At 35.8% G+C, this 72,089-nt stretch overlaps 1 protein-coding gene and 1 long non-coding RNA gene across 3 annotated transcripts in view; one reads left to right on the top strand and one right to left on the bottom strand.

Annotated features, from left to right (window-relative positions):
• The first annotated feature begins 16,484 nt into the window (after positions 1-16,484).
• On the top strand, positions 16,485-53,992 carry Nampt (nicotinamide phosphoribosyltransferase). Of its 2 annotated transcripts, XM_078040235.1 has the most exons (11): positions 16,488-16,674; positions 25,449-25,605; positions 27,093-27,196; positions 29,059-29,187; positions 34,315-34,473; positions 35,083-35,219; positions 41,488-41,713; positions 43,616-43,735; positions 47,791-47,931; positions 48,992-49,126; positions 50,986-53,992. In XM_078040235.1, exons 1-11 carry the CDS (start codon positions 16,618-16,620, stop codon positions 51,094-51,096), a joined length of 1,476 nt encoding a protein of 491 aa, XP_077896361.1. In that variant the 5' UTR covers positions 16,488-16,617; the 3' UTR covers positions 51,097-53,992. The 2 variants fall into 2 exon arrangements, with proteins under 2 accessions (XP_077896362.1, XP_077896361.1); XM_078040236.1 differs by lacking the exon at positions 47,791-47,931 and having other exon boundaries at positions 16,485-16,674.
• An 11,386-nt stretch (positions 53,993-65,378) lies between these two features.
• The window catches only part of LOC144375410 (uncharacterized), a 7,091-nt gene continuing 380 nt past the window's right edge, over positions 65,379-72,089 (bottom strand). The window contains exons 1-2 of the long non-coding RNA XR_013435232.1: positions 70,594-72,089; positions 65,379-66,946 (exon numbers count right to left, since the gene is read on the bottom strand). The exon at positions 70,594-72,089 is cut by the window's right edge and continues 380 nt beyond it. This is a non-coding gene — a long non-coding RNA (uncharacterized LOC144375410). The remainder of the gene's footprint in view (positions 66,947-70,593) is intronic.

Genomic DNA, 72,089 nt, shown 5'->3' with positions numbered 1-72,089 from the left:
GTAATTACCTAAAACTCACATAATACAGTCAAAGTAGTGCTCAGGGACCAGTATATCTGCTTAAATAATATATCTAAAAACAAGAACGATTAAGAGCAAATCAACTCAAGAAAGAAAAACAAAATAACTTTTAAGAAGTAAAAATAAATAAATAACAAAGGCTTAAAAGTAAAATTTAATAGAATATATAAAATTTCAGCAATGTTAAAAGTTCTTTCCTTAAAAATAACAATAAAATAAAGAGAATTTTGACAAGTCTGATTATGATAAAGAGAAATAACAAATTAAAACATTAGGAATGGAGAAATTCTAGAGACAGAAGAGATTTCTTTGAACTATTGAAGATCCTTAAAGATCAATATATCTATGAAGTGAAAGGACTTTTAAAGAGAGAGAGAGAGATAACTTGAACGGATTAAAAACCACAGAAGAAATATAAAAGGTATCAAAAAAATCTGCTAAAAAAATGCTCTAGAGGAAGTGAATAGTGACGACAGAGTTTTAAACTTCCACAATTCCTTTCCAAGAAATGGAGAGTTCTACTAAAGTAGAATCGATCTTCCTTTCCTTTGTCTTGGCTACCTTTAACAGCAGAACAACAGCACTGACTTTTTTTGTTTTATTTAACATCTACTTTGTGCCAAGTGCTGTGCTAGGTGCTGAGGCTACAATGATGATGTAGAAACTGACACTATTCCTGCTCTCATGGAGTGTACAGTCTAGGGAGAAAGATGGAGAGTAGTCAAATACTGAATTACAAGCCGTGGTCAGCAGAAAGACACAAGAGGCTGCAATAATATCTAAATGCTGTTCAGCCCTGTGCTACTAGTTGTGAGACTGCTTCCCTGAGAAAGTGGTATTTAAAGTAAAATGTAAAGGAATAAAGAATTAACTAGGCAAACTTAGGGAGAAGAAATGAGCATTTAGGGAAGAGGAATAATTTATGCCAATGACCTGAGGCAGAAAAGAATGTGGCTCATTCTAGGAATTAAAAGAAAACCCAAGTATCCTGTGTGATCATCACCATCCCTCAGCTCTGGTGGAACGGGAGGTTATTTCTCACCAACAGACTTTGACAAAGAGGACTTGATGTACGTGGGTACATATGCAGGATTGTGACATTAAGATGGCAACTCATTTTGTCAATAGTCTCTCTCTCCCTTGCTGGCTTTGAGGAAACTGTTAACATACAGGGACAGAGTGCATTTCAGAAGTAGTGATTCAATGCTTTAGATGTGGTTTGTCCCCATAAATTCACGTGCTGCAGGTTTGCAGTGTGTTAGGGTTGAGGTGGTGGGTCCTTTAAGAGGTGGAGCCTAGTGGGAGGTCGTTACTGGGCCCTTTTCTAACTCTGACTTCCTTCCTAATTAGACTGAATAATTTCATTGTGAAAAACTTGTGAATCTTAGTCAGTTGAACAGTACTGGCACAAAGCTTTGAAGTCATGCTTGGGACTTGACTATGACTACACCAGCATATCCAGAACGTGGGGATAGAAGACGAAAAAAGATCATCTTCTGAAAGTGAAAACAGAAAGTAATATAATCACAGCACAAAAAGCCAAAGAGACAGTTTACCAATGTGTGGGGAGGCATTGGAAAATGACCAGTACTTGTATCAAGAAACGTGGCTCAAATGTCTGTAAAATGAAACTGTTCTCCCTCTCCGATTGCATTTTGTAACTTGTGTGGCACGTTGATATGGTACCTGTGGAGTTTGTCAGTGTTTATCTGATGCCTCCACAAGGAGACTGCTTTGATTCTAAAAGACTAACAGCAATAAGAACATTGACAGAAATTTCCCTGGGGTGAAGGAAGCCAATTTCCTAGACCTGAAGGGCTTAATGAAGATATCTTTTAAGGACATCTAACGCTCTATGTCAAGAACCTGCCAAGAAAATTAGTGATAGGCAAGCTGGTTTTCAGAGGAAACCTGCTATACAGATAACAGGATCTCATTGTCAAGTCTGGTTTATTTCACGTGGCAATTTATTAAATTTTCCCACAAAAAGATTTGTTGATTGTCAGTTTAGTTAGTGTTTCTCAGTCCTCTACAGTTTGCTTGGCTTTGAGCAGCCAGTTGGAATTACTTCTGGATCTGCCAAGCCACGCATTAGCTCAAAGACCATGAAGATGCCCTGAAGGTCGTCTTTTTTTTTTTTTCCTAATTTGATGCATTTTAACTATACAAAATAGTGAGAATCGTTAAATGTACTAATATATGCAGGTAACATAATTTGTTCAATTTTATTGTTCAGTCCCTCCTCTACCTGTCCACCTATCCACCCTGTCTGCACTACTGCTTTTTCATAAAAAAAAAAAAAAGCCCTTTTTCCCTCTATTTCTCTGTAGCCTCAACATACAAGAGGAAACATATCACTCTTGACTTTCTAAGTCTGGCTTATTGCACTAACCTGATGTTCTCCAATTCTGCCTACTTACCTGCAAATGATATTTCAATCTTCTTTAGTGCTGCATAAAACTCCATTGTGTCTATGTGCCACATTTCTTTATCCATTCATTCATTGACAGGCACCTGGACTGGTTCCACAACTTGGCTATTGTGAATTGTACTGCTGTAAATATGGGTATGCAAGTGTCAACATAGGATGCTGACTTTAGTTCTTTTAGATACATAATGAGGAGTGGTATAGCTGGGTCATATGGAGGTTCCTTCCATTCTTGGCCTTTTGAGGAACCTCCATATTGATCTCCATAGTGATTATATGAATTTACAATCCCACCCACAGTGTGTAAGTGTTCCTTTTCTCCCATATCCTTGCCAGCATTTATTATTTGTATTTTTGAAGATTGCCATTCTAACTGGAGATGAAATCTCAGTATCGTTTTGATTCCCATTTCCCTGATTGGGGAGGATGTTGAACACCTTACCATATATTTGTTGATCATTGATATTTCTTCTCTTGAGAAATGTCTGCTTGCACATCTATTAACTTATTTGTATTAAGTTCTTTTATGTTCTGAATATTGATCCACTGTCAGAAGATTGGCAAAGATTTTCTCTCAGTCTGTAGGCTCTCTCTTCACATTCTTAATTGTTTTCTTTGCTGCGTAGAAGCTTTTTAACTTAATGTCATTCCACTTATTATTTCTTGGTTTTATTTCCTGAGCTTTAGGAGTCTGATTAAGAGAATCTATTCCTGCACCCATGATTTGGAATATTGATCCTGTGTTTTCTTCTAGTATCTGCAGTTTCTGTTCTAATTCCTAAGTCTCTGACGCACTTCAAACTGACTTTTTCTTCCAGGATAAGAGATAGGAATCTAAATTCATTCTTCTACATATGGATGTCTAATTTTCTAAGCCCCACTTGTTTGAAAAGCTGTCTTTTCTCCAGTGTATGTTTTTGGGAGCTTTAATGACTGTATTTTTTCAGATTTGTCTCTGTGTCTTCTATTCACATGTCTTTTTTTTTTTTTTAACAATAGTTCTGTGGTATAATTTGAGATCTGGTTTCGAGATGCCTCTGGCATTGCTCTTTTTGCTCAGAATTGCTTTGGCCGTTCTTCCATATGAATTTTAATTCTACTTTTTCTAGTTCTGTGAAGAATGTCATTGGTATTTTGATGAGTATTGCATTAAATCTGTAGATACTTTTGGTAATATGGCTCTTTTAACAATATAAATTCTGCCTATTCATGAATATGGCAGGTCTTTTCATCTTCTGGTGTTTTCTTTAGTTTATTTCTTCTGTGTTCTAATTTTTATTGTAGAAGTCTTTCACCTCCTTGGTAAGATTTATTCCTGGGTGGGTGGTTGTTGTTGCTTTTTAAGGCTATTTTGAATGAAATTGTTTTTCTGATTTCCTTTTCAGCAGATTCATTGTTGGTCTATGGAAAATCTATTGATTTGTGTTGTTGATTTTGAATACTGCTACTTTATTGAATTTGTTTATCAGTTCCAGAAGTCTTCTGGTAGAGTTTGTTGAATCTTCTAGGTATAAGATCATACTGTACAGTGAAAATTTGACTTCTTCCTCTCCTATTTGTATCCATTTTATATCCTTCTCTTGACTAATTGCTCTGGCTAAAATTTTGAGTCCATATTGAATAAGAGTAGTGAGAGTGAACATTCATGTCTTATTCCAAATTTTAGAGGAAATGCTTTCAGTTTTTTTCTCATTCAATATGATGTTAGCCTTGGGTTTGTCATATATACGCTTTATAATATAGAGGTTAAGTTTCCTGTTTTTTACATGAGGAATATAGCCACTTTTTTTTTCCCTTCTGTCTTCATTTGGAATAGATAGTTATCCTCGAAATGGGAAAATGGCAGTAATAAATACCCAACTCATAAATATTTATTTACTGTTTGGCCATTTTCCAAAAAATGTATTTTATTTATTTGCATATACCCAATAAATGGATAACAACAAAAGAAACATATAAGACAAAAACTTCCAAGATCATTTCAAATGAAATGTGAAGAAAAAGAATTTCCAAAAGCCTTATTTGTATAGAGTTGGTTCCAAGGCATCCTGTGATTGCAAAAACACAGAATTGGGGTAAGAGGGGAATGGGAAGCCAGAACCAGGAAGAATGGAGTTGGGGAAATTGAGAGCTACAAAGACTGCTAGAAACAAATGGCCAAGAAGTTTCATAAATGAAACCGAAGAACGGATAGGGGCACACATTTATTCTGAAGTATGGAAGCTGACTGGGCCCCCATTCAGATGTCAATACAGAGAAAGGAGAAATCCAGATAGTAGTCAGAAATTCAGTAGGCAAGCAGGAAGTCTCATACCTGCTTGAAGTCTAATAGAAACCTCAAGACTAAGCTCTCCGAAATGAATTCTTGATTTGATTTTCTAAATGTTTCCTTTCCTAGTTGTCTACAACTCATTTAGTTTAATCATCTGATAGTTAGACATAAACTAAGAATTGCCATTAATCCTACTCTTCTCTCCACAAAACCCTCATGACTATCCCCCACTACAATCTCTTGTGCTCTCTCGTTCTCTCTTTCACACACACACACACACACACACACACACACACACACACACCTTATTCCTCAACAAGTCCTCTGAACTCTGCTTCCAGATACCTCATATTGACCCATCTCTGCACATCCCACACCTGCTCTCTTATTCGGAGCCACCATCGACTCTCTCATAGACTACAATGACCACTTCAGTGGATCCTGTGCTTGCACGCTTACCCCCATGCTCTATTTTTCACACAGCAGCCACACTGATGCAAAATTGAGGGGCAGCTTTAGAGCATCCAATTTAGATCAGAGCATCAAAGTCTCAAGAATACAGAAAGAATATGGATTGCCGAACCATCATTTAATTCCTGTACTGCTTTGGGGGCAGTGAGATTGTAGCAATCAATATGTCTAACTGCATGAGAGTTCCTAATACACTTCATGAGAGTTCCTTTAAAGGAGGGAAACTAATTCTTGGATATTATGCATATGTTTTCTCTAGAAGATGATTTTCCCCTTGAAGGCAAAGATTCCAATGCATCATTCCTCATAGCGCCAACAAAATTTTGAGCACAGTAGGTAGATTTGTCAACTTTTCATTACTTAACAAAGTACATGGTAAACTTAAAAAGATAAAAGATTTGTTTTGGCTCACAGTTTCAGAGGTTTTGGTCCATGGTCATTAGTCCATGGCTTTTGGGCCTATGGTGAGGGAGCATATTATGGTAGAAGTGCATCTCAGAGAAAGCCTATAAATTATGGCTAGAAGTGAAAGACAGAAAGAGACTGGGGTCCTACTATCAACTTGGGTATGCTCTGGTTACTCCAAATGCCTCCCACAAAGCTTTACCTCTTAGAGGTTCTTCAAACTCTCAATATGCCAAACTGGGGACCCCGCCTCTAACACATGGGCCTTTGGGGATTCAAGTATCCAAATCATAGCAGTAGATTATATTTTAATGGAGGGGATAGGAAGGACAGCAGAATAAAATAGACATTATTATTGCTGTATGTATATAGGTGACTGTATAACCAATGTGATTCTGCAACCTGTACAATTAGAAAAATGAGAAACTATACCCTATTTGATTCAAATGTATGAATTGTCAAGATCATTTTACTGTCATGTGTATCTAATAAAAAAAGAGGCCACTCTTCAGAGAGTAAAAGAATGTTATTAAATATGAATTGCATAAGAGCAAGGACCTTTTTCATCTTCTTTACCACTTGGAACAGTAGAACATAGTAGCTGCTTAATGAAAATGTAAAAAAAATGTTAATGGAAATGAATAAAGGCCTTTCTGAGAATGCAGCCAGCCCTCTGAGCCTAACCTAAGCCTGACCTTCCTCTTCATCAATGGTAATTGTGAATATTTTATTCAATCAATTACTGCCCATACATTTAATTCCAAATCTCTAGACAAAATGTGTTGCTTTGCTGTGTTTATATACCAGCTAGAACAGTGCTACATGAAATTAAGTGACCAAGAAATGCTTTCAGATGGTAGTGATGACAATTTATCTTAAAAATGCTCACATTGATTTTTAAGTCTAAATATAACACACTGGAGAGTGTCTATGTACATAAAAACTATTATTGACAGCTTGAGTGTCAATGCTCTGCTTGATTCAGTATAATGATATACTGGGCACAGTAATGTAAGGTTATAATGAAATAAGATTAGTTCATTAAGCATATATGAAAATAAGTCAGTCACTGCTGTACATTTACTCCTTCGAGATACAATCAATCTGGAAAAAAAAGTAAAAACACTTGCTAGTCCATACAAAATTCTATGATCTTGCATAAGGAGTAAACATGGTCTTTTGTTGCTTTAAAGTAGCAAAAAATGGTTGGGTAGGATTGGGAGGAAGGGAGGGAGTGGTATATTCATGTACATCTTCTGCCTAGATTGATTCTAGGGTACCAGGAAGACTATTAGAGTTCTATTCGAATTAAGACAGCCTTGGGCTATTGGAAGAAATTATTATAAAGTCACTGTGAATGATAGAGCTGTCTGCAATGGTGAGATTATTTCTACCTAATAAAGAAGGAGACAGTGAGTCAAATCCAAGCAGGTTCCTTCATGTACACAATTCATTCTGAGATATCTGGGCTCCTAGTTGGCAGTGATGTGTGATCATTGTTGTTGCCATTCCTAACCCCCTTCCTCCTCGATGGAAGAGCTGGCGTCCCACTGTAGAGACCAAATGTGCCAGCATTCTCACTTTCCCAGCCTTTTTTGCAGTTAAAGTGTGGACATGCCCTTAACCTGGATAGAAGGGCCAAGGAAAGTTTGTTGGGGTCTTCTTGGAAGGGTTTTCACACGTAATAAAGGAGAGAGATATGTACAAAAACAAAACCCCATTTGTCCTTCTGTTTCTGTGTTTTTATATGAGGGTACTATATTTGGATCAATATAGGCAACTTGTGACCCCACAGAGATGAAACTTCATGAGAATAAAGAGGGGAGGGGGGAATCTTTATATTTTTCACTTACTTAATCCACCCTAGAAAAGCCTACCTAAGACTTTCTTTTATGGATGAAATTAAAACCCTATTCTTTAAGCCCCCCTTTTCCCTATTCAAATTATTAAATTTTTTTTGCTTTTTCCTCATATTTTTACTGGTACATTATAGTTGTATATAACTATAGGATTTGTTGTTACATATTCTTACATGCACACAATATAACAATATAATTTAGCCAATATATGCCACTTCTAATTTAGCTACATAGTTGCTTGTAACCAAAAGCATCCTGAGAATAGTGAAGAGAGATTTAAAAAAAAAAAATTAAAACAGAATGGTGCCATTCAAATATCCTCTAGGCAAGCTCTCAGAAAGTTGTCTTAAGTATTTTAGATGAGAGAATTATGAAAACCAGAATTATTTTGAAAAGTATGCTAAAAGTTCAAATTACCATTGGGCCAAGAGCCTTACCTAGCACTACAACTTACAAAGCATGAAGCCACCTAAGAAGCACAGCTATAGGACTTGTGGCTGTAGAGGATGCCAGGCGGGCTAGAAAAGGCCACCGTGCATCAGAGCAAAGAGAAGTGAGAATGACCCCAAATCCAAAAATAACCAAAGCATTGAAACTAGTCTGTTAGAGACATTAGGAAGATAGGATCTGGGATAGTTCGGAAGAAGAAGAGAAGACTCTAAGTTCTAAACCATTTTGTTTGTTTCAGTTTTTTTTTTTTTAATTATCCCCATAAGTGGCTATGACCTGGAAAAATAAAAGAAAATCTAGAATGATGATTTATTATGTGAGTGTCTAAAGTATCATAGGTGTGATTCAGTAGAACAAAACATTTTCAAACCTTGGTTAGGACCATGGGCTTTAATTATATTAGAGTTTCATTGTTTCTGTTAGGTTTGGTTTGGGTTTTGGTTTTTCAGACCTAGGACTTTGCACACGCTGGGAAGCACTCTATCACCGATCTTCACTTCAGCTCAATTACATTGGATTATTTTAACTAAATAATATGTACAGACATGCTGCTCAGTTTCAGCGGCTGTGTTCATTCTTATTGAGTTTGGATGAATTTGAAGAACAGGTTCAATGAAGTATCTGTGTAGAACCTAGTCCATGTATTCAATCTATAATTCTGAAATTCAGAGCAGGCCACGAGGATTTCTCTTTGCATGAGGAACCTCTGCCATCCTATGAAAAATGAAGAAAGGTTCTTTCAGACAGATAGTGGACCCCTAGGACAGTATGATTAACACCCCAGACAAAGATGGGACAGAAAGTTTCCCAAGCTTCTGACTAATAAGTGCTACGGGTGAATAGCAAACTCACCATCAGCAAAGAGCTAGTTAGCCTAGACCTGAAACTCTTCCTTGGGGTGTAGGAAGGCTGTAAGGTAGACAAGTGGTTTCTTCCTCTGGAACCTATAGCAAAGCTCTGTGGCACAAGGAATAGCAAGTACTAGGTCCAGCCTGCCTTTGGAGAAAATACTCTCACCATGGGTTCTGAGGGGTAGATGAGGAATAATTTCTAAAAGAAGCAAAAACAAATTTCCTCTTTTCACAGATGCTACTAGCCAATATCTGTGAAATATATCCATTGGTTCTGCCAGCTTTTTTGGCCAAAGTATCAATACCCCACAGACCAAAGTAGGTAAAATGAGGAAAGAAAGTAGAAATGGGAGGCAGAAACACCCCCCCCCCCTTTTTTTTCTAGAAAAGGAGAGAGGAGCTGTGATGACTGGAAGGAAGTGGGACGAAGTTCTACAATAGAAATTTGTATATGGGCAAGCAACACAATCTACCACAGGACCCCCCCACACCCTGCTTTTGCTGATGATGAAAATAGTTTGGCTTTTTTTTTTTTAAGATGCATGAAATTCAGAAATGTTTATATCATGAAGATGTCATCAAAAAGGGAGAATTTGGAGGTTCAGAGGCAAGAAGAGGGTGACTGATGCAAGGGATCTGAAGAGACTGGTAGGATAGAAAAAGGTGGAGCAGCACAAGGAAAAACACCTCTTTCTGAGCCTGGTAAAGAAAGAAAGCATTGTGGAGGCCTGGTTAATCTATCAGGATTAACCAGGGCACACTGTGGTTAACAACTTCTGAAATCCATGGCTTTCAACAAGAAAGGTTTATTTCTCACTCACATCACACATCCAGTGTCTCTTGTTTCCGTGTTGTTTGAATTTCACGATTTAGATGACCAGATTAGCCCCTGTCTGGAATATTGCAGTCTGTGAGAGAATGAAAAAGGAAAATGGCAAACCATGCATCAGCTCTTAACCTTGCTCCTGAAAAGCGATGCACATCTCTCAGATTGTATTTCATGGCAAGAGCCACTCACATGACCATGCCTGAGTTCAGCAGATCAGGAAGTAGAGGAGGGGCCGTGCACACAGTGAACAGTACAATAGCACTTTGGACATAGGCAAACAACTCACAGAGGGCTATCCTGCTTTTAATGGTGATCAAAGATGCTCCTGTACTCATTCACTCAACATTTACTAAGCCCCTACTTACATGCCTGCCACTACACTTTATTCTAAGACTAGACCTCCATCTAAGTCAGACCTCTGCCCTCATAGATGTCATAGTTGAGGGAGTTCCTACCTGATAGCTTTGGTTTTTCTTACTGGCACAGGAGACAATGTCATCTGCTAAAAGAGAGGCAATTGTTCAAAGGTAGTAGTTTAAGAAGAGTGGTAAATATTTCAAAAACTACTGAGCAAAATGGGAAAGAAGCTGAATTGGGGAAATAAAAGGATTGCCAGATGGCATGACATGTCCTTCTACGGATGGCTAACTCATGGCTGTGTGATGTTCCCTAGCAGGCACAGTAGCCTGAAACACTAAGAGCCAAAAAAAGGTGAGGAACTTAGGACTAAAGGGCTAGGAAACAAGGGAGCCAGAGCTGATTTGAGCAATATGAAGGAATAGGGTCCACAGAAGATCGTAAGAAAGAAAGTCATGAGTACGTGCTGGGCCAGAAACAAAGGTATTGAGAGCTAAGGTTAGGTGTATTGGGAAGAGAGTAAGTGAAACAGAAAGGCAGGATGTACAGATCAGGGAATGTACTGCTGCCCTTTTAAGCTTTACAGGAGGAGCAGCTCTTACTCTAGAAGAATGGAGGGTGTGGAAACTGGGTGAAGCCCAGTTGATCTTTATCCAAGCTTTAATTGTTTCTCAGAAGTTGTCCCTGGAGACAAAGCTTATATGGACATGCAGTTTTACATTGATCTCACAATCTAATCTTGGGAGATAATGAATTACCTCTGTTGTTCTATCTACCCTCACTCCAGACCCTAGTCATTTCACAGCTATTTGTGAAATAACCAACAGAAGGGCATCTCCTCTTAAAGTTCTTTCTCAGTGTTTCTTCATACAGCACTGTGCATAGGCTAGGTGTTTGTACATACCTCTTGAACAGAATCATAATGGGATTGGTTCTTTTTCCTGCTTTCTACTTCCTAGCAGGAATTTGCAGACTTTTAGGCATTGGAGTTTATAAACATTCAGCAACTTTAAGAACATCTTTCTCTGAACAAGACAAAATGGTGTTCATCCTCAAATCATGCAAAGTAAGGTGGCAACACTAAGATAGGAGGAGGGATAAGAAAACAGGATGGGAGAAAATTTTTAAATCATTTCAAGAAAAAAGGTCTCTTTAATTCAGTTTTATTGAGATAGAATTTATACACAATTCATCAATTTTAAGTATAGAATTCAATGAATATTGACAAGTGTACATAGTTGTACAGCCACTACTCTGTATACCATTTCCATTACCTCAGAAATTCCCCTGATAGCCCTTTTCAGTCAATCTGACTTCCTTAGACTGAGTCCCTCTTTGGGTATGCTTTCTTTCACAATAGTTTTGTCTTGTCTTGAATTTCATATCAATAGAATCATACAGCACTTAGTCTTTCATGTTCAACTTCTTTAGGAAAACCAGTCATATGTGAAGTATTTGAAAATAGTTTATAGGTTAGAGAAAGGCAAGTAAAATAGTAAGGTTCACCAGTCAAGGTGTCCACCTACTTTGGTTTCAGGCTAAATAAAAATGTCCCCCCCAAAAATCAGGTTTTCTGTGTTATTTACTGTCAGATCAGGCGAGGCAGGCATCAACCAAAGGAGGCAGATTTAAAAAGGCCATTGAACGAGGCTTTATTGAGATATCACTCCCAGGCGGAATTCGATCAGATCCACAGAGGGGACAGAAGAAGGGTCTGAGGAGAAACCGTGTGGAAGCTCCACCGGACTGGATTTTTATGGGGATTACAGCAGGAAGGGAAGGGCTCAGGATAGGAAAAGGTGTTTCTAGGGTCCCTTGCCCCTTGGAGTTGGTCAGGTGAGTTGGCTGAACTCCAGGATTGGCCAGGGGGTCTTGCTGATTGACAGATGTTAGTCAGGAGATCTGGCGATTGACAGGCATTTCCGCCGGCATCTGATTGATGTTCTTTTCAGGTGCGGGCTGCTTTGTTCTAAGTAGCCACCAAGTCACCACCAAGTTGCCACCACCCACCTAACATTTACATTTTTCTGACACTCAGCAAAAATGTGTAAACATTAAAACTAAAAATGTGTATCTAGATGCCACTGGATACTTCTTTCTTGTACTAGAACTGATTAGCATACCTTGTTTTGATAAAACATTGAATTAAAAGACATCTTTTTATGGTTCTAACAATCTGATTCCCTCAGCCACTGATTTGGTCTATCGAGTCTCAAACAAGTGGCCTTCTACAAAAGTTATAAGTGATGATGACAATCAAATCCCTAAATGTAACATCATAACATGCACAATTGCTTACTTTTAAAGATGAATTTAAATCTTTTGTTTTTGCTTTCTGCCCTTATTTTCCATTTTATTTGATTTGGAATTGAAAAAATGGTTTAGATATACTGGAAAGCAAAAACTAACAAAGATGGGAAAATTAAGACTTGTCATATTGTATACATAGAATAGGAAGAAATCGGGTAGGCTATAAGACTTACATAAGAGTTTAACATCAGATTGCTTATCACCTCAGCATTGCCCAGAAAATAGTGGGTGAGGAGAGTAGACAGACATCAAACACACCACCAAGGTACAAAACTACTTTGCAATGGAATGTTTGTGAAAAATCTATACATCTGCACCAATTCTTATCATCTGTGGATCATGGTTACTCTAGACTTTTGTACTTTTATACTAAGACTCAGTAGTTTTCTGTATCTCTTTGTGGTTGTAAAAGTCTCAGCAGACTGAGTCATTTTAGAGTGCTGCACTGAAAAATAATTAGTTCTATGAAGATAACCTATGTCTTTCTGTAGACAAGGCCTTTTCCTAGGAAATTAAAGCTCTGGGAGGTCCCAAGAGGGCCTTGGAAATTTGAATAAGAAAAAGAACTAAGTTTAATTTTTAAAAGCTTATCTTTTACATCTGTCTTTGTGACAACTGTTGCTAAATGGTATTTCTAGAGGTGACTAAAAAGGGAGATAAATAGGACCACTGTCAGGGGTTGCAGGTGGGTGAGTTCAACACCTTCTTCTCTTGAGTCTTCTGTTTTCGTGGGTTTTTTTCCCCCTGAAGTGCAATCAGATCGGATATCTGAGACAACTTTTAAAATATCAAAGTGCATCAGAGGCTGTCTAACAGTGTGTGTAGAAAACAGGAGTGTAGCAGTTAATACCCACTTTGATCAAATGTGACTTTCAGGTCTTTCACAGCACTCTAAGGGTTAGAAACAAGGAATTGATGGACCAATTTGCTGTGCTTACTTGGCTGTTTGTTAAAAATAGTAGACTAATCCAGAGTTTTTAATTACGTGAGGAGGGCATTTGAGTCTATATATTAGTTATTACTTGTGATGTTGCAGTGACCAGAGAGAAACAGATTCTCAGATATTTTACATGCTACTGAAAGATCTCAGATACTAAATACAAGCATTATGATTTGGACATGAGGTCTCTTCTAAAAGCACATATGTTAATACAGGAATGTTTGGAGGTGAAATGATTGGATTTTGAGAGCTATAGCCCAACAACCCATACTAGTTTGAATGGACTGGTTGGTAACTGTAGGCAGGTAGGGTATGGCTGGAGGAAGGGGGTTACTGGAATTTGTCCTGGAAGGGTTTATCTTCCCTGTGGTCCCTGATCTACCGTCTGGTACTTCCTGGCTGTCATGAATGGAACAGTGCTCCTCCACCACACTCTTCTGCCATGATGTTCAGCCTCACCTTGAGCCCACAGCAATGGATGTGGCCAACCATGAATCAAACCTCTCTAACCATGAGCCAAAATAAGCTTTGCCTCCTTTAAGTTGTTCTGGTAAGTATTTTGGTTACAGCAATGCAAAGCTAAGCTAACTAATACAACTAGTTTTTTTTTTTTTTTTTAAAGAGAGAGTGAGGAGAGAGAGAGAGAGAATTTTTGATGTTTTATTGTTTAGTTCTCAGCGGACAAAACAGCTTTGTTGGTATGTGGTGCTGAGGATCGAACCCGGGCCGCACGCTTGTCAGGCGAGCGCGCTACCGCTTGAGCCACATCCCCAGCCCAAATACAACTAATTTTAAAGTTGCCTTTCAAGAGAAGTCATTTCAAAATGAACTTCTTTGTATTTGGTGATATTTTTTTTTTATTTCTAAACCCTGATTAATTCAAAATTGTTATGGAACAACCATGTAGAAGGTACAATCATAAGAATATGCCTAATTCTGTCTTCAGCAAACGTGATCTTTTATGAGTCACATGACTTTTGTGTTACTCAGCTTTCTGTTGCTGTGACAAAATACCTGAGATAATCAATTTGGAAGGAAGAAAGGTTGATTTTGGCTCATGGTTTTAGAGATTTCAGTAGATGGTTGCTTTGGGCCAATGGGGCCATAGCATACCATGGTGGAAGCACATGGTAGAGGAAGCAGCTCACTTCTGAGGACAGAAAACAGTGGAAAGAGAGGCAGAGGGGCCAAAAGCCCTTTAAGGGCATTCCCTCTGTTACCTCTTAAAGCTTCCACCTCCTAATAACTGCCAAGGGCTGGTGACCAAGTCTTTATCATATGGATCTTCAGAAGATATTTAAGATCCAAACCATAATAACTTGAATGCCCTCTATTCTTCTAGAGAATGCTGTGGGGACTGAGTTCAATACTACTTGTGCAGGCCTTATTCCTGCTTTTAACAAGCTATGTCAGTACACATGCAAGGTTAACATGTTTTTTACTTGTACTGATATTTGGCTTTTTCATTTTAAAACTGCAAATTCAACTCAAAGATTGCAAGATCAAATTTGCCTTTTTTTTAAAGTGCTACCATAAACAAAGCCCACTTTGTAATCAGAATCCTATTTTTTTTTCTGCATAAAACAGCATAGAACAATGGTCAGTTGTAAATACATGGATTCCAGAAAACTCAACAAATAAGAATTTGTCCTGTAAGTAAAGTAGGTTATGTAAATTTTAAGTGAATGAAGGAAAAAACACCAAATTAAGAGGGGCTAAAGGATCTTTTTCTTTCTTTGAAATACACTGCCTAATCTAACAAAATCTCCCCAATTCAAGTTTCTAAAAAATTACCTAGATTACATTTTTAAAAAAATTAATTCCCCAGCAGAGAATTCAGATTTTGTTTTTAACAATAAAGCATTAATAACAAAAAAAATAAATAACTTTCCCCAGTAAACATGGGGTCAAACAAATTAACAAGGAAAAAATGGAAACCTCGTTTTAAACCTTATTGCTGAAAATAATTCGAAATGTATTTGCAGTATTTACTACCGTGGTAAGTGCCTGAAGACCTCTCTCAATTTCATGATCTTTGCCCTATTTTCTACCTAACTATATGGATAAAGGCAAGGATGTGTGTTGACTTCAAGACATAGTCTGGACCTAAAAGCTTTTATTTGAAGCAATATCAACCATATTCCTAGTTTCCCTGAGATATATCTTCCAATTCACAAGTTCCTCCCCCTCTGGGGGAGGGGGATGAGACTTCTGCTATTGATTTTCATTAAATTGCTTTTCTCTACTTATATCTTGTAAACCTAAATCGTAGAAACTTTTTTTTAAACGAACATGAACATGCAAAGGGAACACTAATGTTATGTCAAAATGCAACTATGAATAAGAAGTAAATGGGTGGTCTTATGGTATTTCAGTCAAGTCATCAGACGTCATCTCACTTCTTTATTTGGGGGTCGCAAACTCGTTTTCCAGGATTTAACAAGTATAAGGATAATAAAAAGTCAGTTTCGCACGCTATCAAAGCCGTGGCTGGCTGCCTTTTACTTCCCGGCAATATTAGATTCAATTAGATCGTGTCCCTTCAAAAGCTGTGAAGGCTGTATTCAACCTCCACCTTACGAAATGGGCAATTTTCTCCAGGAAAGTCAAGGCATCCTTCAAAGGATCTAAGACCTCAGTCACCGGACTCGACGAAAGCGGAGTACACGCGTCAAATTAAAGGACCCTCAGACCTCATTCGTCACCGCAGCTCCTCGGATTCTAAACAGAGGGCTAAGATGTTAAGGATGGGGCCAAGAGCTTCATCCTTAATCCAAGAGGGAGACAAAGGTAACTGAGCGCGTGCGGAGTCCAGGCGGGAGCGGTGGGAGGCCCTCAGGGTTTCAGGTGGACTCGGAGAACCCGCCTGGACTGGGTAGAGGGGCAGAAAAATCCCAACTGGCGCGGGCGAATTGGCTCCCTGCAAGAGGGGCGAGGCTGGGAACGCCCCCCAGGTCCCGCCCCTCCGCGCTGGTCGAGAAATGAAACCGAGGCGAGGGCCCAGGTCACGCGCCCAGGCGGCAGGCCGCTCGAGCTTCCCGGGTCAGGCGTCTCCGAGGAAGAGCGCGTGCCTCACGTCCTCCCCGCCGCCCCGCCCCCTGCGCCTGCGCACGCGCAGCAGCGCCCCGCGGCCCACCCTCCCGTCTCCCGGGGTGGGCGGGGCGGGGAACCGAGTTAGGAGGCCGCTGGACAACGCCGACCCTAACGTGTGAGCCACCGCCGCCGTCGCCCCCGCCCCCGCCGCGTCACGACTCCCGTCCCGCCCTTCCCTGGCCCCTCCCCACGCTCTATCCTCCCCCTTTCCCTCCTCCTCCTCAGACCGAGCGGTGACTTAAGCAACGGAGCGCGGTGAAGCCCATTTTTCTCTTTCCTCGCAGCCGCGCTGGGGAGCTCACGGCGCGCGCCCCCTCTACTCCGGCCCGAGATGAATGCTGCGGCAGAAGCCGAGTTCAACATCCTCCTGGCCACCGACTCCTACAAGGTACAGTTCGGGGCTGGGGCAGGGGAGGACTGGGGGCGCGTCAGGGACGAGCACGAGACTGCGGCGGCCGGGTCTGGGGGCACAGCGCGAGGCGGCCCCGCGGGAAGGCGCGGCGGCGGCCGCGGGATGGGGCAGGTGGAGCTGGCGCCGCAGTGGAGTAGAGGTGGGTCGAGGAGGGATGGAGGGATGGACGGCAGGAGGCGGGGCCTGGGGCTGTGCGGTGTGTGGGGGGGGCGGCCAGGGTCGGGGCGCCGGGCTTCGGGGCTCCCGCGGAGCCCGCCGGCGTGCCGGCGCCCACAGCCTCTTCTGGAGCGGGCCTCTTGGCCCCGGGCTGGGTTGGCCTGGACGAGGGTTCGTCCGAGGACTGGACCAGTTGGGTAACGGCCTCTGGAGCACAGCGGTGGAGGGAGGAGAGGGCTTTTCCCTGCCGAGCCGATCCCGCGCGCTCGCCCCTTGCTGGGCAGGTATGTCCTTTTCCTGAGTAAGAGGTGGGAGAGGTCCTGCTAGGGTCGCTGGAGCAGCCACGTTCCTGATCCTTTGGCTCCGGTGCGGAGGACACATGTTGTGCCCGGTAGCCTTGCTGGATTCTCCCCCATCCTACTCCACTGGGCTGCGTTTCAAACTCCTTTGCACCTAGTGATCACTTCTGGTCCCTTGTGGCAGAAGCCAATGTGCTCTTACACCTTTGAGGTCACTAGGATTTCTGTGAAAAGGAAAGTGAAACACGAGGAGGTAGAGGAACTGGAGTTTTAACACTGGAGAACTTGTAGAGAGGGAAATGACACAACATTGCTTCGTATGCTTATTGGACACTTGCATGTGTAACTGTCCCATTAATTTTATTTGAAACTCACACACATTAGCAAAGGAGAAACTAGGGGAAAATCTAGCAAATACTCTTTCTCTTAGTTTTCAAATTATTTCAAATAAACTGGACTATACTTTGGCCAACTTTTGTTAGCAAAAACACCTAAAAGGTGAGATGTCAGACCAGAAAACCCACTTGCACAAAATAAATTTTAGTTTTAAATTTTAGTATTTACCTTTTAACATGGGGCATTGGAATATAATGATGAAGCATTATACTTTCATGTTTTTGTTTCCTTTTTGATTTTAATACTCCAGTATTGGAAGAGTATTTTTTAGAGAATTCCATTTTGCTTAAGTTCTGTTTTGTCCATTTCTTTGCAGTTGCTTTATGATTATGTTAATAGTACTTAGATATGTTTTCGTTTAAACAGAGCCAAGATTCAACACTGTGATCTTTCAAATGAAATTTTAAAGTGGAAATCTACACTATTGCGTGACCATTATAATATCAAGTATGGTCCTTCACTTGACCCTAAAACCTGCTTCTGTTCTCTCGGTTCAAGTGTAATGTTTATGGTATCCTGAGTAGTGATTTTAGAAATGTCTCATTAATGGTTTTGTAGAATATTGCCTTAACTAAATCTTTAAAATAATTTTCAGATTTTTTGTTGTGTTTTGGCTTATGCAGTGATTGAATTGTAAATGAGAAATGTTCATGGAAGTTAAGTCTAGCCTAAAAACAAAAGGGAGTGCTGTTCTTCTAGGCATTATATATGAAGAATGTAAAACTGGTTTAACATCAATTTTCTGGAATACGTTTAATTAGAATAGTGAATTACCTTGAAGCTTTCTAATCTCCTGCCAAGTCATACTTATCTACACTATTAGAATTTGCACTCATTTAATAAATTTCATTCCTGTCCATTTTCTTTTCTTTTTTTTTTTTAAGAGAGAGTGAGAAAGGAGAGAGAAGAGAGAGAGAATTTTTAATATTTATTTTTTAGTTCTTGGCGGACACAACATCTTTGTTGGTATGTGGTGCTGAGGATCGAACCCGGGCCGCACACATGCCAGCCAAGCGCGCTACCGCCTAAGCCACATTCCCAGCCCCATTCCTGTCCATTTTCAAGTCAAGCTGGTATATCTTATTCCCTGTCTTATATGAAGTCTTTCCAGAAGATTTTCACCTTAGTACTAGCTTTCACTTTTTCCCCTCAAGAAATCCCTCAAGAGGATCCAGATTGATTTGTTTTATACCAAGGGGTTACAGCAGTATACTAAAACAGATTGTGTGTTCCACGGTAACAATTAGTCTGTAAGTTTCATTTTTCCTTAAAATTGGGTTTTTAGTGGTCCCTGTAGCCTGTTTTCTGTTTTATTTAACCTTTTTACCTTAGGTAAAGAAGAGAGATAAATAATAATAATGAGGTTAAAAGTAATAAAACTTTTATTTGGAAATTGTATAAGAATGTTATGTGTCCATATCAGTTTCTTAAAAACTTTTGGCCAATTAAAGTAGGGAACTAAGTAACTAGAAGTGTTGATGAGGACAGCCAAATATGTTGATTTTTTTTTTTTCTAGTTGCTTTTCTGGTTTAATCCCACTCCTGGTATATATAATTGCTAGTAATAAACCACAGCAGAAAATAGTTTTAACATTTCTGAACATTTTTCCTGTAGCAAATTAATGGAAGAGCTTGTCAATTGTACTGTAATTGGAAAAGACAGATAGTACACAAACTAATCCTTAGGCGTTGTACACTTTAAATCACATCTCACATTGGTTATAAAATGTGCTGTCCAATGTAGCTTGCTTCTCAGAAGATCATTTATAAGCTGTTAATCTAGAACTGAGCACATTTTCAACTATTCATTTATTAAATATTGGAAATTCAGAGAATTTTTCAAGAACTTTTATTTATAGTGATGAATAAATAAGAATTTAGGAAGGAAGATTTTATTTCCTCTAATGACTGAATTAACAAATCTTAGAAGTTTGAGCTTTTTTAAGGAAAAGATTTGGAGAAAGATGAGAATTACCATATAGGGAAGTTAGTTCTTCCTAGTATTATCCTCTGAGATGTTCCTGTTTTTCATAGTTGCCTCTGTCTAACTGCTTCTGAACTAATACTAAAGTGCTGGCATAATAATGTACTTGGCAGCCTGAGCCTCATGTGGAGGGGGCAGCTGCTTCAATTTGTACCCTAGAGACTACCTGTGTTTTCTTGTTGTGGATCCATATAGATATTTGTGACATTTTGCATATATTTCAAATTTCCCAGTAAGTTTTATAAGTTACAAGGAAAACTTGGGCAACAAAAATCATATAAATAAGGATTTACTTTATAGTAGATAAATTGGTCAGTAATAATCTCATAATAACTTAAGAAAGTACAAGCAGCTGATGTCCTCCTTTATGAACTGATGAAATTTGATTTGAAGGAGTGGCAAAGGAGGTAAAAGTGATTAGAAATTTTGCACCAGGAGGTTTAAGAGAAGCAATATAATGATCATACATAGACATCTTTGGAATTTCTCTCTTTCCCCCAAATAATTTAACCCCCAAATTCTTAAGCCATACTTAGAAGTGTTTAGTGCTTCATAGCTGAAGAGCAATGAATTATTTTCAGGGGCAACAGATTTCCAGGACTTGAGTAATCCTAAATAATACTGAAAAGAAGAATTGTTTATGACTTTTCTGTTTAGGGCATATTTTTTTAATTCGATTGTTTTGTTTTGGTTCTGGAGATTGAACTCAGAGGCACTTTACTACTAGGTTATATTCACAGCCCTTTTTATTTATTTTTTTTGGAGCATATTAATGGAAGATCTTGTCTGTTGAGACAGGGTCTTGCTAAGTTGCTGAGGTTGACCTCACACTTGTGATCTTCCTGCCTCAGCCTCCTGAGCCTGTGGGATTACAGACATGAGCCACTGTGCCTGGTAAGCACATTCAGTTTGGAGAAGCACAAAGTCCTGACCAGTGTGGGGCTAGTAGATCCTTTTCTGATACTTTCAGGTGTTGTATAACAACATAACTTGCTGTATGACCTTGGCTATGTTACCTCTTCTGCTTTTATGTGTGTATTTATTTGTTTATTTATCTTAATGATTGTTCTTTGTTATGTCCTCTCAAAAATAAAAGTATGAAAAATTAGGTTAGTAGTCATTGCCTTTGGCCATGTGATCCTATTGTGGGAGGAAAGATCTTGGAATAACATCTTATAGAAAGACATCAACATCATGAGACATCTAGAGAAACATCTAGATAAAATTACACCTCTCAGAAAGATTGTATGCATCTTAAATATGCCTCATATTTTTTTTTCAACTGTCATACTTGGAACAAGGATATATAACCTTGAGAATATATGTATATTTTTTTTATTTAGTTGATTGGCCAGCACTTCATAGTGGAAAAAGCTGCCGCTTTTTATATAGAGTTAGAACCTTGATCTAGGCAGTTAAATAAGATCAGTTATTATTATCAAGTTTAATAATTTTTAGAAGCTTAACTTTCATTAGCTAAGTCAGTCACATAACTGAAATTAAATTCTGTTGAAAAGCTACATTTTCCTGTGTGTCTGTATTTACCATACATGTATTATTGTATAAGTGGCATTCTGTTACCTGCAGGAGGACCATGCCAGTTTAGGAAACTTTTGTTAATGGTAAGGTTGGCCGAGGACATTATCAGATATTTTCTCTTTCTCTATATATGGTGAAGAATTTTATATTTATTGTAGAATCTTCTCTAGTGATAGAAGTTAAAGTAGTACTAAAAAGTTAACATGATTTAGGAGCTTCCTTTTGTGTTCACTTTATTTCTGAATACTGTGAAACTTCTTGTTTGTATTACTTAATATATAAAACTGAGCTCTCAATTTCTCCACCCATTCCCCCAGTCTTGGCTTCCCTGTCTCAATGAATGGTGCCATTATTAACCTACTTGCTTAACCAAAAAAACTAAAAAGCATCTTTAATCCTTCCCTACCATTATTTTCCATATCCAGCCCCTCAGCCTAGTTCTCTTTTTTCCCTCCAAAAATACTGGTTCACTTCTTTCAACATGTCTAGCATTGGGCAGTAGTCTCTTAACTCCTGTTTTCACTCTGAGCATCCTGTAATCCATTCTCCATGTACCACCAAGCTGATTGATTCTTTTAAAATTTGAATCACGGGCTGGTGATACAATTCAGTAGTAGAACATGTACTTAGCATGGACAAGGCCCTGTGTTCAATCCCCAACATCAAAAAAATAAAATGTGAACTAGATCATATTCACCCCAGCTTAATTTAAAATCAAAACTCCTTGTAGTACCCTATTTAGCCAATGATCTTATCTGTATGTCTGCCTACCTCTGATTTCTAAGAACCCACCACACTGGCCTGCCTTCTGTTCTATCCCTCATACTAAAGCATTTTCTGTCTGTCACTTAGGCCTTGCTCATGTCACCTCATAGAAGACTAACCAAGTCCCCCTAGCTCATCATTCTCTCTTCATTTTTCATAGCATCCATCTTGATCTGAAATTATTGTTTATATATTATTTTTCTCTTCCCCCCAGTTAAGCCTTCATTAACCCTGTGAGAATTAGTACCATGTCTATTTTACTTGCCAGTCCTCTGCATCTGAAACATAGTAATGCCTGATACATAGTAGGTCCTGGGTATATATTTGTGAACGTATTAACTGTTTATAACTATTTCTTGATTTATGTCATATCATCCCATTTTCTGATGATGTTCAGAGTGTCCAGTTTAGCAGAAAATAAAATGAAGAGGACAATAAATTAGCAAAACAAAGAGTTGCCATCTACTGATTGAATTCTTTGAATATTTACTAAGAAACTCTGCTTAAAATTTTTTTGACTTTAAACAATGTATATATACCATATAAATATATCTAAACATGCTCTGTAGTCTACAGACTTTTAAGGTGTTAGCAGACAGTTAATAGTAAATAATACTTTCGTTTGTGACTTTGCCTAAACAGTTTAAATTCTTTACCTCTATTCTCTGAAACAGTTTTCATAAATTCTCTAAGATTTTAGAACATACTTTATGTATGACTAAACAGACTAGAAACTAATTTTGTATTTTAAATGATAATTTGTTTTCATACTTAAGGAAAGGTGAGTAAGCCTAATTTAAGACTTCAAAATTATAAACATTAGTAATTATTGTCCAGAACTGTATTTGTCTGATGGAAAATTTTTAGTATAATTTTAGATCCTGATGGAGTATTCAAAGACATTTCCATTGTCTTCCTTTCTCAGAAGAGGCAAATAATTAGTCTTATAATGCTTTTTTTTTTAAATATTTTTTACTTGTAGTTGGACACAACATCTTGATTTCACTTGTTTATTTTTGTATGTGGTGTTGAGAATTGAACCCAGGGTCTCGCACAAGCGAGGTGAGTGCTCTACCACTGAGCCACAACCCCAGCTCCTTGTAATGCTTTTAAATCTGTTGTAAGATGCATTGTTAAATATCTGAACTGTAAAGAAGGTCAGGCTATTGAGAAATCTTACCTGTGGATCTGACTTTTATAAACTTGCACTATGTGATCTAGACCTTGTTTTCAAATTTGACTTCATCATGAGTGACTTTTCTTCTGTCTCCCTACTTAACCTCCACTAAAAGAGTTGGAGTTATTAGATTGTAAACTGTACATTTCATTTTTACATAACCTTGGGTATATTTTTAGATGGAGGTTTTTCTGATATGTGTTTTTTAAGTAGTTGAGGTAATGATCTTATGGTATTTATTTCTGAAATATCACTCATAAATATATTTATCTTATTTTGAAATTTGTTTTAATTGCTGTGAGTTTTGTATTAGCTTTCTCACTTAGCTACTTAAACTGACTGTGATAACATTCCCTAGGTTGTGACCTTAAAAAGCCCAAACATGTACATTTAAGTATTGCTGAAGCCCAGATATCAGATATCTCTTATAACTGAGCAAAACAGGGTTCTTAGTCTCCTGAAGAACCTAGGCTCTCAGATCACATATTATTATAAAGATTTGACCCCAAGATTGCCTGTATGCAACAGAAAGGAAACTGTAAGTATGCTTCATTGGAGAGGGAACAGAGGATTGCCATTCAGAAAGTGACCATGAACATGCATTCATTTTGGAATGCTTGTGCTAAACTATCTTTAGGATAGAGCCAAGATTTACTGAGATTGAGCTGTGCAGTCAAAGAAAACGTTGGCTTTCCTAAACTTGAGACCAGAACTAAACAAGAAAATAATTTCTGTTTACAGTAGTCATCCATGAAATTTAGTCCACAAAGATTTATTCCATTATTGTCATGATTCACCTTATACTATAAACTTTAAAGCTTTATGATTCCTTTCTTTCAACCAGGCAAATACATGTTATTCTTCTCCTTGTTTTGTTATTAGTGACATGTTTTAATGTGGAGAAAACTAAAATAAAACTCAAATTATGACACTTACTTTTTATTTTCTTTAAACAAAAGCAGATAATTTTTGAGATTCTAAGAAATTTGTGCTGAAACCTATTCATATTTTTATTTATTTATTCATTTATTATTATAATTTGTTATACATGACAGCGAATGCATTTCAATTCACAGTACACATATAATCTTTTCTCTGATTGTATACAAAGCAGTCACACCATTCATGTCTTCATACATGTACTTAGGGTAATGACGTCCATCTCATTCCACCATCTTTCCTATCCACAGGCCCCCTCCCCTATCTAAAGCTCCTCCATTCTTCCCATGCTCTCCCCGCACCCACACCCTCTCCCCCATTGTGGATCAGCATTCACCTATGAGAGAAAACATTTGGCCTTTGATTTTTGGTGGCTTGCTTTATTTAGCATGATATCTCCAGCTCCATCTAATTGCCTGCAAATGCCATGATTTTATTTTCTTTTAATGCTGAGTAATATTCCATTGCATATATATACCTCAGTTTCTTTATCCATTTATCTATTGAAGGGCTAGGTTGGTTTCACAATTTAGCTATTGTGAATTGTGTGTGTGTGAATATTATAAACATTGATGTGACTGTGTCACTGTAGTATGCTGTTTTTAAGTCCTTTGAGTATAAACTGAGGAGTGGGACAGCTGGGTCAAATGATGGTTCCATTCCAAATTTTCCAAGGAATCTCCATACTGCTTTCCAGATTGGTTGCACCAATTCGCAGTCCCACCAGCAATATATGAGTGTGCCTTTTTCCTCACATCCTTGCCAACATTTATTGTTATTTGTATTCTTAATAGCTGCAAAATCCAAAACTTTTGAGCACAAACATGATATCATAAAGATAAAAGGCCACACCTGACCTCATGTGACAGGTTGCACTCAAAACATGGGTGCACTATATGAGGTATATATAAAATCCAAATGAATTTTGTGTTAAGAATTTGTTTCTGTCTAAAAGATCTCATAATTATATATAAATATTTGAGAAGTAGTTCTGGTCCCAAGTGCTTCAGATAAGGAATACAAATACATTATGTGTCCAATTGCTAAGTTTCAGTTCATTATTTTGTATGATTGCTCCCCAGGAAGCTGCTTCTGTTTTCTGAATGAATGGCTGACTGTTCCTCAAGACCAATTGAAATCCTTTTTCCAATTTAGAAGCTTTGTACCTACTTGAGTTCAGTCTTGTTGTTTATAAAATTTGGTAGTCTCTTTTGGTTTTGATTTTAAGATACTGAACTATTAAAATACTTATTTTTAATTCCATATGGCCAGGAAAAGAAGCTGATCAATAGCAAGTAGTTTCCCAGGTTTTGAAATAACCTCAAGCCTTTTCTGTTATGACTTATGTTCTATTCTTCTGATGGTTTCATCTTGTTTTGGTGGAGCTGGGAATTGAACCCAAGGCCTCACATATGCTAGGCCAACATTTATCATGCAGCCTACATGCCCAGCCCTTTTCTGGTGTTTTCTAACTAAAGTGTTTTTCTTTATATAGGTTACTCACTATAAACAGTACCCACCCAATACAAGTAAAGTTTATTCCTACTTTGAATGCCGTGAAAAGAAGACTGAAAACTCCAAAGTAAGGAAGGTGAAATACGAGGAAACAGTATTTTATGGGTTGCAGTACATTCTTAATAAGTACTTAAAAGGTACTACTTTTCCTAGTACATTTAAAATACTGCTTTTATGTAACTTCATGTTTTTTTCTATATTGTTATAATATTTGAAGTAATTTTTAATAGTCTAATTTTGATATTTAATTATTTTATTTTTGTTTTGTGATGCTGGGGATTGAACCCAGGGCATGCACATGCTAGGCAAGTGCTTTACTTCTGAGCTATATCCCCAATCCTTAATTACTTTTAAGTATTTAGAGTCTGTTTAGAATCTTTTTTTTAATCTGTTAATTTGAATGCATTATATCTTAGAATTTGGCGTTTATGCTTGGTGTCCTCAGTATGAGAAAGGTTTTCTGAAACCAATAAGTTTTGGAATAAAATTTGAAAAGTAATGTTCAAAAGCTAATCTGGTCTGCTAATAGTCTTTAGTCATTAATTCAAAGTTAGAATTTATTGACTTGGAAACTCATTTTGAATTATGATAGCAATTATAACTAGAATTATACTACTCAGTTTTACCTTCAAGACTTATTTTTCAAAACTACCTATAATTGTGGACTTATTTTCAAATGCATTTTAAAACCAGGAAATCCCCCAAGAATTTCTGTGCTTTATTATTTGAAAAGTTATTTCTAATCTATTTTATAATCATATTTCTAGGGAGAAAACAATTCCCAAAGACATTATACATCTTGCAACTTTTATAATAAAAATAATTTTAAAATTGAATATAGGTTAAGTTTAATTTTATACAAATGATAAGTCTTTTCCATTTTCTTGGTTATTTTAAGATCAGACAGTTCAGATGTGCTATGCTATTGAAAATCTAGCTAGATATCAGAAGTACTTCTTTGTGGCAAGGTTGCCCAAGGTATATTAAATGAGTTTACTAGTTAACTTTATAGCTTCCAAAGATCAATGATATACTCAATTGAGCTCTATAGCTTTAAAACTTTATAAGATATTATATATGGTTAAGCAAAATGTATTGATTGCGTGCTCTAGACCAGCATTATTATAAATTGTTCTGTCTTTTTTAGCTCACAATCATCCTCTAAGTAGGTACTCTACTATTATTAGCCTTGTATTATAGCCAAAAGAATAAATGTATTCAGGGGTGGGCAAAAATTACTAGATTACTAGTCCTGAAGATATCACATTCTTTATGAATAAAGTGAGAATGTTCTGCTAGAAAACATAAAAAATGTTTGAATCATCTCAAAGAGTATCTAAAATAATAGATAATTTATTGTGATTTTTTAAAAACTAGTATAAGTAATAATTTTTTCTATTGTGCGTCTGCTTTTAAAATAAATTAACCTTTATGCTTAGAGTGAGTGATTAGAAGTACAAGTTTCTTTTCTGATTGCTGTTGACTCTACATGAGTCATTTAACCTGTTGCTATTTGTTTTAACCCATGGAATGGGTGAAATATCTGAAGACATTAATGCTATGACAATTCAGCAACTCACAGAATGTGTTTAGAAATATAAATAGAACATGTGTATCCTTTTAGGTAAAGTAGTAACCAAAGAGAAAATCCAGGAAGCCAAAGAGGTATACAAAGAACATTTCCAAGATGATGTCTTTAATGAAAAGGGTTGGAACTACATTCTTGAGGTAAAAAAGTGGTTTTGTGTTTTGATCTGTTTTTGTTTTGTATTTAGTTCAAAATTTCTTGTGAAGGATTTTGAATAGAAGGCTAGACTGTAATTATAGTTCTTTTCTGCTTGCAATCTGAATATAATTGCTGTATTAGACATTCTTGTTAAAATGTACTCCTGTAACATTTTGATTTTTCTACCTCCATGTAAATCATTAGCACATGATCTATAGTAGGTCTAGGTAATTTATTATATGAATGAATTATAATTTAAATAACAACTTTTTTTGGAAAGGTAGTTTGATCCATTCTTGAAAATATACCTAAGAACATGTAATTATTTGTGAAAATAAATTAATAATTAAGAAAAGACATGGCTATTTGGGAATTTTAAAATTTCATTCTGTTTTTTGACTGAAAATAGATGCCCTAAGTCTATCACTACATAATAATTCTGGGACATTTCCCTCACTAAAGTTAGAATGTTTTAGTATAGATCCACTAAGTTGATTTTTATTCTTTATTGTACTTTAAATAATGTCTGGTGTGTTTAAATTTATTGCTTAAACTTCTTAAATGCCAAGAAATGGGAATTGAATCATAAGAGCTGAATGTCTTTTGATGGTTTCTGTATTATATAGATAGTCTGGGAATAGAATCTGTTAGCATCTCACAATGTTGTGTTAATTTACGTCTCAAAAATGAAAGTTTTCTTACATTATATAGACTGTCAAACACAATAATCACTTTAACTTTCATGCCTATATTAAAATACTGAGTTTTACTCTTAGGTAATTATGTACCTATGAAAAAGTTAGAGAAGCACACTGTGCTGCATATCTTAAATAAGGTCAATAAAGTCTTTGGGCTGCACTTGCCTCATTTCTCTTTGTAAGATATGTTGTGAGAATAAAACACAGCAATCAATTAGGTCCTGTGCTTATTATTATTACTTCCAGAGTGGTGCATCATTGCTGGGTTATGTGTTCAGGAAATCTTAGAGAATCAGATTCTCTAGAAAGTATCTTGTCTAGCCCCATTTTACAGAGTCTGAGACCTAGAGCTGTTGAATGACTTGCCCTAGGTCTTCCGTTTGCTTTTGAATCCAAGGCAGGATTTGTAAGGGAGAGTACTTTCATGCTACATCATGCAGAATATTCTCGTTATGAATATTCTTTCTCACACACATATTCAATTATCTTGTTCCAAATCACATAAATTATTAGGCTTTTTGAAATAACATGACTTCCTAGCCAAAAGTTAACCACAGCCTTGGGCATAAAGCTGGGGAGGTGTACATTTAAATACCTAGTAACATATTATATAGCGGACTAACTCTCAGCCTAATTTGAAGGGAATTATTATAGTAGTAAGAAGTTCCTTAAGTCATCACCAAGTGCTGAGATTGGCTATCTCATGATTTCAGGTCTACTATCAGAATAAAGAATTTATTTAAGGTTCTTTTGCAGAAATCTGCCTCCTTCCTTTCTCTCTCATCCTCTCTACTCCTTTCTTCTCTCCACTTTGTTTTATCCTTCATAGCAATCCTTTATTTTATCTTTGTCTTTAGCCTTTATATTATGGAAATGACCTGTACAGAATAAAATTAGTGTTCTTAGAATATTTTTCAAATGTTAGAAAAATAAACTCATCCTTTTTGTTTGTTTGTTTTCTGAACAAGTAGGGGGAAAACTGGTTTTGATTAGTTTGGAATTATCTACCTCTTTTAGTGGTAGGTGTAACAGTATAACAGCATCTGTGATTGCTGTTTCTATAACAATGAATTTAGCTTCTGTAAAATGTAAAGAACATTAATAAAATGGGCAGTTGAGCATTGTCTGTTGAATGAATGAATGAATGCATTGTTGTTTCCTACCAGAAGTACGATGGGCATCTTCCAATAGAAGTAAAGGCTGTTCCTGAAGGGTCTGTCATTCCCAGAGGAAACGTTCTTTTCACAGTGGAAAACACTGATCCAGAGTGCTACTGGCTTACAAATTGGATTGAGGTGAATTGTTTTTGTTTTTTAAAAAATTCTTATTTAATAATAATTGAAGGTTACTATTATTGAACTGATTCTAGTTGAGAATTTGCTACTAATAAAGTTACATAATTTTCTACAGTTCAATAACTCTTCCAGGCCTCAGTTTCCTCATCTATAAAATGACGGTTGGGTTAAATGCTCTCTAAGGTTCTTTCCATTGAATTCTAATGTTCTAAGATTTTTATGTAAATAAAATTGGAGAATTATTATTTTTAAAGTTCAATTAGCTTCCATTTTTTTAGTTGTAATTATAAACGTATAGTAGAGCAAAGTTAGAAAATTAGCAAAGGTACATAATACATTTTATGGATATTCTGTTCCATTCAGACTAGTGGAATTTTATTTTAGCTTTTAATAATTATTTTATATTCTCTGATGTTTAGGCACTAGAGTCTACTATTTGATATTTCTCAACTTCTCATTTAATAACACAAGCAAGATTCACTATTCATATGGTTAATTTCCAAAACTAAGAGACAGGCACATTATGGGGTATTAGTCTACATTATAAAGCTTTTTTGTTTTCTTTGCATATATACCTAAGTAGTCATGTGTTTTCACATAGTCACAGTTATGATAATGGTAATCTATTTAGTTTCATAACATTTTAATACGAATTTTATCTATAAGAGGAAATACTGTAGCAAGTAAATACAGAAATACCACCTTACTGAAAGTTGTTTACTTCATTGTTAAAACTAACTCTAATAATTTTATTGATTAAAATAATTGGTTATGATGTAAAATAATATATTTGAAGTTCACTTTTAAAGACTGAGAAAACTTTGGAAAAGCAAGAAGTTCAAGAATATGTTTGAAATGTTTTGAAATAACATTTTTGACCAAGTTAAAACACTGTTAGAATCTTGACAGACCATAAACTCATCACAGGTCAATAATAGTAAAATGTACAATTAATTCAATAAGGTTTTAATAGGTTGTATGCTATATAGAGTTAACTGTGAAAAGAGAGTGTATCTTACTAGTTTTATACTGGCAAATTTTGATTTTGAAGGAATAGTATTATTAGTAGAACAGGGTTTTTTTATGAGTTTTTGTTGTTGTTGGGGATTCATTCATTCATTCATTCATTCATTTTTGTGGAGGTAGGACTGGGGATCAAACCCAGGGCCTTTCTCACGCACATCATGCTACTAAACTGACAGAGTAGAAGAGTTCTGAAATATATCATCTAGACTAGCACTCTGCTTTAAAAGCCAAGAATCCCAGGCAGGAAGAAAATTTATCATCTGTGTGTAAACATTTTCTTTTCTTTTTAGTTTTTCTGACTGAGGATTTCATACTGTTCCTATGTCTAGTTGAACTTCCCTAAGCAAGTACTTATGAAAGTAATGATTTAGTTACCATTCTACCATTCTTCATGTACAGTTTCCTTTATCCTCTTCTGAAAGTGAAAAATACATTAAAAAGAAATGTTTAATAACTATTATTATTTTGGGTACTTTTGTTAGAAAACCATAAAGTAAAAAGGTTTATATCAGTCATATTAGAGTGATAGTTTGTTAACAAATACATATATCATTTTAATAAAATAAATTATTAAACATAAATCCAACATAGGACTTTTAAATTTTGACCAAGAAGTATATGTAGACCATAGCTTTTAGTTGCTTATAATCTGAAACAATTTTTATTGAATTTACCTTTAATGTATGTTATTTTAAATCATTTGAGTCCTAGGCAGTAATGTTTATCTGAGGCACAAGAATTATGGTCTAATTTTATTCCTTGTAGTTTCTGATAGCACCCCCCCTTTTTTTAAGTTAACTGTTAATGTCCTATCTCCAGAACAGACTTCTCTGTAGTAGTTTACATCCTTTGTGAGGTGTTTTGTTTTGTGTGAGGATAGAGGAAATTCATCCTATTCTTATAAATCTCTAACTCCCTTTTACCATTTGGTATTTGAAATCTGTTACCACTCCCAACAAACTTGATGTCCCAGGTTTAAAACATTTTGAACAATATTACCAAGTAGTCTTTCTTTTCCTTTTCCTGATGCATGTTTTAGGTTATTAATAACTATTCATTGATTGTTATTCACCTGATAATACTATACTGAATTTAAAAATACACTAAAATTGCTGAATTGCTTGATTAGTTTTAGTATTGGTGCTGAATCCTCTCATCTGATTTCAAAATAAAATTAAGCATACCTAGGAGTTCTGCAAGGTGTCTCAGGCATATAAGGGGCTGAGGGGCAAGCACATTGGGCTAAATTTACTCCTCTCGTCTACCAAAAACCAAAACCATATCTTTCTGGTATTAAAAGAAAAAAAAAGATTTAAAAATGATAGATAAACAGTGATGAAATGTCATCATTTTATAGCTGGGGAAATAGGCCTGAGAGGTGGGCAGACAACTGAACAGTGAAGGTGCCACCTTTGTTCTGTACCACACCAATTTTAACTCTGCAAAGTTCTTATCCTGCACAATGACATTACAGTGAACACTCTGAAAGGAAATTTATAGGTTCATTTACCTTAATCTTCATTTTCAGCTAAAAATTTTATCTTGATTTGTGGGCACATTGCTAAGTTCCAACAAGGCCTACTTCATTAGACCTCAGATTAACCCAAACTAACTTGCCTTTTTTTCCCTTGCTTACACCTACAGTGATCTTTTTAAAAGGGGAGTGATTTTATTAAGAGTATAATTTAAGCTGATTTTGTTGGACTATGGAAAGGAAATGGTGATGTGAAGGATCACTGTGTCTGATAGTTATTTCTCTCCTTCCCTGGCATTTTTCGAGGGGTAAGGTCAATCTTCTACCTTTATAACTCAACTAGAGTTTTTTTCACATTGTGTTTTATATTTTTCTCATACTCCTAGATAATATTGTGATATCTGAGTTGAATAAAAATGAGAGTTGACTGAATTAAATTCAACAAATGAATATCAATTAAGTACCAGCTATGTGCCAAAAAAAAAAAATTGCTGGACCCAAATTAGAGTAAGATATGTCTTATTAATGGCATTTTTAGGTAATTCATTCTTAACTAACCACTAATATGAAGAAGTAATGCTGAAGTAGTACCAGAAAAATAGGTAATTTTGCTAAGGAATCATGAAATGTGTGTGTGTGGGGGGGTACCTTTAAAAGCTTACTAAATAAGTGTGAAGAAGAGTTGAGGTCATGGACCAATGTTTTTAGAACACACAGTCCATTGAGGGCTGCATTGTAAAGGTAAAAAGTATAGTAGAAGATAAACTTTTAGATGGTAAACACTGCAAGATAATAGAAAACATTAATTGTATAGAATTGGCTTTTCTTCCCTACAGGAAGTAGAGTGCCATTAAAGTTTTTTTTTTTTTTAAGAATGAATCAACATAAATAAAGCTTGCTTTAGAATGATAGATAACCAGAGGCAATATGAAGAATAAATCACAGAGACCAAAGTTTAGAGGTGGAAAAATCGCAGGCACTGGCAGTAGAATCAAAAAAGGAATTTCAAGAACAGAATGGTCAGAGATTAGAGGTGATTGATCTAAGTTAGGAGTTGCATCAGCTTTCTGTTGTGATACAAACTACCCCAGAACACACTGGCATAATAAAATATTGTTTGCAGTGATTCTATGGTTCACTGGATGGTCCTCTGGTAGTCTTACTTGGACTTACGTACCAGCATTAGCTAGGCATTCTAACTAGGCATTCTAAATTGCCTCACTCCCATGTGTGGGGCCTTAGCACAGAACGCTGAACATTACTAGGCCTCCATAACCTAGGCTGCTTCACAGCAGGATAGTTCAAAGTGCAAGAGTAGAAATTTCAAAACCTCCTAACAGGTTCTTGGAAGTCACACAACATGACTTTTGCTACATTCTTTTGGTCAAAGGCATATTGATTGAATCTAGGGACGAGGAAATGGACTATTTCTTTAGGAGAAGAGCTGCATGTACTGAATTTAACCAAGCCTGATACTATATTTTACTTGTTAATGACTAAATTGACAGGTCTAAGATGAAATCTTGTTGTTTTTACTTATTTATGGATCACTTAGCTGGTATTTAAAAGTTTATTTTGTAAAATTTTAAGAAATTAAGTATTTTTTGGTTCAGCTTAGGCATTGTCATTTTAGCAGCTCTTTCTAAAATAGATTTGAAGCTTCTTCAAATAACATGCTATCAGGTTTATATGATAAAAATAGAAATTATCCTAGAATGGGAAAGAAGTAATTCCCTACCCAAAGTAATTAATGTTATTGCTGTGATTAAGCATCAGACTTTGTTTGGTGTTTCTTGACAGCTAAGAAACAAGAAGAAACGGAGGAACAGTTCTTACCAAAGAGTAGGAACCTAGCAATTCTTCTACTTCCTAATATGAGAACCTATAGTCACTATATTACAAAATAAGTCAGCGACCTTGCAGTTGTATAGCATATGCAGAAATGTTTTATGTAGCTTCTTATAATAAATTTTAACAAAAGCTTAAGGATATATAAAACACAACATAGTAAATAGAATTTTCTAGTGCTAAACTCAGTGTCTCATGTACATGAACTACCAAAAGTCATGTTACATCCAACAAAACTTAAAATACTGTACCACCTAGAGGAATAAATGAGTAACTTCTTTAAACTGATACTATTCAAGTTATAGTCTGTAAACCAGTACTAGTTCATGACCTGTTTGTTGCAGGCCTACATTAAATGCAGAAATAAAGAATAAGCATGTATAGAAACTTTACAATAATTTGACATTGCTTGACATCTGGGTATGAGTGTACTTTATAAAACTATCAGTCCATAACAGATTGAAAATTGGTCCTTCACCATGGTCTTTCAAAATATTTGCTTCTTTGGAGTTCTGGATACAAAAACTTGGTAACTTGAAGTTCTCTACTATTAAGGGCTTGGTGCATTTATCTTCTTTGCTGCTGATTTGAGAACTGAGCTTTGTATTATATCTGAAATGCACATGGTAGGCATCCTACTGTTTAATTGAAATGTTTAATTGATATTCCTGATAGTGTGGAAGTCCAGAACATTCCTCCAGAGAAAGCTAGGATTTTCCTCAGGAAGAACCCTATATTTTTCATGTCTAAATATTTATGGTTAATTTTTGTTCCAACAGACTATTCTTGTGCAGTCCTGGTATCCAATCACAGTGGCCACAAATTCTAGAGAGCAGAAGAAAATATTGGCCAAATATTTGTTAGAAACTTCTGGTAACTTAGATGGTCTGGAATACAAGTTACATGATTTTGGCTACAGAGGAGTCTCTTCCCAAGAGGTAAGAAACTGAAATAAATCTAATTTAATAAAATGTAGATTGTCTGGTAGAGTACCACTATAAACTTTTCTGGATGTTAGTAGGATTAGTATAGACCACCTTTTAAAATTCCAAAGATTTAGTCAACACTACGTGTTCCTCTCTGTTGTCTGGTAGAGTACCACTATAAACTTTTCTGGATGTTAGTAGGATTAGTATAGACCACCTTTTAAAATTCCAAAGATTCAGTCAACACTACGTGTTCCTCTCTGTTCAAGACACATTTGCTATTTTGTCTTCTAACAAGTGTCCTAGTCCTTGATACATTTGATGGAAGGATCGATGGATATACAGATAAAATAAATACATCACATGTCAAATAATGATATAGAGAAGCATAAGACAGGATAGAGGAAGGAAGAATGATGGGAAGTGAAGGTGGGGCACTAATAAATAGGTCTATTTGAGAAGGTAAAAGTTGAATCCTTAAATGTTTGGGAAAAACAGAATCTTTGTATTATCTGTTTAAAATAGCTAAAGACAGTAATTCCCTTAGGAGCTATGCTAAACATAGGCTATGTTAAATATGGGTTTTCTTTTTGAATTTCTGGTTTATCATTGATTTTCCAGACTGCTGGCATAGGAGCTTCTGCTCATTTGGTTAACTTCAAAGGAACAGATACAGTAGCAGGAATTGCACTAATTAAAAAATATTATGGAACAAAAGATCCTGTCCCAGGCTATTCTGTTCCAGCTGCAGAACACAGGTAAAATTTTGTTTTCATCCTACCATTAAATTTTTGTTTTCTAAAACTAATTTTTTTTAGTTTGGTATTTGTAACTCAATGATATTCTGCTTAATTAAAGAACATGGCATTATAGTAAACCTTCATGAATATAAGCAATAATAATTCAGTGTTTATACTTTCTATAAAGATTAGTATCAGGGAGATTCAGAACTTTTAACCACCCTAGTAAAACAATTTAAGATCTTTTTTCCAATACTTATATTGCCACATAGGTTTTATGTAAGGGATATTTTTCATTTGCTATATTTCCATATACAGATTTTCTTCACTAAATGAAGTCAAGAATTGTAAATTCCTGATCACTCTTTTTTACCTTATCTTTGCCCTTGCAATTGTCATATGGATTCAGTAACTTCAACTGTAGATGAGCAAGGAAGCCCTTTTGATGAAAGGAAGAGTATTCACATTCTTTTTACGCTTTTTTGCTCTCAAACCATCTCTAGTGAAACCAGGAAGAAATTATAATCTGGGCTACTGCTGCTTTAATCATAGAATTAACTTTATTAAAAATAAATGGAGATCTTAAAATGTATTTCAGGGGTATTTATAACAATTATTTAGTAATTTGGAAATGTTTATCAAATTCTACTAGTACTTGAAAATTATAGAGTACTAAAACTAGCAGTGAGTTTAGAATGAGCTTTATTTTATTTTTTAATAGTTATTTATTATCTAATACATAACTGGTCAGCTTTCTTGTGCAGAGAAGTCTGCTGAGTGCTACGACAGATAGAAAGAAAAAAAAAATCCGACGGTATCCTTAGGATAAATAGAGTACACTAGTAAAAGTCTGCTGTGTTGGTTAAATAGTTCTACTAAAGAGGTACAGTTAAGGTGCTATTGCAGTGCAAGGCAAAGAGAGGTAGGATCACTGGTAGGATCAAGATGGCTTTTAAAAAGAGGTGAGATCTTGATTCTTGAAGGAGTTATAAAATTTGAGGGAGACATTGTTTACTATGTGTCAAACCTAGTCATTTGAGAGGAGAGCATAGATGTGTTCAGGAAGTAAAGGCTGAAACAGATTTTTCAGAGAACATAGAGTAGATTGAAAATAGATTAAAGTTCATAAGAGCCTTCAAATTCATTTTGACATTGAATGTTAACTGTGTGCACATCATACTAGTTTATCCTTAATTAGCCCTTTTTACAATTAATTTATTTATTTTAATTAGGTATATATGACAGCAAAATGCATTTTGATTTAATGTACACAGTAGCAGCACAACTTTTCATTTAAGTGGTTGTACACGACGTAACATCACACCATACATGCAGTGATACATGTACCTAGGGTAATGATGTCTATCAACTTATATCATCTTTCCTGCCCCCATGCAACCTCTCCACCCTCTCCCCTTTGCCCAATCACAGTTCCCCATTTTTCCCATGCCTCCCCCTTCCCCATTATGGATCAGCATCCACTTATTAGAGAGAATATTTGGCTTTTTTTAGCGGGGGAAGAATTGGCTTACTTCACTAGCATGATATTCTCCAGCTCCATCCATTTACCTGCAAATGCCATGATTTTATTCTTTTTTATTGTTGAGTATTATTCCATTGTGTGTATATACCACAGTTTCTTTATCCATTCATCTATTGAGGGGCATCTAGATTGTTTCCACAGTTTAGCTATTGTGAATTGTGCTGTTATGAACATTGATATGGCTGCGTTACTATAGTATTATTTTAAGTCTTCTGGCTATAGACTGAGGAGTAAGGTAGCTGGGTCAAATGGTGGTCCCATTCCAAGTTTTCTAAGGAAACTCCATACTGCTTTCCAGATTGGTTGCACCAATTTTCTGTCCCACCAGCAATGTATGAGTGTGCCTTTTCCCTCACGTTTCTCGCCAACATTTATTGTTGTCTGTATTCTTGATAACTGCCATTCTGACTGGCATGAGATGAAATCTTAAAAGTGATTTTGATGCATTTCTCTAATTACTAGAGATGTTGAACATTTTTTCATATATTTGTTGATCTAATGTATATCTTCTTTTGAGAAATGTCTATTAGCTCCTTAGCCCATTTATTGATTGGGTTGGTTTTTTTTTTTTTTTTTCTGCTGTTAAGTTTTTTGAGTTCTTTATATATCCTGGAGATTAATGCTCTGACTTACATGTAACAAAAATTTGCTCCCAAAATGTAGGCTCTCTCTTCACCTCATTGATTCTTTTGCTAAGAAGAAGCTTTTTAGTTTGAGTCCCTTCCATTTATTAATTAAATCCCAACATCATTCCTTATAGAAATGGAAAAAGCAATCATGAAATTCATTTGGAAACATAAGAGACCCAGAATAGTCAAAGCAATCCTTAGCAAGAAGAGTGAAGCCAGAGACATCACAATACCGGATCTTAAACTATATTACAAAGCTACAGTAACAAAAAAGGCATAGTATTGGCACCAAAATAGACATGTAGAGCAATGGTACAGAATAGAAAGATACAGAGACAAACACACATAAATATAGTTATCTTATATTAGACAAAAGTGCCAAAAACATACATTGGAGAACAGATAGGCTTTTCAACAAATGGTGCTGGGAGAACTGGAAATCCATATACAACAAAATGAAAATAAACCGCTATCTGTCACCATGCACAAAACTCAACTCAAAATGGATCAAGGACTTAGGAATTAGTCCAGAAAGCCTGCGCCTAATAGAGCAAAAAGTAGGCCCAAATCTATATCACATCAGATTACGCCCCTACTTCCTTAACAAGATTCCTAAAGCACAAGAAATAAAATCAAGAATTAATAAATGGGATGGTATCAAATTAAAAAGCTTCTTCTCAGCAAAAGAAAGAAACAATGAGATAAAAAGAGAATCTATATTTGGGAGCAAATTTTTGCCACACACACGTCAGATAGAGCATTAATCTCTAGGATACATAAAGAACTCAAAAAACTTAACACCAAAAAACACAAACAACCCAATCAATAAATGGGCTAAGGAGCTGAATAGGCCTTTTTTTTTTTTTTTAAATGAGAACAGTTTTTGAGCAAAGAAACATTGTTATCAGAGACATACTTTAGGAAATTATTTTTAAAGCAGGATTTCCTATATACTTGTAAAACCAGAAGCTAGGCTTTATAGGAAACAGTCTTGAGGAGATGAGATCCAGAACCAGGTGGCTAAATGTCTGAAAAGAAGTAGATAAACATAAGCAGTGCTCAAGAGATAAAATTGCTAAAACTTGGTGATATGAGTTGAAGTTTAGTAGAGAGTTGATTCAGCCAACATTTTTGAACATTGCTATATTAGTAGAAGCTTGTTGAACACTTTCATATATGTTTCAAGAGACTAATAAATTGGAAATTAAGGATGTTGTTAATAGATAGTTTTAGGTTTAAAGAGTATTGGTAGGGGGCGGTACCAGGGATTGAACTCAAGGGAACAAACCACTGAGCCACATCCCCAGCTCTATTTTGTATTTTATTTAGAGACCAGGTCTCACTGAGTTGCTTAGCGCCTCACTGTTGCTGAGGCTGGCTTTGAACTCTCAAACCTCCTGCCTCAGCCTTCAGAGCTGCTGGGATTACAGACGTATGCCACCATACGCAGCGGGTTAGAATATTTTTATTTGAACTTACATGTGCATACATCTTTTAAAATTTCAATGTAGTAATCATATAGTAGACTCTTCGCTGGTGATTTTTTTTCATAGTAATAACATCATAAATATACCATAGATCTGAAAATAAATATAATATCTACTTTAGGGCATTTGTGTTAAAGTGAAATGGACACTGTAATGAGCACAGAGTGAAAATCCAGTTCTATATTATGGTCCTGTAATGCTTACTGTATTTGACTTCTTGGTGTGTAGGAATAGTTCAGCTATTCTTAAATAGAAATATCTTTTAAACAACATAGTACAGTGAAAAGAGCACTGGACTGAAAGTTGGTAAACCTTGAGTGACCTTACAGCTGACAGTGGGTGGCCTTGGGCAAGTCATTTATCTCTCTGTTCTTTGTTACCTTCATCCAACCAAACAAAAGGAGAAACTAAGATATTGTATCTCCAACTTAAGAAGTTCATCAAAAGTAAATGCATCAAAATAACCTTAAGAGAACTCAGCGTTACTATTATCATTATAATATATTTTCTTAGAGAGTATGAGAATCCAGACATAAAAATAATTCAGTCACATGACTTTTCCCTGTCAACTTTGGAAAAGGGGTTGATTTTAATTTGATGCATGAAATTTGGGGTAATAGGATGGGTAGAATTCATGAAACAAACAGCAAATATTTACAATTTCCACAGAGAAGTACTGAGTTTAGAAGAGGAGGTGTAATGAAGGGTTTGTGCAGAGGGAGCCATTAGACACATCTGGGGTGATGAGATAAAGATACTCAACCTCCTACCTAACAAAGTAGATCTGGAGCCAGGAGAAAAGCATGGACTACTGTACAAGTTTTGGAAACCCTCAACACTAGGTTATTTTTTAACCCTTTGAGAGTTTGACACAGGGAGATATTGCAGAGGAACACAAGCGCCCGAGTCAGAACCTTAGAAAGTACTAACATTTGACAGGTCAAGTGGAAGGGGAACACAATATCTGGGAGAAAAGGAATCATAGAAATGGGAAAAAATTAAATGTGAGAGATATCATTGAAGTCAGGGGAAAGAGTGCTTCTGGGATGTTCACGTACCATGGAGAAAGCAAGTAACATGAGGACTAAAAGTCAGTTGTTTGTTAGACATGGTACACATCATTAGTAGCAGAGTTAGATGACTGTATTGATATAACTTTGGAGAACAGTATCTGAATAAGCAATGACCTCTAACTGCAGGTTTATTCTTACATTGTAAAAATTCATTAGAGTTGGTGTTTATTGGGCTGAATTCTCTCAGAAAGAGGACAGTAGCATTCTGAATATCTTAACTTTTCTCTTTAGCCTTCAGTTGCTTGCATGAAGTAGACAGCTAACATCACAGCAACTGACAGCTCTGTAGTTTCTGAGAGTGTTCACTATTAAATAATTTTTATATAAATGAGCCCTTAATTAACTTTAGACAAGACTAGTCTCTGGGTAGCTAGGCCTTTATAGGCCTGACATGGGCCTGCACTCAGCTACTCCCAGCTTACTACTAACAGTATGTGAAAAAAATGCTAATTTCCAGTCCTTTAGAAAAAGAATTATATAAAATGGCAATTGCAAATTTAAATTAGTATAGCTCTTTAAACAGTTTTAAGGCAAATTTATACTTATATGGGCTGTATAATGAATAAGCTTTCACACTTTCTATTATTTCACAGAAGAGAACAGATTAAAAAAAAAGAACAGAGAGAGTCACTGAGACTAGAAAATTAGAAAGGAAAAAAAATTGACTGACATAAGAAGCTGGAAATAATATTTTCAAATTCATTACTAAATTCAGTTTAAGAATTTTTAAAATTATATATTAAGCATCAAATGTTTATAATTATATATGAGTTATTAAATCTATTCAATAAAAACCATTACTGAGGAAATTGCAAAAAAATCATGCTAGTCATTCTTGCCCAATAGTATGAAACTCTCATACTTTATTTCCCATCTTAATTATGTTTTGCCCCAAATAAACATTAAAATTCTTGTTCCTTGGGCATGTATTAATTACTAATAGATAATCTGTAAGCGAAATAAATGACTGCCTGTTAATTGCCCATTTGAAGATACAACAGTTAGCTGACTGTATGTATGAAACTTACAGAATAAGTGCCTCTAAATATAAGATTTTGAAAGGTTAAAAAAAATGTTCCTACTATCATTGGTAGTTTCAAAACTTCATGGAAGAGGGCCAAGTGCTTGCATTGCCTAGAAAAATAATGGGAATATGTATTCATTCTTTGTAATATCTTGGCATAAAGTATGGAGGACATTTAGCAAGGACTTTTTAGCTTATTGATTTTAAAGAATAGATTGAGGAATACCAACAACCCCCCCAAAACAACAACAACAAAAAGTTTTTAATTTGGTTGAATATGACTTAAGAGCCAGTAACTTAATAACTACTAAAACCAAATAAGGTTACTTGAAATTGCTGAAAACAAATTGGCCAAGAGAAAATCTGTCCCAAATATTACGTTTACCTTATGACATGCATTCATAAATTAAATCCCTCACCTTCTCTGTGGTGTTGTTGATGTAGATAGTAAACATAAGATATGGTTAATGGTGCTTCAGGAGTAGATAATGTGTTACTAAGTAAATCTGTATTTTCATTTTGTTTTCTAGTACCATAACAGCTTGGGGGAAAGACCATGAAAAAGATGCTTTTGAACATATAGTAACACAGTTTTCATCAGTGCCTGTATCTGTGGTCAGCGATAGCTATGACATTTATAATGCGTGTGAAAAAATATGGGGTGAAGATCTAAGACATTTAATAGTATCAAGAAGTACAGAGGCACCACTAATAATCAGACCTGATTCTGGAAATCCTCTTGACACTGTATTAAAGGTAAATTTTAATATGTAACTTGATCATTAAAATGCCTGTAGACCAACTGCATCAACACTACTTTTAATTTATACCCACATCATTTCAGAGCTTTATGGATCAGTCTCCTTTTTTTTTAAGAATTACAGCCCAGAGAGAGTAATAGATTTGCCCAAGGTCACACAATAATAACAGAGAAAGGATACCAAGAGTTATGGGTTACTTTTATACTATCAAGTAGTTACTGCTGAATTGATCATTTCTTTCCTGTGTTCCTTCAAATTCAGTTAATGGCATTACCATTGTAATCCTGTGTTTTGGGCACCAAGTGTATGGTTTCTTTGTTTTATCACAAATCATTGTTTTACCTTTGAAGTTGTTGTGAGAAATATGTGCAAGGTGATGTGGAATAAATATGATTTAAAATTACTTTTCCAGTAGTAATTCTTTTGCAATACTGCTGATAATGTAGTGATATTGCTTTTTTTTTTTTTTTCTTCCAGTGTTTAGGACTTGATTGCTTTCAAAAAGCACTAATAAGAGCAGGATTAATAAATGCCTCCTACTAGAAAAAGATTGTAGGAGATAGGTGCCTTACATTAAAATGTGTCATTTAATGTCATCAAAAGTCCTATAATAAACATTATTTTCTCTGTTATAAAAGAAGAAACAGAGGCTTAGAGTTAAAGTGACTTGCTCAAGGTCACACAACATGAAAAATAAGGAGCAAGGATCCACTATAGGTCTTTTGACTGCAGCTTTCCTACTTTCCCACTTTCTCAGCTAATGAACATATGATAAATTACCCCTTGTGAAGAGGGTCTTAGCTACAAGGAGGCCTTTTTCTATTAAATGATAAGCCACTCTGAAAGTCTTGTCTTAGCCTGAAATATTTGGTTTTAGCAAGCCAAATGGGGCTTGACCTTTTTATTACATAGTAAAAATGTACACAACTAGTTAAAAGAACAGATTGAGCTGGGCGAGGTGATGTGTGCCTCTAATCCCAGCAGCTCAGGAGACTGAGGCAGGAGGATCACGAGTTCAAATCCAGAAAGCAAGGCACTAAGCAACTCAGTGAGACACTGTTTCTAAATAAAATATAAAATAGGGCTGAGGATGTGGCTCAGTGATCGAGTACCCCTGAGTTCGATCCCCGGGACACACACACACACACGTTATCTATTTGGAATTTTCTCATTATCAGGATATTTAAATCAGCTCATTTAAGAAAAAGAAGGGATGGGAGGGGCTGCCTTGTATGTATTTTCTATCTCTGACCAAGTTTTCCAAGAAATTTTAATCTGTTTTAAGTATTTCAACTGCTACAAAACTTTTAAATAGTTAATGAATGAGTAGGATGGTTTGCCTATATTATGCGATTTGGCTTTAATAGAGGAAAGGAGGACCTGAGAGAAACTATGCATTTATATGCTTCATTTCCAACTTTGTCAATCACAATTTCTTTGAATTTTGTAATTCAAATGGATTTATATTTGAGTTACATCAAACAAAATTAAGCCAAACAAAACTTGGACACAAGCAGAATAAAATATAATATATATGTCTCTACTCTCATTGGTATATGATTTCAAAAATTCACAGAAAAGAGCCAAGTGCTTGCATTGCCTAGCCAAATAATGGGAGTATGTATTCATTCTTTCTAACATCTTAGCATAGTATGGAGGACAAGGGCTGAATCAAATGTATAATCATGAGTTTGTTGAATCATGCTTTACATACTTCTTTAAAATATTTGTTTTAATCTAATAATGAGGATTTTCTTCCTTGAATCTTTGTAATTTGAAAAGATATAAAGGAAAAAAAACTGTTTGAAATACTTTATGATGGAAATAACATACCTCTAAAGTTTTTATACTTTTTTTCAGTTTCAGTTATTTTTGTTGCATGTGTTTTTTCATACAGGTTTTGGATATTTTAGGTAAGAAGTTTCCTGTTACTGAGAACTCAAAGGGCTACAAGTTGCTGCCACCTTATCTTAGAGTTATCCAAGGGGATGGAGTAGATATTAACACCTTACAAGAGGTAGGTGTTCCAATAAGGAAGTCCTTATAATTAAACTTTGTATTTGTTTGATAAACATGTTAATTTAAATATAATTGTAAGTCTTACATAAGTGTTTATGATGGTATGTGTCTTTTCTGTGCATTTCCTAAAGTTTAGGAGTAACAGTAGCTTAAAATATAGAAATACCAGTCAAAGCATACGTACTCTTCTAGTCCTCATTGGCCACCCTGGATAGTGATTCTAAAGACTTTATCACTGTCAGTCCAGGAATATTCCTTGTAATATAAAACAAAAGTTTGTGATTGTTTTCATAAAGTCTGGTTTTCATAGAAGGGAGCTGCTCCTTCCTTAACAATATAAAACTTAAATGATATTAATAGGTGCTTTTTTTCAGAAATTATGAAATGGTTTGTCAACTCTTCTAAATTAAGGATTGATTGTCATCACTGTTATTAAATGCAGTCAACTATTGTGTTACTTAACTTTTGCCTCTTCATTTCATTAAATAAGCTTAGGATCTATAATTAAAATAATACCCTAGTACTCCATAAAAATTAAGGCTCTCACTAAGAACATAATGTGGACTGTGTACTACCATAAATCTGACATTTTGATGTCTTCCAGTCTTGGGTGGTATAAGATGTGTAGCATAAGTTATTGGAGGATTTTTCTGTTTAAAAGAGTTTGGTGTGGGTAGAATAGGGTCAGAATGTGAATTATAAAGTTTTCCAAAGATTAATTTGAAAAATGAGAGCTGTGATGTATAACAAACTTTATTTCTGTGGAGGTGTGTATTAAGAGTTCCAAAGTGAGGAGTCTAATTGATCTTCCTCTCAATAACAGAAATGAAGTTTTTTTCACCACCTCTCCCAAAATTGCTCAAAAAAGGTGGGAACTCCCTCAGCTTTCCTAAGACATTGAGCGTTAAGACATTAGAAGTTTTTATGTGAAAAATGGAGGGAGATGTGCAAGAGAGTCTGCAGTGGGAAACTTTGAATATAGAGATCCCCACCAGCACATTTAATTGCTGTTGTCCCCTTCCTTCATTTGAACTGACAGGTACTTGTCCCAGTGGCGGTTAAGTACTATTAATCATACCTGCCTTGGAGACACCCTAGCAAGTACCTTCACACATGCTTCTCCCCCTTCCAGTGAAGGAACATGGGCAATGTTCGGTAACCCATTTCAAAAATCTGTTAGCTAGGGGCTCTTCCCATTGCCTACGCCTCCCCCTCATCCTTCTGATAGTCATCTATTTAAGCTGGGTTTTGTAATCAGGATACCTTGAACTTCCCTCTAAAAATCAAAGCTTTTTGGCTTTGCCATTTCTTTTCCCCCCTTGTTTTTTAAACAAATTAGAGAATCAGCTTAAAAAACTTTCTTATTTTTTAACTAGATGAACAAGAATACTGAGATACTCTGACATTGTTGAAACCTTAAACAGAACAGTTAGAATTGAGTAGATTTGTGTCACAAAAGTATTCATGGGATATAAGAAAAATAAAGAAACTTGGCTTGTGGCGTAACCTAAAAAATAATACTTGATTTCTTCATATTGGAGGTGTTTCCTGTTTTTAGAAGCAGGAATTCATCTAGCAGTTTTACTTTGTACATATGCTGAATTAGATACCTGAATTTTGACAAATGAAAAATCTGCTTTATTTGAAACAACTCCTTTCTCTTCTTGACCATCTGCCTCACTCTGAGACTTTGCTATTTACTCTTGTGTCATCCAGCCCCCTGTGTTCCACTGTGTGCCAAAATGAATCTGCTTATTTAGGAAAAGAGGCAAAATCTCTTTTGTATTGGCCAGAATACTAAGTACTCATCTTCTCTGTTGGTTTCAGTTAGGGATTCATTCTCGACTTGGTGTCATTGAATCTCTCCATTGGAGTGGTTCACTAATGATATTAAAATAGTATTGAATTCTGAGTTGTCAAGAGGAATATTTTTCTGAAGTTAACATATTTTAAACATTTTCCTTCCCAGGCTCATGATATCTTATTATTTTATGCATAGGTCAACATTTTTTTCTTTGTTCCCCATTAGCTAGACTATTATTCTTCTTTTGGAACTCTTTTCTCTACATTCGTTGTAATTTCCAAGCCTTACAATTTTGGTTCAGAGACTTAATAGAAAAACATTGATTTTATGTAAACTTATGAACAAATTATTTTTTAATTATATAAAAAAATATATAATATATTTCAAACATATACATATAAAATATTGCAAAAGCACTTGCACATTGTAACACATGATTCAGCTGCATGGTCATGATGAGAAAAAAATAATTAAATCCTAATGGCATAATGACTTTAGTTAAGTTAGATACCTTGTATATGAAATAAGAAAATATATTCAACAAAAGATTAGTATCTTAAGAGTGGTATCTTGTCAATTCATTTCTAATCAGGTTTCCTGTTTGTGTAAATCTGTTCAAATAGTAATTTTTCCCCAGTTATAATTTCACATTAACAGAAAAATTAACTTTAGCACCAAAGCATTTAATTTTTATAACTTTTGGTAAAGAAACTTGACCTGAAATATAGTGATATTAGATGATACTATTTTTTGTCATTTCCTCATCATTGTGCTTCTGGAACACATGTAAAATCAGGGGACAGTCTGAAACTATTTTTTCTCCATATTTTACTATAACCATTTTACCCTTTATCTGCCTGTTTCCTTTTCTTTTCCTCCCTCTTTCTGCTCTATTCTTCGCATTTCTCCCATACTAAAATTCTCTTTGTTCATAGCCATCTCAGTGAAAAATAAATATGAATTCAGGGGCTTAAGTACTTTTTTGGGTTTGTATACAATAATAAAGACAAAGAGATTGGATTTGTGCACAGCCTAAAGAATCACTTTAAACTGTGTATATTTCCATCTTGATTCTTCCAATTGAAAACTATATTCTTCTAGTACATAAAAAGAGGAGAATTTAGATGGGTTGGAATTTTTAAATGAAGTTTCATTTCTTAATGTGGGTTAAAGGTGTGCTTGGGTTATTTTTGGTCTTACCTTTGCAAAGTCAAAAACAAATAGTCAATTTCAGACTTGATAATTCAGGGGAAAGTGGTAGATTTGTTTTAATAATCCACATAAAGCTATTAAACTTGCTTCTGGCTTTCTGATCACTTTTGAAAGTTCTTTTTAAATAAAACAGAACTAACCCTTCCATTTACTACAACTTCGGCTATTTTCATGAGATTAAAGGAATGGTAACTAAATTTCATTTGGTTACTAAATTTCACTTGCTGCCTTCTATTATAAAAGTGATGAGATGTGTTAAAGAGGGCAAAAGCTATGTAAATAAACCCTATTCAGAAGAGATGCTATTAACAAGAAACAAATTTTTAATGCAATTTTAAATTTATTTGTCCCTTAAAAGAACTGTTTTAACCACCAGAACTGAATGTCGTGCAGATCTCTCTAGCTAACTAGATAGTCATTCTCCCCAAAATGATCTAATAATGTATCTTAATACCTATAGCATCAGTTCATAATTTTGTTTATGACACTGGAGCTCCAGCCAGGGTGATTTATTCTGTTGATATCACAACTGTTTGTGTAGGAGAGTACTCTTTTACCACCAGTAGCTATTGATTTAACGTATGACATTCAGTAACACAATGTGTTGTGATGATTAGAGTCATTCCCAGAGTCCAGTAATTTGAGACAAATGTTTGGTACCAGGGCTCTTGTGGCTGGCATCTAGGCAGATAACTTGAGGTGGGTGAGAGATGATCATTTGGTTAACTGAAGATATTTATAGCCAGTTTTCTCACCCCCACAATGACAGCAACAACACAGATTCACATACTGTAAATGAAATCATCCATTTCCCTCCCCACACCCTCATCAGCTCATATTCATCTCAGGCAGCCTTTGGGGGAGGGGGGTGGGCAGGTCTTTAAAGAGGATGTGGAAAATAACTATCTAGACCTTATTCTTACCTAATTGTTGGCTTTCCAAACTGATCTAGGATGCTTCATTCATTAACATTGTTCTTTGGAAATAATCGCTTCTAAATTGCTTAGGTTCTTATTTGTTTGTTTTTAATCTTCTAGATCGTAGAAGGCATGAAACAAAAAAAGTGGAGTATTGAAAATGTTTCCTTTGGTTCTGGTGGAGCTTTGCTACAGAAGTTAACAAGAGATCTCTTGAATTGTTCCTTCAAGTGTAGCTATGTTGTAACTAATGGCCTTGGGGTATGTTCTTCAACTTTTATTCCTTTGTTATCACCTTTTTAATGTAGCTAGGCAGAGAACAGTTTTTGAATGGAATAGTCCAAAAGGATATATGTTCCTGAACTTTTAATATATTGTCAGGTACTAACATTAGGTAATAACATGACAAAGGAGAACAAAAGAGACTTGGATAAAGAAGGAACAATAACATGTAAGATTGTTTAAGAGAAAATGCAGATCAGTCATTTCTCTCTGCTTTACTGTATACTTTTGTATCAAGAATTTGACTGTATTTGGGAATGTCAGCTAATCTGGCCACAATATATTAAGGATAAGCAAGTATGTAATCACTGTCAGCACCCTTTTAGGAGATTCTGGTTTTGATATAATCATGTTTGGTAGCCAACAACTGAACAATCATCTCCCTAGTATTCCATAGCTTCTTGAGGGCTGGGGAGTCTGTGGAGCAATGGGTTGGGGAAGCTAAAAACTCTGAAGAAGACCTGAGTTGGTTCCCTGTGTACTCCTTTCCATCAGGGTTTTGGGGCTTGGCTTATCTGTTGCTTCTCATTCTACTGCCATTGCTGTTTACATCTATTATATTTTGCCTCCTGTCTTTCTCATCACAAAACAAACACTCTGTTCTAATATTTTTGTTTTTGCTATTAACCAGGTAACGCAAAAAGCAACAAGGGGAAGGTTATAAAGTAGGAAAGCCTTTACCTTGGTAACATCCTAGATCTACTCTACAAATAGAGTACATAAATGTATGTGTGTGTGTGTGTGTGTGTTTGGGGTGGAGGTGACATGGTTGAATATTTTTCAATAGCATGTGTATGCTATATTTAGCATCAGTTTAAAAATGATTTGTAATATAAGGGTCACATGTTAAGAATTCTCAAAGATATATTAACTGATATTCTTTCTAGTGGTAAGAAAGGATATATTAGATTTGAACTCTTTTCATACCTTTTTTTCGTAACAGATGACTATCCTTCAGAACACACTAACAAGCACTGTCTTAAGTGAAAGTTTGATAGACATTTCTGATTAGTCTTCGTTTTCTTAATGTGTACTGCAGATTAATGTCTTCAAGGACCCAGTTGCTGATCCCAACAAAAGGTCCAAAAAGGGCCGATTATCTTTACATAGGACACCAGCAGGGAATTTTGTTACACTTGAGGAAGGAAAAGGAGATCTTGAGGAATATGGTCACGTATGTATCTGTACTGATTTTTTTTTAACATTAGTTGATTGGTTCTCCAAATTAATAAGATTAGTTTTTGTTAAATTGTTTTCACAGCAGTCTGTGACATTTATGTAATTGAGAGTTTTTTCACGTAGTGGCCAGCATCATGGTAGTGATTGATAACCTTTAACAAGCTTGTGTTTATTTGGTCTTAATCCTACTGTCAACAGTGAATCATTTCTGAATAATACTTAAAAGGATGCTATTCTTAGACTTGTCAAAGCTATTTGCATTATAGTGAAGTGTTGGTAATTTTAATAGATAATGGAGGGGCTATTCAAATTTTAAAATGTTTTTTAAAGTAATTTTTGTTTTTTAAACTTAATAGTATCCAGCTCAGATGATTTTCTTTAGTCTGACTCGACTCACATAACAACTGTAGGAGCTGAAAAAGGAAAGCTGTGTTACCTTAGTAGGGTAAAATGTGAAAGCAGTAAGTTGATTCAGACTACATAGCTAATAAATGGTGACTCCTTAAATCAAGTTTTCTGATAGTTTTCTGACTCCCATTCACCAAATGGGAAAATTTTATAATGTGCCAAAGTAGTCTACTTGATCTGATCTGATGGCTTTTAGCATACAAAAGTACATTTATATTTGTGTACTGCAAAGTTATAAATGTTCTGGGTTTTAAGCCACTAGATTTTTTAAAACCTCATTTTTAGAAGGAAACTACTTGTGAATATTCATATTCTCAGAATAGTTGATACTAAATATAAATGCACTACTGCTATGATTCTTTATATTGTGTCAAATTTGCTGCTTATCACATGATACTTTTATTATATTTTTATAGGTTTTAAGCCAGAACTATGAAATAACTTTAAGGGAAAAAAATACAGATTTGTATATCAAACTTAGAATTCGATTCCTTTATATATAGCCTATAGTCAATTCTTTGGGTTTTATAGCTACCAAGATTTTGATTAATTAGTCTATCCAGATGAACTAGTCACTTGTAACTTAGACTAAGTAAGACCATGAGTGTGTGAATGATGCACTAGAACATCTGAAGTTTTTATCTATTTATAATCATCCATACATTTTTAATGAATAGGAATCAGCATTCCCTGATAGGTTCTATTTAAATTTATGAAAGAAAATGCTATAGCTAGAGCAGTATAATTTGAAAGTTACTATATAATATCCTGTACCTTCAGGCTAGGTGGGAAAATTCAGATTAGAGAGAGATAACTCCTTAGGCAGGAATGGCTTTATCAGACCTGAATGAATTTAGTCATCATTTTCACCAGGGTCTGTGTCCAGTGAATGCATTTGTCAGTGTCTTGAGAGTACCTAAGAGTCTTAAACTCAGTCATCTGTACATGAGATAAAAATATATTATATATATATATATATATATATATATATATATATATATATATATATGATTTTTGTTGTTTTTGCTTTGGGTTTGATATTTTTTTTTTCAGGCCAGAATTCAGTGACTAATCAATTTATTAAACTTTTGGATTGCTAGTTTTGAGTCTGTTGATTGGGCAGGAACAAGAGAAGGGTTTGGTAGTATTAGCATTTCTTTAGTGCACTGTCAGTAATGATTATCAGTGACAGTCATGGTTCTTCTAGGCAACCAGACTCATGTGCCAGAAGAAAAAAAAAATTGATGAACCATGTTTTTTTGGTTTTCCTTTTAAGAAAACTGGCTTAAGAATGTAACATCATAGCAATCTTTAAATTGTAATTTGAACACCATCAACATCTAGATAAATTCTAGATAAATGTATCTAGATAAATTCATCACAGCATGATTCAAATATTTTACAATATGGTCTCATTAATAAAATCATTAAACTTAATTTCTGCAGGATCTTCTCCATACTGTATTCAAGAACGGGAAGGTGACAAAAAGCTATTCATTTGATGAAGTAAGAAAAAATGCACAGCTGAATATTGAACTGGAAGCAGCACCTCATTAGGCTGTTTTACGATTGGGTGTGTGTGTGTGTGTGTGTGTGTGTGTGTGTGTGTGTGTGTGTGTGTGTGTGTGTACACATGCGTGCATGCATGTATACACCTGTATGTATGTAATACATAATGTTTATTGTACAGATGTGTGGGGTTTCTTTGTGTTTTATGATACATTATAGCCAAATTATTTGTTGGTTTATGGACATACTGCCCTTTTCTTCTTCTTCTCCTTCTTCTTCTTCTTTTTTTTTTTTTTTTTTTTCCAGTGTTTAAGTGATCTCAAATTAGGAAATGCACATAACCATGTAAAAGATTACTGCTAAAGTAAGCTTTTTAGGGCCCTTTGCCAATAGATAGTAACTCAATCTGGTATTGATCTTTTCACAAATAACAGAACCGAGACTTTTATATATAACTAAAGATCACATAAAACAGATTTGCATAAAATTATCATGATTGCTTTATGTTTATATTTAACTTGTATTTTTGTACAAACAAGATTGTGTAAGATATATTTAAAGTTTCAGTGATTTAACAGTCTTTCCAACTTTTCATGATTTTTATGAGCACAGACTTTCAAGAAAATACTTGAAAATAAATTACATTGCCTTTTGTCCATTAATCAGCAAATAAAACATGGCCTTAACAAAGTTGTTTGTGTTATTATACAATTTGAAAATTATGTCAGGACATACCCTATAGAATTACTAACCTCACTGCCCCTTGTAGAATATGAATTAATCATTCTACATTAAAGAAAATAATGGCTTTTACTAGAATGTCTAGGCACTGTACAGATATATACCTATTCATTGTATTGTACCAGTGAAATGCCAAATTTGAAAGGCCTGTACTGCAATTTTGTATGTCAGATATTGCCTGTAGCTCTAATATGCATCTCAAGATTTTAAGGAGATAATGTTTTTAGAGAGAATTTCTGCTTCCACTATAGAATATATACATAAATGTATAATATTGACAGAAGTGGAAGTAGTGTATTTTAAAGTAATTACACTTCTGAATTTATTTTTCATATTCTATAGTTGGTATGTCTTAAATGAATCACTGGAATGGATAATGAGTATACTTATTTTAAATTTTTTTAGTCTATTAAGGTTTTAAAAAATTAAATTGGATATTAAATTATATGGACATCATTATTAATTTTAAACTAAATCCTCAGTAACTAATACTCAAACAAGCTCTTAAATGAAGCTAAATTATCCCCAATGAAAAGCAGATGACCTGAGTGTTAGTAAATGCAGAGTTGCCTAAATTTAAAGTGTCAACATGAAAATTTTCAGAGTGATTAACTACTGGGTTCTGAGTTAATCATTGCATCTGACTAGAGACCAGTTTCTTTGAAATGACTCTCATATATTTAAGTTTGTTCTAAGGCAGGGATTTGCTAACTCTGTCCCAGAGGCCAAATTTAGTAGACTGCTCCCTTTTTTGGAATTCCCTATCATTGGAGAGCTTTCCCACTACAACACAGAAGCTGAGTAGTTGTGATAGATACCAAATGGTTCACAAAGTTCACAAAGCCTGAAATGTTTGTAATATGGCCCTTTACACAAACTAACAAAGTTTTCTGGCCCATGTCCTAAGAAAAGGAGGATGCCTTGCATTTTAAGAGAAATATTGATTTTCAAGGAAAAGAGGCTAAATAATTGATAATGAAGTTTTTCTCTCTTTTTGTCCTTTCTGATTTAAGAATCTGATACTAGAAGACTGATGTAGAAAAGCTTGAACAACATGACATTAAGTGTGAAATTTTAAAAATTGAAAAGCCATAAATGATCTGTCTTAAATAGTTAGATGAGAAAATGTTTTATCACTAGAACAATCTAAGGAAAGATGAGTTATATTTTATTCAGTGTCTTTTGTAAGTGACATTAGAAAGAATATAGCTTTTTGCAGCTGATTCTAAGGGAAAACAAAAGCATCATTCACTTTAATAAAGAGTCTCCATTCTATAATCCCATGATACAAAATAATTTTAATGACAATGTACTTAAGTAAAGACTAATAGTATTAGAGACACTGCATACCTTTTTTCAGAAATGTCCTAAGGGGCTTATAGAGAATTAAAAGAAACTGAATTTATAATCATTAACAACTTCAGTAACCACCATAATTTTGTCCATGTTGAACATTGGAATTATGCTACAGGCAGTATTCTTTGTTCTTTGAATTTCAGTAGCTCAAAATATCTAGAGGAGCTTTGTCTTGATACTTTCAATGAATGCTAAAAGCTGTCTGTACGTAACCATAAAGCAGGAGGTGGAATGATTAATTCTCTTCTATCTGAGCCACTTGAAATCAATTGGTTCTGAATTTCTGTCACTGAGCACTTAATATTTGGCGATGCCCATTCTGAGTACCAAATGGTTAACATGAATGTCAAATAGAACTGTGCTTGGTGTCACCCTTAAATCAGCCTCTTTCTTACAAAAGCAAATTACATACCTGGGCTTAAATCATTAGATGACATTAATGATATTAACAAATCCCCCTCAATTTCATAATTTTAATTAGAAGGTAGAAGTTCTGTGTTAAGACTCTTTAATTTATTTGTACCCTATACTTAAAAATGGTTTTTATGATTGTCCCTTATTTCCTTTCTTGAAATAAATTGTTATGAAAATTTTTTATAATGAAATCCATCTTGGAAAACTAGAAAGAGAAAACTAGCAAAGTATTTATTGTTCTGTTTACCATAATTTAGAACTCACACTTAAACAAGTATTTTGTAGTTTTACATTCCTTTTTAATCCATTCAGAGGAGAATGTCAAATTTTCTCCCAAGTTGTATGTTAAATCAATTCTAATATGTATTCAACATCAAAGATAAACATGTAATAACATGGAAATAAAGTTTAGCTCTATTAGTGAAATGTTAAATTTGACTGTGTGCTTCAAGTAATGCCATTTACAGACCTTTTTTAACTTTTCCCCAGTTCAAGAAAAAGGAGGAAGTATCAAGGTGATTGCTGTTTTCTGCCTTACGCAGATGTATGGATAGCGGTGCCTTTTACTAGAACACACTGGGGGAGGATACCACATTTAAGAGACGAGAGCACAATTCCTCTATTAAGGTTTGGGATATCTGGAAAACATTTTAAGTCTAGATAGTAAGTAGGTGATTGGAGATAAAGAATTGGGGCCTGAAAGATCTCCAGGTATGTCTTTGCATAGGTGCTCATTAGAAGCACAGTAAAGGAGACTTCCTGGGGAGAGTGTAGAGCACAGGCCAAATCCAGTCCACTGTCTATTTTTGTAAATATTTTTATTGGAACATAGCCAGAAGCCATTCATTTTGTTTCAGTCATTGGCTGCTTTCATGCTACACTGACAGAGTTGAGTAGCTGCAATACAAAATATGTCCTGCAAAGCCTAAAATAATTTACTCTCTGGTGCAGAAAAAATCTGCCAATTTACAATTAAAAAAAAAAAAGACCAAACCATGAGTAATTCTTGAAGATTCAGTGACAGAGCATGAGCAGAAAATGGAGACTGACAAGCAATAGCTAATGAGGTGAAAGGAAAATTAGGAGTAAAGTCACAAATGCCACAGGAAGAATTTTTCAGCTCAGGCGTTGATGACTACTGAGAGATAAAATAGACTGAAGAATTTAAAACAGCTACTGGATTTAGCCACCTGGAAATAATTGGTGTCTTAGAGGCAATTTAGGTAGTAGAGAAGGCAAATGTCAGAAAGAAGCTACCTTACACAACTGTGAGTCGGGTATAAAAGGAAGAAGGAGAATAGTGTGTCCCTCTCTCTCTCTCTAGATGCTGCTTTTATCTTGGAAAAGGGCCCAGGGAAGAGGGAGTTGTTGAGAATAAGACAAAAGGGACCTATGATGGTTTGGATTCCAGAGGGAGGAGAAAACTAGGATCCAAAACACTGGAGAGGGGGGACTGCCGTTAAATGGAGGAGGTGCATCTTCTGTTGTAGAAGAAAGAAGAGGATGGGTGCAAACTTACTCTTTGGTTTTTCTCTATGAACTCAGAGGTCAGATCCCACCTGAAGGTGGTTTATATTGATTTGTGTTCGATCCGGAGAAAAATGAGTCATTCTTTAGAAAAAATAATCAAAAACAATTTTTCTGATTTTTTAAAAATTCTATAACTCCCTTCATAATACCAGCTCTGGTCTCCTCCCCATTACTGCCTTGCCTCGTGTTTATGCCATAGGCATTGAGTGTATTCTACAGTAGCACTGCTATAATCCACGACTGTCCCTAAAATGGGGCAATTATCTGTGTCCTCTGCATCAGCACAGAGTAGACATTCAAATGTCTGTTGAATAAATGAATGAGATTTAAGATAAACACTTCTAAAGTATTTTTAAATTTTTCTTTTTTTTTTCTTTTTTTTTTTTCTTTTTCTTTTTCTTTTTTTTTTTTTTTCTTTTTTTGTACTGGGAATTGAACCCTAGGGACTGAGCTTCAGTTTTTAGGGCCTGACTAGACATGTTAAACAGAAAGACATTCCTTTAAGGGGTATCCTTAAACCAGTAGTAAGTCTACCTCCAGTTCCTTAGGGAACCTAAGAAAAATTGCTCTAGCACTGGCTAGTTAAATCTAACAAATTGTCACCGCAAGCTGGTCCTTGCAGTTCAAGTTCATATACCCTGCATATTACTAAAACCTAACCTATGCACTTAGATGAACAAAACAAGCAGAGTTCCCTGTGTGCCTGATAGAAGTTAAAGCAAACCCTCTCTTGAAAGGATACTTTCATTGTAAGTCTCAGAATTCCCGAAATAATCTCCTAAGGAATATGAACAGCTCCCAAAGTAAGTTAAACACACAAGGAAATAAGACACGTTTAGCGAGAATAGGGGGGAAAAAGATTCACATAGGATTTAGACACTGAAATTGAAATGCTACAAAATAACATTCTTTAAATTCAAATAAAACTTGAAAACATTTACAAGGAATAGGAAATATTTTAAATGACAAGATTTGAAAAAGTGATTATTAAGAATTTGTGGAGGGCTGGGGCTGTAACTCAGTGGCAGAGCGCTTGCCTTGCATGTGTGGGGCGCTGGGTTTGATCCTCAGCACCACATAAAAATAAATAAAATAAAGGCATGCTGTTCATCTACAACTACAAAAAAAATTTTTTTAAAGAATCTTTGGAAATAAAACACACTGACATTAATGATCAGTGAGGGAACCGATGACTTGGGAGACAGATCAGAAGGAAGTGTGCAGAATGCGGCACAAAGCAAATGGAAAAAATGAAGTGTTATGCAACATGAAAGTGAAAAAGCCTAAAATCAGTCTCAGGAAAGCTTTTGAAAAAGGAAGAGAAAATGGGGCAGGGGCTGTACTTCAAGAAATAAGGGCTCAGGATTTAACCCGAATAATGAGAAGCAATAATCTGAAAGTTCAAGCACAATGAATCCCAAGCGAATAAATTAAACCCATATACCCAGATACGTAATAGTGAAACTAAATCAGGAATCACAAAGACCCTAAATGCTAGAGAAAAAGAGATTACACTCTAAGGAAGATCACTGAATTCTCAACCACAACAATGGAAACCAGAAGGCAAGGCAATGTCCCAAAAAGGAGACCTGCCAACACAGAGCTGTTGAAATTTATTTATTTATATTATTTATTTATCTATTCATACATACACATACATATGTGTGTGTATATATATGTGTGTGTGATATATATATATATGAGACTGAGGCAGGAGGATCACAAGTTTGAGGACAGCCTCAGCAACTTAGTGAAGCCCTGGTCTCAAAAAATGAAAAAGGATGGGGAATGTCTCTGTCATAAGCTACCCTTGGGTTCAAGCCCCAGTACGCTACAAAAAAATTAACCTAAAGCATTTAAACTATTGGGAAGAGATTAAAGTTATATATCAATTTTAGACTGTGGTAAATATCTGTATGTATATTGAGCTAACAGGAGAGAAATAAAATATGTTACTTTCAAATGGGAAAAGGTAAGATGCTCATTTTTTCAAAGAAACAAATGAGAGAAAAACGGGAGACAAATAGTGAAGACTAAACAAATTGTATATGCACACTGAGAATGACACGTACCTATATATCCCTACACACATACAGCCAGTTGAAAGATAAAAATTTTAAATCTATTTGCTACTTACAAGAGTTGTATCTAAAACATAAGATGCAAGAGGTTGAAAATATTTTTAAAGGAGTAGTTTACTGAAAATAACTGCAGCAATGTGCCTTTCAATCAGATGACCTGTTTGCTTAAGGTTTCTGACGTCATCAGTCTCCAGAACAGTGTGCCCACCAAGTGTGGTGCTCACAAGGAACAGAGCATTCCAATGAGGAGCTGTAGCTTCATTTACCAAGCTTTGGGGATAATAATTGCCTCAGGCAAAGAGCTTGCTCAGTCTCACCCCAGATGATTATGATGCACAGGAAGCCACATTTAGAAATGTCAGAGGACAGTTTAGTTCAGGGAAAGATGCAATCTGAGAAATAGTGCCTGCTGTGGATTATTTTTTGGATGCTTCTTGCTTCTAATTTTTATGTTTCTTCACATCTGAATCTGTATCTTTTATCAGGGTTTAGGCACATGATCTTTTTTATCATTCAGTGGAGGAGGGAGGGAGAGAATCAGAATTAACCTGTGGACTTCTTTAACCACAGCCATTCATTTACGCCTGAAAATGTGACCCACACCAGTGGAATGGCAGTGGAGAGGGGGTAAGTCATCGGCATACACCACCAGAGAATCTTTAAACACCTATCATCTCTGGTTGAGAACCACTCTGTGTAAACCACTACCCAAACACTCATTCAGGACTCACCCTACATCTTTATAACCCAAGTTACCCGCTTTCTAACCCTGCATCCGTGTTCTTTCTCCTGCTTAGCAAGGCACAGAAAAGATGACCAAAGTCATATGAGGTCTATAGAACTTGTCACTCTATCTTAACTGAAGAAAGGTCACTCACTGTATTTTTCCTACAGAGAGCAAAGAGGAGAATGACTTAGCTCTGGGAAAAAGTCATATTTCATACCATTTTCAGACTGTAAATTTATTAAGCTGTTCTAACAAATCCCTTCTCCTCTTCATATATGATAATGCAAAATAATAAGCCTGCAAGGAAGCTTCAATCAATAATTTCCTTGCACAGAAATTCTAGGTATAGGGGCTGAGGTTGCAGCTCACTGGTGGAGCGCTTGCCTAGCATGTGTGAGGCACCATGTTCGATTCTCAGCACCACATATAAATAAATGTGTAAAATAAAAGTACATCAACATCTAAAAATATATATAAAAACACACTTTTAAAAATTCTAGGTATATACTTTTCAGTGTTATCTATATTTTCTACAATGTGTGAGTATTACTTTTATGATCAAGGAATGACAGCATTTCTGATAAAATCACAAGTGCTGATCACATAAGCCACACAGTGGGGTGTCCAGGACTCTTCTGGGAATGTAAGTTTTTCCACTTGCTAAAGTGGGGTGAAGAGAAAGCGTTCTGCTATCAAGGGCCACTGGCCCACTTAAAAAATTGAAGGCCAGAACTAACAGCAACTGAATTGTGTGTAAGTATGTGTATTTATCTGTGTGCGCATGTGTGCGTGTGTATGCGTGTATAGAAAGAAATGCCTCATTCCTTTCCCTCTCAACTAGTTTTGAATTAAGAGAACAAAGCAATCAATATGCTTACCACAATTAGTTCAAAAGTGTATTTCAGGGCCATATTACACCCAGGGACACTTTAAACTTTGATAGGCAAGATTTTTAACTCATTTAATAAAATTATTTCTTTGGCAAGTTCTTATCTGTTTCTGCCACTGGATAATACTCTCCATGAGACAGGAAAAATGCCTGATCTATTTGAAAGTATATTGCAGGGCCTAAAGTAGGGCCTGGCCCATAGTAGACACTCAGCTATCTCAGGTTAAGCAAAGGAAGTTTCACAACCTAAAATCTCACTTAGGCCTCACTTGGCTCCCTCCCCACCTGATGGTCAAGCCATGATGTATTCTCCACCCACTTCTACTCAACACCCCCCACATCCTCCTTTCATCAAGACAAATGCTAGTGCTTTTTAAGGCCAAAAAAATGATCAGTAGACACCAGTCAACCATTTAAGTGCTCCTCTGCCATCTGCATCTGTGGGGAATTCCAGACTGGCATTTCCATCTGTTATACCCAGAAAAGGTCAAATTAAATCATTAAGATCTCCAAAACCATAAGCAGCAGCTTGTAGCCCCCTTCACAAGGCCTGAGCTGCCAATGTAGTCAGAATGCCCTTAAAAAAATTTCAAGTTTTCCAGACCATAATGTTTGTTGGCTTCTTTTTACTTATTTGACCACACCTCAGTAAGAAACATTTTTACCTGGCAAGGTAGTCCACTCAATTATGCTACTTTGCTGCATCTGTTCTGTGTAGTTCTATAGCCTATATTGGGGTTTTGTTGTTGTTTTTTAATGCTAGTTTTACCCCACAACACTGATTTCTTGACTCACTAATGGTTGTCACCTGTAGTTGAAAAACTCTAACCTCAACTGACTCAGTAGAGCATCACCTACCCCAATCTCATATTCCCAAAATCATAGTTCTCCTGGAAGCCCCAACTCAAAAGGTTCCTAAGCCAAATTTAGGAGCTCTTAACTATAACCAGATGAGCAAAAGAAACTAACTCCATCCATTTACCTGCAAATATTCTCTGGCTTGCTAACTGTGTCATATCTTATTAAAGAAAGATTGGAAGGGACCAACTCTGTGAGAGCACTTGACATAAATGAACTCCCTCACCTTACCCTTAACTCCTTCAGCAACTCTATGGTAGACTCCCTAGCCAATTTTTAAAACTATTTTATTCTAAAAACAAACTATATATATTTTTTAATTCTAATTTTTTGTACTATTAGGGATTGAACTCTGGGGCACTCTATGACTGAGCTACATCCCAGTCATTTTTATTTTATCTTTTAAATTTTTAAAATTAATTAATTTATTCTCATTAGGTATATATGACAGCAGAATACATTTTAATTTATTGAACACAATTGTAGCACAACTTTTCATTTCTCTGGTTGTACAAGATATAGCATCATACCATATGTGCAGTCATAACATGTACCTAGGATAATGATGTCCATCTCATTCCACTATCTTTCCTACCCCCATGCTCCCTCCTAACCCCTCCCTCCCCTTTGCTCAATCAAAGTTTCTCCATTTTTCCCATGCCCCCCCTCCACATTATGGATCAGCCTCCACTTATCAGAGAGAACATTTGGCCTATGGTTTTCTGGAATTGGTAACTTCACTTAGCATGATATTCTCTAACTCCTTCCATTTACCTGCAAATTCCATAATTTTATTTCTTTTAATATTGAGTAATGTTCCATTGTGTATATATATCACAGTTTCTTTATCCATTCACCTATTGAAGGGTATCTAGGTTGGTTCCATAGTTTGGCTATTATGAATTGTACTGCTGTGAACATTGATGTGGCTGCATCACTGCAATATGTTGATTTGAAGTCCTTTGGGTATAGACCAAGGAGTGGGTCAAATGGTGGTTCCATTTCAAGTTTTCTAAGGAATCTTCATACTGCTTTCCAGAGTGGTTGCACCAATTTGCACTCCCACCAGCAATATATGAGTATACATTTTCCTCTATATCCTCACCAACACTTATTGCTGTTTGTGTTCTTGATGACTGCCATCTGACTGGAATGAGATGAAATCCTAGTTTTGATTTGCATTTCTCTGATTACTAGAGATGTTAAATGTTTTTTCATATATTTGTTGATCAATTATATGTCTTCTGAGAAGTGTCTGTTCAGCTCCCTAGCCCATTTATTGATTGGGTTGTTTGTTTTTGGTTTTTGGTGTTAAGTTTTTGGGGTTCTTTATATATCCTGGAGATTAGTGCTCTATCTGACATTTATATGGCAAAAATTTGCTCCCAACGTGTAGGCTCTCTCTTCACCTCATTGTTTCTCTTGCTGAGAAGAAGCTTTTTAGTTTGATACCATCCCATTTATTGATTCTTAATTTTATTTCTTGCACTTTAGGATTCTTGTTAAGGAAATCAGGGCCTAATTCTATACGATAAAGATTTGGGCCTATTTTTTCCTCTATTAAGCACAGGGTCTCTGGTCTAATTCCTAGGTCCTTCATCCACTTTGAGTTGAGTTTTATATATAGTGAGAGATAGGGGTTTAGTTCCATTTTGCTGTATATGGATTTCCAGTTCTCCCAGCACCATTTGTTGAAGAGGCTATCTGTTCTCCAATGTATGTTTTTGGCACCTTTGTCTAGTAATTGATTTAACAAAAGAGGTGAAAGACCTCTACAATGAAAACTACAGAACACTAAAGAAAGAAATTGAAGAAGACCTTAGAAGATGGAAAGACCTCCCATGTTTTTGTACAGGCAAAATTAATATTGACAAAATGGCCATACTACCCAAAAGCGCTATACAGATTCAATGCAATTCCAATTAAAATCCCAACATCATTCTTTATAGAACTAGAAAAAGCAATCATGAAATTCATTTGGAAAAATACGAGACTCAGAATAGCTAAAGCAATCCTTAGCAAAAAGAGTGAAGCAGGAGGCATCACAATACCAGATCTTAAAATATACTACAAAGCTATAGTAATAAAAATAGCATGGTATTAGCACCAAGATAGACAAATAGACCAATGGTACAGAATAGAAGACACAAAGACCATCCCACATAAATACAGTTATCTCATATTTTTTATTTTGAAATAAGTTCTCACTAAGTTGCTAAAACTGGCCTGGAACTTGAGATTCTCCTGCCTCAGCCTCTCAAGTCAGGATTACAAGCATGCACCATGATGCCCAGCACCATTGCCATAATATAAGTGCAAAAAAAAATGCCTGATGCACACAAATATAAAGTAACAGTCTAAGAACACAAAGTTAGTAATGAACAAAAGGAGATTTACAGCCAGGGTTGTCCGACTCTATCCCACCATCTCATCTTCCTGAACACATTGTACCAGCTAGGTGAAAAATAGTGCTTTCCTCTTGCCTTGTTCATGTCTGGCCACATACAGCATCTCACTCCAGATCTGTTTTCTAGTCACCTTTTCCAGGGAGGTCCCTCAAGAAACCTGGTGTCAGTCTCTAGACATTCAGCACATTATTTTTCCAGGAGGGTTCATGGCCTTAGCTACTGTCTGTGGTACGTGCTCAGTATCAGGTGGGTATGAGTGTGTGACTAGACGTGTCTTTGGCTCTTCTGCAAAGATCACACAGAGACTTCCAGTAAATAGGCACTTGCAGTTCTGGGAGCTGTTTATCAGGCTCCATGATTCCCTTTTCTGGAGCCTAGCTGACTGACCAGCTACAGCATTTCCAGCTATTTTTAGTTCCTTCAGCCGCTGACCAGGACTATGTGTGTGGAAAAGGCAATAAGAGCTGGGAAGAGCTGTATCAGCCCCACCCAAGCCACTTCCCAGGCTGCTGATGGCCTGCAGCTTCCAGACAAGGGCAGAGCTTTCCAGGTGAGGAAGCAAAGAGCCCAATACAACCCAGACTGCCATCTCAGCCATTTAAGACTGTGGGAAAGGAGAGCTATGACAAATGATTAATTAATTACTAAAATTTTAAGTTTTCAGAATCAGGGAAATGTGAATCTAGTGGATTATCCTTTTTGTTTGTTCAAATTAACATGCTGCTTTTACTTACCCTTCATTTGTAACAGCCTGGTGTTCCTTGCCTACTCCTTTTTCATCTTTATCACTTTGTTCGACATCTGTATATATAGTACATAGCTGGATTTGTTAAGATGAGGGACACCTTTGTGGCTGCAGCAGACCTTGTACAACTCTGTCTTTGCCTTTGTTCCTACCTATGCAAAGCCTCAAGGTCACCAACAGGTGAGAGATTAGGGCCTTCTCTGTTCTTTCCTAGGCATACACACAGCCCTGAACAAATGCATGGCCTTCTAGATTATGGAATTTGCTGGAGTTTTTCAAAGCCCCTTATTTAAATCTTATTTTCCAGTTTTTCTTAAGTTTTATCAGCCCCAAATGGTAATGCTGCCTTGGGCAGCTGCATTGTTAAATAGTTGTTGATCAATTTCCACAAACTTCCTGCAGACTGGGCTGTTCACACAGTATGAGCTCTCAGTTAAGTCAAATAATGTTCTGAGAATGGAGTTTTCCAGTGACCAGACAGGTCAATTGTGACAGTGCTCTAGGAATGGATTTTTGGAGAGCATCAAACACATCCTTTCCCCTCCTGCAGTGTCTGCCAAGCTGCTCGTTTTCACAGCTATGGTAGCTGCAAGGCTGTTGCAGGCTACCATGGAAAGGGGGCTGTGGATAGGATTAAGGCAAGTTAAACCACCTCAAGCATGCTATTCACATCAAGTCATTTTTCTCAAACAAATACCCTCAAATTGTTTGAAGCCTTTGAATCTAGAATTTTAAAAACAGGTATTTTGACAGTTTTTGTCACTATTCTCCACCATTCTAGAAGTTTAGATCCTGGAAAAAATTTAGTGTTAAAATATATCACAAATTCATGCTACTATCAGATTTTTATTTCACTTTGCTGATATCAACCTCATTGACTTAATCTCTTTTTTTGTCGAAAGTCTTTGTTTTCAATGATATCATCAAAATTATTATTTTGCTTTATCCTTCATATACGCACAATGGACTTGCAATACCAGTATCACTGGCAACAATGATATGATTGTTAGAAATCAATCATATTGATTAATATGATCAATCATATGAATTATTGATAGTTCTTTTTGTCTTAGGTTTATCACACTGAGAGAACAGAACCAAATTATGTGTTTTACAGGCAGTTTGAAAATTTTCTCCCTATTTTGGTTTGTCTCTGTGGATAGACAGGGAGGTTGATTTGTTTAATTTTAGTCTTGTTTTTCAGGAATTAGTTTTATTTTATTTTACTTTAGAATTAGATAAAATATTTACATAGTTCCAAAGTCAATTCAACAAAACAAAGTATTCTCAAAGAACTGTAATTACTCTTATTATCATAATGTTTGTACTTCTTTACATATTTTCTATGTAAAAAGCTCATTTTATCTCAAATTCGATCTCTTCATTTTTTTTCTTTCTCAATTTTTCCTCCTTTTAATCTCCTTTTTAAAAATTAATACATGGTCCTGGGTCTTGGCTCAGTGGTACAGTGCATATCTTGCATGTGAGAGGTACTAAGTTTAATCCTCAGCTCCACATAAAAGTAAATAAACTAAAGGTATTGTGTCCATCTACAACTAAAAATTTTTTAAAAAAATAAATATGTCAAGTTTTCTCCCTGGGGGAGGTCGTTTTCCAAAATATTACCAATATTAACAATATCTCTGTGCGATGGTATTTATATTCTGGTGATATTTATATTCCGGTGATTTTATATTCCTTTATACTTTATGTTGCTTTAATTTTTATGGTAATATGTTTTACTTTTATAATAAGTGACAATAAAGCTGTCTTAGTTTTGAGAAAAAAATTAATATATGGGCTGGAGTAAAACTTTGTGATAGAGCCTGGGGTTTAATCCCCAGCATGCAAAAAAAAAAAAAAAGATAATATATTTCTTTGTTCTTTTATTGTAAATAGTTTAACCTTAGTTTCTGAAATGATTTTTTAAAATCTCTAATTCTTTTCTGAGGTAATTCTGTTACCTATATTTACAAATATTCCTGTTTTTCAAATACCTCATTTCTGATTTCTTCCTTTGATTTGTGTTGTGTTTTTGATATTGCTTTTTTTCATTTTCTTGCTTTATTTTGGTGGCCTTAAAATATTAGGTTGTGGTTTCCATCTCTTCTGTGAGCATGTCTTCTTATGACTCTCACTGAAGGATTTTTTTTTCTCTTTTTTTCCAACTTCACCTTTCTAGGGCGCCTTCAGTTTTATTGCTTTGTAATTAGAAATGTGGCCTTCATACTTTCTAAAACATGCTCTTGCTATCCTTCCCTGTTTTTCTTCTTCCCCTCTTTCCTTTATCCCTACTGTCCTTTTTTGTTCAGTTTTGATTCAACTCTCAGCACTTATTCCTCAGTACAGAAATGAGAAAGCTTAGAAATGGAATAGACAGCAAAGATGTCTTGTAGCCCATAAAGCCCCCTCAAAAAAATTACTATCTGGTCCATTACAGAAAAGTTTGCCAACCCTTATTCCAGAGGCAACTTCACCCCTTTTTTGTAGAGCCCTGCCTTATTCCACATGTTCTAGGTGGTGCTGTTATAGTTAAAGCTTCGTCCCAGGGTTTCATAAACTGGCTTCCAGACCACTCACGTATAATCAAATCAAGCCTTTATTGAAGCACACCGGTGGCAGCTGACCAGAACATAAAGCTGTTCCCCTGATCAGCCCTGAACAATTGCAAGGGCACTCCTTATAAGCCTGAAAACCGCAAAAGGGATGTTCAGGGGGTCTAGCCAATGCAAGCAAGCCAGGTTACAGAAGTGGGACAGTGCAGTCAAGCAGCGGGAAGCCTAACCAATCACAGTTAGCCCAGTCACCCCAGTTACAGAAACAGAGCCCCGTTACCCTAGTTACAGAAACAATACCCCATTAGGTAGTTCTGTGTTCTTAAAGGTTTCTATAGCAGAAGGAAAAGAACCTCTTGCTCCAGTCATGACTCTTCTACTTGGCATGGTTGTTTTACAGGATGAAGTCATAAAACAAAATGGAGTCACATTTGCTCCTACTATCACATTCCCTACTGGTTTTAGTAGGTTTGATGTCAATCTTGCACATCATTAGGCCTCAGTTTTTGTTTTATCCTTCTGTGTCTAAGGGACTGACTATACTGGGCTCGTAAGACCATAAGTCTGACCCAACCTACATTCTTTTGTGTATATGGTTTAGGAGGGTTTTTAAGAGGAAGGGTCCTACAGTAATACCAATCAGGTGAAGGACTAAGGGCCCAACTATGGTTGAAATGATGGTAGTCAACCAAGGGGACCATGAGAATAGGTTTTGGAACCAGTTGGCTGAAGTTTTTAGTGTTTCATCTTTTTTATTTAACCTGTTTTTCACAAGTGCCAAACTGTTCTTTATTATCCCAGAATGGTTTGCAGAGAAACTAGTTTCTCTTGGGGCCATACAAAGTCCTCCTTGTTTCAGAAAGAGACCATCTAGACCTCATCTGTTTTGTAAGACTATTTCTGTCAGAGAGTCTAGTGAAACCTCTAGTTTGGAGATTGACCTTTCTAGTTTTCCTAAATCTATATTTATTTGATGGCTGAGGGACTTAAAATTTTTAGAGCTTGTGATAAGACCTGCAGTTCCTAAAGCAGTAGATCCAGCTATTTCCAAACCAGTTAGGAGGGGAACTAAAATGGAGGCAGCCTGTCTAAGTTGATAAATCAGTGGGTCCTGGCCTTTTTATAAGTCCAGATGTTCTTTTCCCTTTACTCCATCAAAATAGTAGGTTACGTAGTTCAGAGTTATTAACAGTTTGGAGATTTAGTCAAGGAGTTCAAAGTGGGACCCGGGAAGCACAATTTTTGGTGAACAGGGAGTTTTTTCCACTTATAAATTGGGTTCTGGAAGCAAGTGTCTCTTTCTGGGAGATCACCCAGGGTGATCTTGGGAGCAGTTTCCAGGTACATCTTCCTGAGCTAGACATGTTGGCGAACATCTACATTGACCGTAATTTTTCTTCTAATATTAGGGATCTCCAACTGCCGTAAGGGAAAAGGGCGATTACCATTCTTGCTACTTCCAGCTGAAAGGGGGCGATGTGCAGTGGGCAAGCAGTTTGGAGTCCCTTTTTAGAAACTGAGTGGGTCAAGGTGTCCATGGTAAAAATCTGGCTCAGGAAGAACAGGATGTAAATTCACCTGGGGTTGGGCACTTCTATGAGAGAAACAAAAAGACATGAGTGCTGAAGTAAGATTAATACAAAATAGCAGTTGTAGCATCTGGAACCTGTCCATGAATATCATGAAAATGACATAATTGTTTACCAGGAGGCGGAAGACCTGAGAAAATGTCCCAATAACAAGGCCTAACAAAGCCTAATAAGGCACTTTTTTAGGGAACATAAATCTTTAACATTGTCAGAATTATCAGGAATGTAGACACAACATTTAGTTAAATTAGTTAATGTCATCTGGTTTTTGTAAAAATACCTTTTTGGCATGACCTCTGTGTTCAGTAAAGATCCTTTTGTTACTTAGGGCTAGATAATTATATTAATAAACATTGATTACACCTACCTATGTAGGAAGTTAGGAAGATCTGTAGGCCTTAAATGGAACAGAAACTTCTGGCATTTATTGGTAGTTATCAGGCATTTTTGCCTAAGAATTTTTCTTCTGTTGTCTTCAGTCTTACTTATTTTAGGGAATGCTAACACTAGTGTACATTTAAGTTACATTAAAATAACTATTTTTTTATGTCAGGAATGGCTGTGCTTTGGTTTTAACTGTTTTTGCTAGGTGTTTAAGACCAAGCTGGTCAAACTGACCTTGTTTCTATCTATTGGTAAGAGTCAGCTGAGTTTCCTTGGAGGACATTCTTGAGGAACATGTGAGTAGCATTTTAGCTTTGCTAGTGTCATCTGCATTAGGATGGGTCAAGGTCTTGCTGACCATATGGCTTCCCTTGGAAGCAACAGGCATGTCTCCTTTTTAAAGGACCCTCCTCTTTGCAGCATGTATACTCATTGGCTTTCTGTTCTCCAGTGGTCTAATTAATCTCCCTTATCGGGAGCTTATGTGGCCTGGAGTTGCAAAGCTTTTTCCCTGTCCTGGGTTCAGGCTGACTTAGAGGCAAGAGCCAAATATTGGTTTCTTTGGCCCCTTTATTTTAACCTTAATATTTAAATTTGGCCTTAAACATCCAGCAAGTTAGTTTTACCAGTTTTAAAGTAAGAATGCTGGGCTTTAACTTTAATCTTAATAACTTTACAGTTAATTTTTACATAACACAATATCCTTATTTTATTTATTAATTTACGTAATGCTGAAGATCTGCCTGAAGGCAGAAGATGACACCTTAGCATCTACTGTATGATCCAATCACTGTACACCAACAAGGCAGTTTGCAGACCTAGAGACCCCATTAGATTTTGGCTATAAAAACTCTCTCTTGCCAGGTCCTCCTCTCTTGCTCTCTCCTTTTTCTCTCACTTTCCCTGTCTCTCATTCTCCCTCTCACTTTTTTTCTTCTCTCTCTCTCTCTCTCTCTCTCTCTCTCTCTCTCTCTCTCTCTCTCTCCCTCCCTCCCTCCCTTCCTCCCTCCCTTTCTATCTCTCTCTCACATTTCTCTCTCTCTCTCTCTCTCTCTCTCTCTCTCTCTCTCTCTCTCTCTCTCTCTCTTGTGTTAATCAGACATTGTCACAGTAAAGGTCTCTTGGTTGTTTTGAGTGTAGTGGTCACTTTTTTTTAGTTATAATGAAAATACAAAGTGAAATTAACAATATTAAAAACATATTTAGCTTGTATATTATTTTGAACCTTGGCTGAGTTATACATTATATTTTTTATTTGAGATTACAGTAATTTTTGTAATAAAATTAATCTTTGAATATAACTTTAAATTAACTGAAATCTGGTCTACTTTGAAGTTATTTTGACATGTTGTAAGGTGGGAGGCAGAGCCTTATCTCAGATAAGGCAAGGCTCTTTACAATTCTTAGGTAAAGTGTTTTAGTTTTAAAGCTGATCTTTGTCTCTCTTTTTAGATATCATTTTATAAAGTTTACATATATTGTTTCCTGACTCTGTATGAATGTAAGTAGTACAATATGACATACATCTGAAACATTAATTAAGGAAAGGCTGAGAGCCCTTAACATTTTTTTACATGTGGAAAAGTGGCAAAATGTTTTATAATATTAATCTTTAAATAGATTAGGCTCTCATTACATTTTAAATTTAGGGTAAAAGGTAACATAAGATTTGGTTACAAAACATCAATTGATATAAATAAATCTCCAATAAAATTTATTATCTTTAAAAGTTTAAATTACCATTACAGACAATTTTAGTTTGGAGAATACCACCTTGATAAAATGTTTCTTTAAACCTTTTACCTTAAAGACTTGTATGCCTGAAAGATATGAACACATTTAATCTGTAAAGAAGAGTAATGTACCACACTTTTATTGATGTTTTTATATTAACCAAGGTTAGCTTTTAAAGGAAAATCTAGACTTTGTAATGTAAGACAATACTTTAAAATAACAGTTGTTGTTTAGCTACAGATCTTCAAACCTTATTTCTCTAACATTTCTTGTTTCAGGGGATAAAAGTTAATAAGACAATATGTAATTAATATTTTAGAAGTTTTTGTCATTTTAACATATAAATATATCAGTACATTATTATTTGTCCTTAGGGAACAACCTTGAATAGTTTTAAATATTTGTGTTACATGTATAACCAACTTAGTTACATATAAACCTTTTAATATTTGTCTTTTATTTATAGACCTTTATATTACTTAATTAGACCATTTGTTTTTTACTTAGATGTATTATAAAGACTTTTTACCTGGAAATGTTTTTTATTAAATATATTTTTATATTTAGAACTTTTTAATAATTTTTAATATATTGACCCTTTTTTGGTTTGTATTTTGAAATAACCCTTATAAATTTTTGAATTTAGATAAATTAATCTATTTTAATAAGATGAAATATTTGTTATTTACAGTACTTTAATTAAAATACAGTTGAAACTTTTTGACTTCTTGTATGTAGAATTAAACCGTTGGGACTTTGTAATTTAGAGTAACCTTGTTTTTTATAATAACACGAATTTTAAATTTCTTTTTTAGTTTGCCAACTTATGAAAACACAAACATTGCTTAAGTATTTTAACTTATGGAATTTAAGGAGTTAAGAGTACTTGATATTATATTTAACAGTCAGCATTTTAACTTTGTACCAATTAGATGTCTCTAACAAACATGTCTATGATTAATTTTATATACGTTTAGATGTAATTTAGGTATCTTTTTTAAAAACAAATTATCAGACAAGTGCACTGAATAGTATTAGTAATCTTTTTGTTGTTGTTGTTGTTGAATAAAAATCCTAGAGACAATGGATGTTTAGACACTTTATAGACATTAACATTTTTAACAGCTGTTTAACCATCTAGAAACAAAACTGTGCATTAGTAACTTTAAAGACATTTGTACTTTTATCTATTTTTTTAATTTAAATTGAACCTTTTAGATCATATTAACCAAAAGTATTTGGATCCATTTTTTTAAAAAATTTTAATTTATAAGCTCATATGTCAATTTTTTGTATCAAATATATGTAGACATGGCAATACATATAGACAGACAGTATACTGGTGCACCCACACAAAGCAAACAGACAAAAACCTTATAGCTTATTTTTTTAAAAAAACCTATTAGATTGAGAGTTAACCCTTGTAAATTGGCCTTAGAATAAAGCAGAGTGTAATCAGAAAAACATATTAACCTAAGCGTATTGGATCAAAATTATGAATTTAACAAATATAGAATTTTAAAAGTTTTCTGACCTTTTTTCTGAGGTGGTCCTGTTCATGAAAGCTGAAAAGAGTTGAGGGAACATAGACAAACGAAGGAGGCTTATTTCTCCCTGGAGGAACTTCCCAAAGACACAGTTTCATTGGTCTCCTTGGGAGAGTCCCCCAGGTTGAGGTCCCATTCTAAACTGGTTTTTCTGGTTTCTTGGATAGCGGCCACCAACTTTTAGCCTGACATTGAAAAATCTTTAGACCATTTTTTAATAGTTGGGAGTTATTCATGCTTGTAAATACTGAGAGACAAAAGCCAAATTTCTAGATAAAATTATGCTTTTTGTTATACAATATAGGAATAATAATTTTATAAAACACTTTAGTTTTAATCTGTCCTCTACAAGAAGTGACATGATTTACCCAGTTGGCCACCTGGCCCAGTTCCTAAGTGAAGGCAATCTCTAGAATGTCTTTTTCTTTTTACCTTTAGCTTTTACTTTTGACAATTTTTTTAGTCCTGTTGGCAGCACTTTACATTTTAGTATAAGCTGTAGTGAGCACAGTTAAAACCATTTTAACCATTTTTTCCCATTAGAAACAAACTGAGGTAGAAATTAACACAGAACACAAAGGGAACAAACAAAAACAAACCAACAAAGTCTTGAAAATTGTTAAGAAAACAAGTTAAAGGGGTCCAAGTAGAGATCTCTGTAGCATTTCCTTGTCTCTGATGTCAGTGGATCGAAGGAGTCCTGATGAAAGAAGAGTGGTTATGAGAACAAGAAAAGGGCCCACCCAGCACAACACTCGGATAGAACAGGACAAACAGCCGGCGAACAGACACGGGACAAATGACAAACAACAAGAGGACGCTGGAGAAATGACAAACAGCAAAACAGACACAGGACAAGCAATAATCACTGAGATCACACAGGGAGACCTCTAATGGGGCAGAGACCACGTCTCATCCTGCCCCCAGACAGATGAGGCCCCGCAGGGAGGCCTCCAGTGGGCCCCAGATACAGACAGATGAGGTCTCACAGGGAGACATCCAGGGAGACAGTGACAATGTCTCCTCCTGTCCCGGGGAAGGTGTAAGCGACTGCCTCCAATCTGACCTTTTCCCCCAGAGAAGAGTCAACTCACCAGAACTGACAGCCCCGTGGGGAAGCTTTTCAGAGCGTCCTAGGACAGACTGAAGTCGTCCTCGGAGTGAGGCTGAGGAATGTCTCTCAGGAGCTCCCCTCTACTCCGGGGCTGAGGTCCAAAGGCCCGTCATTGGGGGCAAATTTGGCGTGAGGGTAGGGAAGAAATGGATCCTGGACGAGCCCCCAAATGTTATCAGCCCCCAAATGTTATCAAATGTCATCCCAGGGTTTCATAAACTGACTTCCAGACCACTCACGTATAATCAAATCAAGCCTTTATTGAAGCACACTGGTGGCGGCTGACCAGAACATAAGGCTGTTCCCCTGATCAGCCCCAAACAATTGCAAGGGCACTCCTTAGAAGGCTGAAAACCGCAAAAGGGATGG

This window comes from Ictidomys tridecemlineatus, chromosome 2 (genome assembly GCF_052094955.1).
Source record: "Ictidomys tridecemlineatus isolate mIctTri1 chromosome 2, mIctTri1.hap1, whole genome shotgun sequence".
In the NCBI taxonomy this organism is placed as follows: Eukaryota; Metazoa; Chordata; class Mammalia; order Rodentia; family Sciuridae; genus Ictidomys; species Ictidomys tridecemlineatus.
Note: the sequence above shows the minus strand (reverse complement) of the source record. Positions and strands in the feature narration are given on the sequence as shown.

What these genes read in the sequence shown, in the direction of transcription:
- Nampt (XM_078040235.1), top strand. Translation starts at nt 16,618, where the DNA reads ATGAATGCTGCGGCAGAAGCCGAGTTCAACATCCTCCTGGCCACCGAC. An exon ending in GAGGAGTCTCTTCCCAAGAG is followed by an intron (nt 34,474 to 35,082) that starts GTAAGAAACTGA and finishes TTGATTTTCCAG; the next exon opens with ACTGCTGGCATAGGAGCTTC. An exon ending in GTTCCAGCTGCAGAACACAG is followed by an intron (nt 35,220 to 41,487) that starts GTAAAATTTTGT and finishes TTTGTTTTCTAG; the next exon opens with TACCATAACAGCTTGGGGGA.